This window comes from Alosa alosa, chromosome 8 (assembly GCF_017589495.1).
Source record: "Alosa alosa isolate M-15738 ecotype Scorff River chromosome 8, AALO_Geno_1.1, whole genome shotgun sequence".
Lineage (NCBI taxonomy): Eukaryota > Metazoa > Chordata > Actinopteri > Clupeiformes > Clupeidae > Alosa > Alosa alosa.
In genome coordinates, this window is record NC_063196.1 from 6,893,357 (window position 1) to 6,957,591 (window position 64,235).

A 64,235-nucleotide genomic window follows, 5' to 3' on the forward strand; every position below is an offset into this window, starting at 1 on the left:
ACCTCTGTATAATGTCCAAAAAAGGTTATAGTTCAACTACATATTGACGTCCAAGTGGGGTCATGGTTAGATGTCCGAATAGCGGACCTAGTTTGCACGTTGTGTAGTTGTGACGCAATATAGACATGATCTGCGCGTCCATCAGACCTCTAATGTTTAGTGGGATATTAGTGCACCTGCATATCAAGGCCTCTAGCTTATGTGGTCCATGTGTGTGACCGTTATTATTCTATGCTTTTGCCTACTTCTGGGCGAGATAACCTGACCCATGCCATCTGTGTCCACTTTGTATGTGCTCACACATAATGGGCTGTGCCACAGCAGTGTTGTTATTGAATATATCCGCCTGTTCATTTGCTGAATGTGATGCCGAAATGGCCCACCTGGGCTGTGATTGGTCGAAGCGTCAAAGCAGAAATCCTCGGCTGTGATATTGACTCCTTATTTTGCTTATGATTTGTCTTGTAAAACAGCAGACATCACACACACATGTCAACAAGGTTAAAAAACTTGATTTGCACCATAGGTGGTCTTGAAGTATGTTTGTTTTCATTACACTGGCATAAGTAAACAACCACAAAAAATAATGTTAATAATTTCCATCCTGTGTAGTGGACGTTTTCTCGTCAGGTTGTTTTATGTGACTGCACTTTGCCTGCAGAGCCAATTCTCAGTCCCTCTGTGCATTATCATTCAGGTGCTGTGTGTGCATCAGCTGTGGCATTGCTCAGATGGTTCACAAACCACGCGGCACCTTATCGACTGTCCTGCACCTGTGAATACATCTGTTTGGGCTGTTTATTTTAAACTCTTGTTGGCTCAAGGCTATGTTTTATTTCTTTATTTATTTACTTCTTTATGTCTTTATTTATTTATTATAGACGCTGTTCAGCCCGGCCCTGAATATATTTAATGAATAATTGAATGAATAAGATGGAAATGAAATTACTCAGACGGAGCCCAATGAGAATTATGTGAATGAATGATGATGTTCTTTTCCTCAGGTTAATCTTTTGATCGCCTTGCCAAGGACCAATTCTCATTTATCTTCATGTCTTCATCTGATTCTCTTAGTTGATTTCAAACAACATCTATATTACATAATTTTACAATATGCCTCTCGCTCTCTGACGGCCAGGGAAAGAAAAAACAGACACTAGTGCACTGTGCAGTACAAGACTCTGCTGTTAGTTGGAACTGATTTTATGTCAGAACCCACCCACCCGCCTGCAGTTCTATTTACGGAGAGACTGTATGTCGTGTGTCAAGCGGTACATATTTTGTGGTTAGCAAAACACATGGTCCATCAAACACCAAGTATAGAGCATGTTGCAGTGGATCAGAATCACAATCCTTATAGCATGTCACCATGCCAGACACTCTTTTGATCGCACTGTATACTGTATGCAGGCTTTCATTTTAGGTGGGGGAGAAATCCCATTGGATTCTCTTTAACTTTTTACAGTTGGGCTGTCAGTAGTTCAAAAATAAAGATTGGTCTTTGAACAGTGTAGCCTTGCTCCAACTGTGGGAGGAGAGGCATCTTCTCCCATCAATGAGAAGACGAGGCTGACATCTTTTGGCTGGTTGTATCTGCCACTTCTCCCCCCATTAGTGTTCGACTGCTGGTGACAAACCAGACAGGCGGCAGTTGTTAAATAATGGCGAAGGCAGAGTCAGGAGGCTGCATAGTTTACTGTCAATCCAATATAATCTGCACGTCAAATTACAGATATTTTAAGATCGTCATCACTTTATTTTCTTGCTTGTATTTGAATGAAGTCTATGTCTAACTGCAAGACTGTGGTTTAGCATGTGACAGGATTCTTTTGCAAATGAATCACTTGTAAGTGTTACATTATAATAGATTTACCATTAGCATAAGAGAATAGACTATTGATAGAACAGATTAGTTTATCAAAAATGTTCATCAATGTTACTCTATTTAGGTTACATTAATGTCAGTGCCGCCATTCTCAGCCTTAAACATTAATATACTGTATAATTAAATTAAACACATTTAATTTAATAAATAAACAAATGTCCTCCCATGATAAATCAGACCGTCAGTTAGGTTGGCATAGGCTATTTGCACCATGGTGCCTGAGAATGTTGATAAGAAAATATTGGTACTGTAATCAGGGGTGTAGTGACAAAACAAGAAGTGGCTAAACTATGAATTCTGTAATCATGGTAAGGTGGACTGCGCCATAGATATCAGATTTTTGAAAAAGACATTCAGAACATGTTTGATGATGGTGGAGGTTATTGTCCAATGTTTATAACAATACCAGTGGTATTAAATGGTTCCTAGAGTGTTGATGAGTGTACATATTGTGAATGTGGATAATACAGTGTGATTTTTGAATATTAAAAGTTGCATACACTCTTTTGTGCGGCGGATAAACTATCAAGAGGTGGATATGAAATATATCAGAGGTGGATAAACTGTGATTACTTGCGTTTAGCCTCCACTACAGCCCTGACTACAATATCTAAATGTGAAAATGTGCTCATGCTTTTTCCAAGCACTCCACCACATGTGCCAAAAGCAGTCTCTTTCCCACCTCAGGTGAATAATTAATTGGCTGCTGACTATCTATTAGGGAAATGTGGAAAAGGCATCCACTCAAGGCATTGCCCCCAGCTCTAGCCACAAGGCTCAACAGCCCTGATAGTCATCACTTTGACAGATGTGCTAACATTCGGGATCTGATGAACAAGTTAAAATTCTTCAAAATTGCATAATCATACGTACATTATCCACAAAGTATCCTATCCAAGTTTCCTATAGGCCTGTGTCATTTTGTTGCTTTTCAGCATTATAGACCAGGTGATGTCTATGCCTGGACATCCAACAGACCGTTGTGACCCAGGGAGAGGTGAAGATGTCACAGAGACACTATGACAGCATAAAAAATGTATCTGAGGTCTCGTCTTAGTTCCCCGTGATTTTCAGAAATATAGCCAGGCCTCTCTACCTTCTCAGACATTCAACCGACTGGTAGAGTATGCATACACAACTGAGGAACCCTCAGCCACAGACTTAGCCAACAGCACAGTCATTAGTCTGTTCTAGTTAACGGCATAGACCCATCTCAAATACTCTATTACATTCTATTCTGTTAATGGCAGAGTCTCAGTCGGAAAAGTAAAGGTCAGTATTAACAACTCTGGACTAGAGAATTATACCTAATGATTAGGGTAATGTACAGAACCTGGGGCAAGAGGAAGCAGGTAATGACTAGGATGATGGACACTCCTGAGGAATCACCATGGTCATTGGTCTCAGCGAGCTTCGAAAGCAATTAGCCACAAATGACAGGGTATCCATCATTCGGTCAGGTTTAGCTTTCTGTAGTCACAAGATGGCCATAAGTGTCCAGTGTACAACTCAAGCAAGAATGGTGTCTATGGCTGGGGAGCCAGAAGCAGATGTGAGGGGAGATGAGTGTGAGAGAGAGAGAGAGAGAGAGAGAGAGAGAGGGGGAATGGTTTCACTGCTCAAGGCAGGTAACGTCTGGCTGCACATTGAGCAAGAAACGTAACCCCCAACTGCGTCCAACGGCTGGAAGAAAAATGTGATGTATCAACGTACTCTTTCTAACATTTCATCTTTTTACAGTGTGAGAATTATTTAAAGCCTATCATGTGTCAGTCATATGCCTGCACATGCTAGAGCTGCTCAACTCAACATTATTATAAAAATCCCAGGAGGGATGGAAACATTTCATAATTTGATATTTACATAATACATTTTCATTAAATTGTTCAATAGAAATCCAATCTTAAAAAAGATTACTGTTACTGAAGAACATAATAAAAGCTCTCATAGATTTTTTATTATATATTTATCCTCTTGGGTTTTTAAATGCACTAAATAATGGTTTAGTCATAACTGAAAATAGTCGTAAAAATAGGTATGTAGTGAAATGGTATTTTTATTGTACATATTTAATACCATTCACATCTAGCCATCGTTGCCTTGGCCATGAGTTTGACATTTGGGGCTGACACCCTTAAGTAGCCAGAGTGATGGATAAATTGAGAATAAACTCTCGACTGCAGGCACCTTAAATGTCACCACTTTGACAGACAACAAAAGAAAAGATCAGCCTGAAAGAAACAGACATAAGTATATATTTATACTGTGTGTTTGTGTGTGTGTGTGTGTGTACAAGTGATATTGCAACACAAAGAGTGAGGCTGGAGAAAAGAGTGAGTTTGGAAGATATCTATATAAATATAGGGCATAGACTTAAAGACTTTGAGAGAGAAAGAGAGAGAGAGAAAGAAAGATAGTGGAAAGAAAGTTACAAATACGTATTCATTCATTTATTCATTCGTTCATGAGATGGCATTGTCAGCAGGAACATCTTGTTCATCGCTCCTCACGCGGCCTTGGGAAGCACACAGAGGCTGCATTAAGACTAGCTTCAGTACAAACAGATGGACACTGCAGGACACGCTTGGCCATTGAATCTACATGGAAAGCAAAGCTTTGAATAAAAACTGTGGCTCAAGGTCTTTCATCGTGACAATAATCGTTTTACAAAAATGATCCAAACATTGTGCATGACTTTGGTCTGAAGTTGTGCAAAGGGAAAGAAGGCAAACTAGGAAATACCTGACAGTAGTCAGAACATCTGCTCATTAAAGCACATAAGTATGATCAGCACATAAGTATGACTTATTCTAAGATAACTTTTAAATGGTAGATGTCAGCAAGATCTGATGGTAAGATATACCAAAGATTTGCTGTGTCATGCCAGACACAATGTGTAGCATCACATTCTATTTTTTTAATTCAGAACGGGGGGATTATAATGGATTTTGGTGCTGTCGTTCAGATAGAGGAGTTTTGGCCAAGAATAGCAGTGATAAAATAATCCGAAAAGAACAAGGGGAGACTAAAAGCATAGTGCATTGTAATCTACTTGTCATCACTCTACCTCTCCATCTCTTTCTGTCTCACCCTGTCACTCTGTTTTCTCTCCATCTCTGTCTCTCTATCTCATTCTCTCATTCTTCTTGCCTGATTCCCTCTCTCTCACCTCTCTCTCTCTTTTTCTGTCTGTCTATATATAAAAATATCTGTCTATCTCCCCTCCTTCTCTTTCCCTCTCTCTCTCTCCCTCTCTCTCTCCTCCCTCTCGCTCTCATTCTAAAGAGCCCATTGTTGCAAAGCTCTCTTGGGGCATGACCCTGGCCAGTCTAGAACACAGAAAAGACTAGACAGCCAGCAGCAAATGAATAAAAACTCATCAGTCCTCCTCGTATCTCACGATGCACAGAGCCCACTCAGGCAACAAAGGCCGGGATCATATAAAATGCATGGAGAGGATCCATTTTCAGCCAGAACACCACATGCAGTTTGTTTATGAGTCGGCGAATATCATGGCGCCGTTATGTGTTCACACGGTTCATCTTTCATCTGTCTGCAGGATTGCTGGAAAACACAACACAGTCACGGAGGGCACATGAAAGGCACATGCACATGTGATCAATCCCGTAGGATCACACCTCATCGGCACAAACAAAACAAAAACAAAAAAACGAGGAAGAGAAAGAGGAGATAGAGAAAAAGAGATAGGAAGAGAAAAAGGGAGAGAGGGATAGAAAGAGAGAGAGAATGAGAGAGAGAGAGAGAGAGAGAGAGAGAGAGAAACAAAAACTTAACAAGACTTCATCATGCATGCAGCTGTGGGATGATACGCAACACAAGAATCCTTGAATGGCATCCTGCAGATTTATAAATAGCGCTTATGAAAAATGCATACGCTTATTCAGAGCAGCATCAGCCTAATGTATTGTGGGTTGGAAGGCAGTGGTAGATTTTCTCCGGACAAAACCCAAGGTGTGACAGCATCTGTCAGTGCATCATCAAAGCAAATTTGCGGCAATCGGCACAAACTCAGACGAGCAATTTGTAGTTTTGCTTTGTTGTCTTGCATTTAAAAAATCCCAGAGCTACAATGATGCAACTCTGAAAGAACAATGAAACAGCTTTTTCCCACAAAGTGTTGACATGTTGTCAGGTATGGATTGATTCATTCATTCATGTTTCATTTCCAGAGATGTTTCAAGAAAGTGTAGCCCATCAACATGCACAGAATGGCTAGAACTATTTGAGAACACTGTATTTTCACAAACTACATTACTGTTGTAGGCTACGTATAAAAATGATTTATTCAGGTCAGTAAAAATAGTGAAAGACATCTCTATAAAACCTACAATTGTGCGAACCACATTATAATGAATATACAGTAATAAACCATTATACAGGAGTCCATACTGCACAGCATTAAACCGGACTGTCATAACGGTTGTAGAGCAACAAATATGAAAACTATGAACACATTCATAATCAATTTCACCTATATTCCTTTCTGGGGAACCTCGAAGGCCGTTATCCTGCTCATCCTCTGGTTGCCAATATGTCTATCGCCAATAGTAATGCCTTTAGTAGCACCCAAAAGAAAACAAGTGGAGGATTAAAAGAAGCTGACTTGTTCACTTTGTTGTTGTCTTTCTTTGGTCCTGACGGTGGTAACGGTGGTAGTTAGCTCATGGCCTACCTGTTGGGTTTGGGCTTGTAACCGAAGGGTTGCCGGTTCGATCCCCAACCAGTGGGAACGGCTGAAGTGCCCTTGAGCAAGGCATCTAACCCCTCACTGCTCCCAGAGCGCCACTATAGCAAGGCAGCTCACTGCTCTGGGTTAGTGTGTGCTTCACCTCACTGTGTGTCCACTGTGTGCTCTGTGTTCACGGATGGGATAAATGCAGAGACCAAATTCCTTGTATACGCCAGTATACTTGGCCGAGAAACCTGATTTACATTTACATTTCAGCATTTGTTTACTATGAGCAGAAGGTCCTGGGCCACTTCAGATGACTGAACCCAGGGAAGGGCTGGAGCACACAAATAACCTCATCAAGCTTTAATGGTGCAAGTGACTAATGTTTTGACAGCATTTCCCTAAAAGTCAAAATATAAAATAAACATAAAATAAATATAAAATATACACAATATATTTCTGAAATATATGTAAATATTCGAAGGTGGCCCAAGAATATATTTTTGACACTATTTTTCTGTATGCTTTGCACCATTAAAGCTTGATAAAGTTATTTGTGTGCTCTGGTCCTTCCCTGGGTTCACTATGGTTGTTATAGTTACCATTCAAAAGAGCATTGATATGGAACGGTGATTCAACTTTTTTTTTACCAGATCTACTTCAAATGTGTCCCGATATTCAGAATTAATAGCCACCCCACCCTCCAATCAGAAAAGAGTATTTCATGTCTCTGGGGGATAAATAGCTAACAGCTGGAGGAGGGAAGCCAGCGGCTGAAGCAGAGTTAGTGAAGCAGATATAACATATGCATAATTTAAACAGTTGGCCATTGAATAGACCTGCAACTCTAAAGACTGAAGCTGTATCTTGTGTCTGTCTAATAATTGCTTATGACCTACAGTTTAAGTGAAGGGGTTAGCCCTGAAGTTCCTGTCTGATAAAACTTCTGAAGCAGACAAGGCTAGCATTTTTCTCTGTGACATTTATAAAATGTAAGCAAAAAATACTTTACAAATTAGATTTAACTTCTGAGACATCCCTTCATAGAATTTATTTACAAATCCCCAACTAGTGTGGTGAAGTGCATATCTACTAGTGCACTCCAGCGAACAAGTAAACGCTCAACAAAGTGTGAGCGTTGCGAAGATTAGGAAAGCTCTAGATTCAACAGAATTACTTCTTCATGGGTAATTCCTACTGTAATGCACCATGCTTCTTAAATCTATCACTTTGGTTGAGGTGAATCCAAGGGCAGAGTGAGCGAGAGAAGGTGGGCAAAGAACGAGAGGAGAGGAGGTTAACGCCAGGTATAAGTGCACTAACTGAGAGACCACTCGAGTGCTCTGCCACTAACTCTGAAGTGATTGAGAGAGGAACTGAGATGGAGAGAAAAAGAGCGAGAGAGCAAGAGAGAGAGAGAGAGAGAGAGGCAGAGAACAAAATAATGCACTTTTGTTCGAGTAGAATGATGGAAGGAGAAATTGGCGAGCCACCGACGGAGAGAGCGAGAGCGAAAGCTGAGAACGGATCGGAATGATGAAGTGATGACAGAAGATAATAAGAGAGAGAAAGATTGTTATGAAGATAAAAGCCTAGGTGCTAGCCATCATGGAAGAGGGGTGGGGGTGGATAAGGAGACAGAGAAGTTGGAGAGAAAGACACGAGAGATGAAGAAGAGTGATAATGAAAGATGAGAGAGAGAGTGTCCATGTGTGTGTGTGTGTGTGCGCTCGCCTTGAGAGCCTCAGCCTGAGGTTATTCTCCTCCAGTGGCTGTGATGAGGTGCCGGGAAGCTTCGGGGTGACATCTGCATCATGGCTCCACTCCAACCTGTATCATGTCAGTAGTGCTGTCCTATTTGAAGGCTCAAGGTTAACCAATAACACAACACCTGCACCAGTCCACTTACAGCATATAGCACTGCCCAAGTGAAGAGGCTGTCATCTCTCACAAGGAGGTGTGTGTGTGTGTGTGTGTGGGTGGTGGGGTTTCCGTTGTTGTTGTTGCTTACCTTTCACTGACTCACAGCGTGAAAATGGAGTGAAGAATGAAAGAAAATATTTTGAATGTTTTTATACATTTGCACTGTAATTTGACTTTGGACCCAAAGTGTTTTTGTCTAAAATTATAAAGATATACAACCTATCTTACCATACACGTCTTTCTGACTTAGACATGACATCTTAATGCTAAGATGTTTCAATACATTTCTTGCCAAATGTATTGAAACATCTTAGTATTAACAGAACATTATTTAAAGTACTCATCCATTTCATTAAGGATTCTATCCATTTCAAAAGTTTTTCTCCAACAGAAGATGGTAATGCTAGCCCAAATATACTAATATAAATATAGTACTGTGCAGTGGCACATGAAAATGTAGGGGTGATCAAATTGAGCAGCAGTCGCCTGACCCGACAAGCTGTGTGAACAATCTCGGAGAAGCGCGAAGCCAAGCGTGAATGTGCAAAAAAGGCAAATTATTATGTGTGCATGAGAAAGTGCATGCAGTTCACTGTATAATGCAGTTTGGGGTCAGGATAAGCTCACTGACTGCTGTCCCTCTGCACTCTCGCTCTTTCTCTGTCTATTCTCTTTATTTCTTTCTCTCTCTCTCTCACTCTCTGCCTCTCTTTGCTGCACTGTTTCAAAAGCGGAGCTATCTGGAACTTCTAAAGACTCATTACAGGCTGGGGCTCGTTGAATGGCTTTGGAAGCCTAATGGGGTCTTTAGTCATTCCAAGACAAGTCAAAGGACAGGCCAGGGTGTTGCACTACATGAGGTGTGGGGAACGGGGGCTGTGATGACATTGTCAGCCTAATCAATATGATCTAATTTAGCAGGATTAGTGCGGCGAGTTGTCTAACTGGCTCAGATGTCAAAAGTGCATGTGTTGGGGTGAAAGTAACTTTATGACTTGCCGTGATCCATTGACAACCAGCCATCCTCTTCCTCTTGTTGTTTTTCTCCAGTAATAAATTTGCCCAATTATCAGCAAATGCTTTTACCATTGCAGTCACAATTTCTCTCAAAACAGCCCAATATTTAGTCACATCCGGTGTTGACATTTTCCATTTCAGTGTATTTTTTTCCTCTGTACCTCCATACCTGCCCTCTCCCACCCCCACCCTTCTCTCTGTCTCTCTCTCTCCCTCTCTCTGCCCACACCATTCTCATTCTCTCTCTCTCTGCCCCTGCATTCCTCCCTACATCTCTCCTCTGCTGGTCACTGGATGAGTTGAAACAGTGGGCAGAGAGATGTCAGTGCGGGTCAGATGGTCTGGGCAGTCATTAAGCAGAGAGTGCGATCAGTCCTCAGCCTGTCGCCTCGTTCTCAGGAGGCACGGGTCAGCTGGCTCAGTCAGGAGAAGGTGGTGGGGAAAGTGCTGACGTCCCGCACCCACTGGCTGTTTGTGTGGCCAGTGCGGTGTTGTGCTCGGTGTTGTGGTGTTGACATGTTGTGATGCGGTGGTGGTGACCGCCATTCGGAGATTGGCCCTGACACTCACTAAAGAGGATAAATAGTCTCCGCCGGCCCGCCTGTCCTCGTGAGTTAACGTGCTAGAGGAGGAGGGAGAAGGCAAGTGTGGCGTCCCGGACCCTCCGGTGGTGTCACCACTACCAACAACAACCCACACACCAGCACACCAGCACACACACACACAGTGCACATACCAGCACACACACACACACACAAACACACAGTGCATACACCAGCACACACACACACACACACACACACACACACACACACACACACACACAGTACACACACACCAGCACACACACACACACACACTTTGCACACACCAGCACACACACACACACTTTGCACACACCAGCACACATACACACACACACACACAAACAAACAAACACACACACACACAGTGCACACCCCAGCACACACACACACACACAAAAACACATACACACACACACACAAACAAACAAACACACACACACACACAGTGCACACCCCAGCACACACATACACACACAAACACATACACACACACACACACACAAACAAACAAACACACACACACACACAGTGCACACCCCAGCACACACACACACACACCAAACACATACACACACACACACAAACAAACAAACACACACACACACACAGTGCACACCCCAGCACACACATACACACACAAACACATACACACACACACACAAACAAACAAACACACACACACACACAGTGCACACCCCAGCACACACATACACACACAAACACATACAATCAAATGAAAAAAAAAATATAGCCTATACATTGTTAAATTGTGTTACCTACATCCGGGGAAAAAACGAGCACACTTTGAAATAGTCAAGTTTTCCTCAGGCAGTAATTGGGCCTCGTTGCTTCTACGCATGCTGCTTTGTCTAGGCCTAGGCTACTATCAGAGATGGTGTTGCGGAATTGGTGTATTCCGATGTTTCACTGAGCAACCCCTCTCACGCACGCACACACACACACACTAAAGGTAACAAAAAGTGTAAATGAAGTATCCTATCGTAGCCTACCAGCATTTTTTCCTCTCCAGTGTGCAATAAGAAAGTAGAATAGGCTACAGTGCAAGTTGACCGATGATTCATCTCCCATCTCGCGTCTCGTTGCAGAGCCTTGGAAGGCCACTAAGCAAATCTGCAACCTATGAGCCTCTGCCAGTATTTGAGGAGGCCTAAACATCTCGTAGATGAGACTGCCTGGGTTATTTTGTTTCGATATTATATATAAAACACATAGTCATTGTAGCCTACCATTCAGGGAATAGGCATTTAAAAGAGAGACAGATTATGGAGTGATATGACTCAGAAATGACATCGGGCAATGGCAAAGAAGGTACGAAAAATAGTCGGAAAACTTAGATGTGTAAGGCAAGCAAGCAAGTTTGGCGGTTGTTACAAAAAATGTGAAAATGCACATAGCACTGTTGTGCGGTGGACTTTCGTAATGAATAGAGTCGGCGTTTCTTTAATATCGAGGCGCCATAGATTGTCTGATCGGCCTGCTGGTATAAAATGAATTGCGCTGTCTGTCTGAAAAAGACGCGCTCTCTTCCCATGCAGTCAAAATGAATGGGAGTCTTCAGAGCAGGCTTGTCATAGTGTCACCCTGACATGACAGTGCGTAAAGTAGCCTAATGTGAATGAGTTGTTATTTTAGGATTTCTTTCTTTTTGCAAAAAATAAAGTACAATAGGCATTAATTAGTAGGCTAAATAGCAGCATGTTGAAATTATGTGCCAAATTGCGTTTTTTATTACAATGATAAAATTGTAGGCTACAGGCCGATGTGCGTTTTATTTGGAGACTGTTTTGCGAGACAGAGACCAAGTTTGCTGCTGATATTCTGGGGATAGGCTACAACATAGCCAATGTAGGACTTTAGCCTTTTAATATATTTGCTGCATTGGATTAGTCTTTCTAGAACAGGCAAGAGCTTTCTAGCCTCACGTCAGCAGCACCACATCACCCATATACATTAAAACAACCAGCGGTTGGCGGGCGGGTGCAATTTTGAAAATTGGTCAAAAAACGTTGGTGCGGATGGATGATAAGTTTTGCTATGCAGTTACGGTTGAAATAATAGCCCATCCGCGCATCTCTAGTGCACACCCATCCACACACACACCAAATCACTGTTACCCTGCACCTCACCCATACCACTGCCAAAAGCTCAGATCACAGCACAATTTAAATAGCCCCTTCGTCCTGTCTTTCCATCTTTCTTTTTTTCTTTCTTTCCTTCATTCTTTCTTGCTGTCTTTCTTTCTTTCTTTCTCTCACTCATTTTTTTCACTCTCATTTACAACCATTTCCACATTTCTCGTTCTGCCTTCTTCCTTTCCCTCCCCTCCTCTTTTTTCCTCCTTCATTCTTTCTCTCCCTGTCTCCTTTGTGCTGGGCTGTTTTATTTCCCTCCTCCTCTCTGTGATGTTCCATTGTTCTGGAACGTGACTGAGAATAGGAGAAGCGCTCCACACTGCCAGAGGTGACTGTTCTAATATGAATACTCAGAGATCCATTAAGGCTGTGGGGCATTGTTCCTTCAGCAGGGAGAAGACGATGTATGTGATGCAGGCCTAATTAATTGCATTCTGCCTCACCATGCATCACAGACCTCTCTCGGTGCCTGACATGTACGCTGCTTGGCTGTTGTGTGTGTGTGTGTGCGAAATGGGTGTGTGTCTGTGTCTGCAGACGTGTCTCTGGAAATGTTTCAACATACATTTAGGTCTGTGTATGTGTGTGTGTGTGTGATTTGGTGTGTGTATGGGTGTGTGTGTCTGAGTCTGCAAATGTTTCTCTGGAAATACTTCACTGTTTCAACATACATTTATGTGAGAGTTTTCTGTGTGTGCAAACCCGCACACGGAAAAGAAAATCGATCACCTCCTGGCACGGCTCCCTCCCGATGATGTTGAACATCAAGAAGCCTGACAGACAGCCGATCAGCCTTACCGCACCCTGAAGGCTTGCTGTGACAGTCGGCCATGCCACCACGCAATGCGGCACATGCCGCAAAAAGCCCTGCCTGCCAGCCTGCGCTGAATTATTACCGTACCGCACGTCATGCGCTCCTGATGGAGGATCACCCGTCAGTCTGCCCGCAAGCACCAGGTGGATTTGCAGACAGGCATTGCCCAGGGCAGAAGGGGAGTAGAGGCCCCCAGCCAACAGGGAAGTAGAGAGATTGGCCACGAGCAATCTGAATAGATAATGGAGGGAGGTAGGGTGTGTGTGTGTGTTTGTATGTATGTGTGAGAGAGAGAGAGGGAGGTGGGATAGAGTAGACTGTGGCAGACTGTACTGAGCAATGATAGCCTAGTATAGATGTGAGTTTTTAATTCATAAATGATGCTGGTGTTTGGGCAAGTGGATGATCTGGACGTTGATTTAACCAATAGAAGGCCTGCTTCAAAGGTTGTATCAGCGATAGCGGGGATACTTCACTTCTGTTGATGTTCAAACAAAACAGAGCACTAGCTCGCTACTCCCTCCCCCTCCCTACCTTGCAATTAAAACTCTCCTACAGTGGGTCCCAGTTAAGAATTGACACTTCATTCACCATCAAGGTGATTCACGCAGCTGGGTGAAATGTAAGTACAACTGCAGCCGCTTGGGGGCAGCATAGTCCATGGTCGAACCGGACGGAGCATTTGACAGCAAGGGCTGTGATTGGCCGAGTTTTCAGTGCGTTTCTCTGTGTTTTTAGCAGCCCCACTGTAGCCTATAAGCTTTGTACATAATGTTAAACATAGTTTTAGATTCAGTGGCAAGATGTCTTGATTGTACAGTGTCTGTCTCTCAGTAATGTTTTAAAATGAGAGCTTCGTTAGCTGGCAGTAGGCTACTTTGTCGGCAGTCATGAGAAGTTCGCTTGCTAACAGAACATAAATATGCTGCCCAGAAACCTTGTGAATAGTTCTGATTTGTTTTACTACACTAACGAGGTTAAATATAGCCTTTGCCTATAGCATCTCCTTAATGTTAACAAAATGACAGCATTCATATGACAAAGGAAAACAAATTCGTTCACTTAAGGCTGTGCCACAGCAATTAGTGTAGGCTACAGTCCTACCCAATAGGCCTACTCGAAGCAGATAGCGTTGTCTGACGGTCAAGTGGGTTAATGAGCGTATTTCCAGAACAGGTCTGCAACTTTCAGGCAGTTCTGAGTTCGAATCTAGGCAGGAGCAGAGCCATATAAAGGCCTAGGCCTTTTGTTATCTTTTTTTGCAAGGTGTTGCTCCTGGCAATACTTAATAAGACGTTTGGTGATTAGTTGATAGCTGTTTTTGGGACACGTTAAACGTTCTTTATAATGAGCGCATACGGGGGAGTAAAACGACTGTTACGCGCTGTTACAACTGTAGGCTACAATGATTGCAATACAAAAATATGCGCGTGTTAGTTTAGTTAGTTTTGTGATTTTTTGCACTTTTGCCTCATGTGTTTTCAGGTTTGAGGGCTTTTTTGGCAAGATTGACCTTGGTTAGACTCTGCATATGTTATTTCTCCGTATGGAAAATAAAGTAAATTTTCGACACACTGTTATTAGTTCAATAACAAGTGCTCCTTGTTACATGTGACTAGTGAAACTCAAATGATTTTAGAAATATTTAGCCAAAGCCAAAAGTGTAAGAGAGAAGAGAGATGCGGGGTGCTCAGGCGTCTTTTAATTTTTTTATTCTTTAGGAAGGTGCAGAACATTATTAAACTTTGACTAACGCTTCGATGTTCGTTAGTCAAAAACATCGACACATCGAAACGTTAGTCAAAGTTTAATAATGTTCTGCACCTTTTACTAAAGAATAAAGAAAATTAAGAAGACAACTGAGCTGCACCGGTGTCTCTCCTTCTCTCTAAAATATCTGTCCTGGCCTGGTTGCACCGGATTGTCGCCAAACGACAGAAGCGCGGAGAACCCTCCTTTGTCTACCAAAAGTACTTTGTGCCCAAGCTCCCCACTGCTTGTGAAAGAAGGGGTGGGGGAGGGGGGCTTAACGTGAAAAAAAAAGCTTAATGTCCCAAAACGGCAACAAGTCATAATGGTAGGCTACAGGAAGTGGGGGGAGGGTATGGGATGACCAGAGCCGTCTTCGCTGTGCTATTCAGAAAGCATCTTCTATTGTCTTTCCAGGCGCACACAGCTCGTTACCATATAGCCCATCGAGTGCCTTAACAGATAGGCTCTGCTCTTGGGTTTGGCCTCACAGCGAACTCAACCCTCTTGTTGCTTGCAGTTTGTTAAATAAAGCGATGCAAATGAACATGCAAATGCACATGTAAATGCACATCTCGTCGGTTATTGGTTGAAACCCTTTATTTTGCCTTTGAGTGGGTTGCCAACCCTGTGTTGGTAGCAATTGTTTTTGTGTACAAATCTCGGAGCCTAGGCTGCCTACAGAGACACATTTTTTTGACGGCCTACTTATGGGGCAGACAGCTAGAGGATCGTTAGGAAAGATTAGATGAATGTGATCATTTATGTTTGGGCCTTTTTTGGGCCTGAAATCGCTGATACAACCTTTAATAGGGGTAGACCAATAGGAGGCCTGCTTTAATAGGGGTAGACCAATAGGAGGCCTGCTTGAAAGGGGTTGACTTTCTGCAACTGGTGCAAATTCTAAAGTTGGCTATTAAAAATGCATCCATTCAAAGGGCTGTATTTTGCACACCAGCGCATGGCGTAAAACTCGTTTTCCACCCGCGCAAAGATTAATTCGGTATTTTGCACGTTTATTTTTTAAACAATGCGCCCAGGGGTGTGGCAATTAACCTAGGGAGGGGCCTGGCGCATTGTCTAAAAATCGCTATTGTACACCTGGTCAGAAGTCTATGGCGAGTTGTATATGTTATTATGACCGTCGCGCAGCGAAGCGGCGGTCATATAGGTTTAGTCAGATTTTTTTTTTCTTTTCTTTTTCGCATGTCCAAATTTCCGTCAAGGATTCCCGGGACACTGTAAGACCGGGGTAGATGAAACTTGGTGGGCATGTAACTCCATATGGATAGCATGGAACCATCGTTTTTCGTTTTGATCTGTAGCCCCCCCTCTGAACTGCAGACACAGTTTTCTGTGAATATCTCAAGAACCGCAAGGTTTAAGAGGACAATTTTTTTTGTATGTTGATCTCAAGGGGCCATGTCAACCCATTCCATAACCACTCATTTCATGTATAGCGCCACCTAGTTAAACACAAAAAAGTAAAAATGAGGTGTTGTAATCACAGGTATCTGTGACCTAACATAGTCAAAACTGCACGAAATTGGAAGTGTAGGATCATTATGACACCCTCTGAATGCACGCCAAGTTTCGTCGAATTCCGTTTATGGGGGGCCACACAATAAATTAATTTATGTTACTATACACCAACTGGCCTGTAGGTGGCCGGAGACAGTTTTCTGTGAATATCTCGAGAACCGTAGGGCCTAGGAGGTCCACCTTTTTTTTGTATGTTGGACTTAAGGGCCCATGTCAATCCATCCCATTACCACTTATTTCATGTATAGCGCCACCTAGTTAAAAAGTAAAAAGCAAAAAAGTAGGTGTTTTCACCACAATATCTCTAGCTGACATGGTCAAAACTGCACGAAATTGAAAGTGTCGGATCATTATGACACCCTCCAATTGCATGCCAAGTTTTGTGAACTTTCGTTCATGGGGGGCCTTACAATAAAATAATTTATGTGTACATTTAGTGACCGTACACCAACAAGGATTCCCGGGACACTGAAAGACCGGGGTACATGAAACTTGGTGGGCATGTAACCCCACATGAATAGCATGGAACCATCAGTTTTCGTTTTGATCTGTAGCCCCCCCGCTGTACTGGACCCCCCGAAAGGAGGGTAAGGCAGACACAGTTTTCTGTGAATATCTTGAGAACCGTAGGGCCTAGGATGACCAATTTTTTCCCGTATGTTTGCCTCCAGGGTCATGTTAACCCATTCCATGTGCACACATGTGCATAAACAGATACACACGCTACACACATACATTCACAGTAATCATAATGATGACACATACTCACACAGTAGACATATGTACGCATGCATGCACATGCACAAACACACATACGCAGGCAAACACACAAGCACGCACACACACACACACACCCACACACATAAACATAAACGCGTGTAATATCGCACACATGCACACAATTCAAGAATTTCTCAGAATTATGAACAGGCAAAATGGGGGTGGGGTTGTATAAAAAGAATTTTACTTGTGAAATCTATGAACTAATCATGTTTTGGTACTTGTTGTCTAGCAGATACCAGTGAGAATTGAGTGTGGATAATGCAATTTAGTGAGACAGTTAGAATCATATAGGCCTTTCAGCGTGATTTATTTTTGTGGAAAAAATGTGCTGGACTGGGCGGCGGTCATATTTTGTACTGCTCTGCGGTACATCTAGTTTTAAGAGTGCATTGTCAACAGTCATATTGGCAGGTGCACGCACCATCCTTCTATCATTCATGAACGCACACCAGCGCACGTCCATGCAAAACATTACAAATTGCACGATTACAATGGGAAACATAATTAGAATAAAGATATTACGAAATACTGTACATCTCATGATGAGTAGTTATTCACCATTATTTGCAAATTGGTAATGACGGTTAAAAGTGATTAGGGGAGAGGTGAGAGACACGTATGGAGCACAGCTGAAGACGCACTGTCACAAGATATAAGCAACTCCTCTGCAGGATAAATGTTGTTTTGTTCAGTCATTTGAGCAATATTTGGGTAAGTGTTGCTTTTTTCAGCCTATGTTTTTCGATGGTAACCCATTGTCAGTCATAGTGAAAGTAACTGCATACAGTATAACTGTCTTGTCGTTGACTGACACCTTGGTGAAGTTAGTTTCACTTTGCCAATGAGTTCAAATAATAGACGAGTGCAAATGCGTGAAGGCTATGCTAGGTTTTAGTAAAGCATGGTTTAGTGGAATGACTATTCCATACGGTCTCGCAAGCAGCCTCCTTCAAATGCGCCGTTGAATGCCATAATACCGATGCATTTATTTGACATATCGCAGATATCATTCTCATTCTCATCATTCTCACAGATGTCATTCTCATTGGTTTAAATGATGTTACGCCCCAAACACACCCATATGACTGATTAAAAAACCTAGGAACACCTTGTTGCGCCATGCGCTCCACGTTTGATAACGAAACCCCTCCCAATGTGGACTGGACATCCTACTAAATTTGAATAAGCTTTTGACGAGTGACGATGCGCTTTAAAATGTCATGATAGGGCCCAAAGTCAAAATTAGCAGAATTCAGTCATTGAAACTCACTCATTTTTGTACGTTCCACAAACAATCTAAAACACATTGCATGTTGCAGGACAGAAAACCAGTTTGAAATTAAGTCATTAGAAAATGATTTACCAGCTATCATTAGCCACCATTAAAGGAACCGTATGTAAGAAATGTATTTCAATTAATCATAAAATGGCCCTGATATGTCATTAGACATTAAGAAATCATGTTAATTTCAAATATTTATATCACTGACAACAGTAGTCCGGCCAGGATATTGTCATTTAAAAAGTGAAGTTGCAGCCCTCAACTTATGTTGATGTTGTCATGTTGTGTTTTGGCCTGATGCGCCACCTCCATCTATCTACTAATCACAAAGTCAGTAGTGTTTCGGCATCCGGGTTGCCAGCTCTGCCAGTCAGGGCGGAGGGGGAGGGGATACACCGCTCTACAGTAATTTGAAAGTGATTGCACTACCAGTTTTGGCCACAGTCTTACAAACGGTTCCTTTAAGTCTAATTGTCATCCAGAATTTGTCAACAAAACTAAGGCGGCATGTAATAGAAATACTGGGTTGATCATTGTACGTTGTTGTGGTGCTGGGGGTAAATGTTGTAGAGACTGTTACATAACCAGATCAGGGACTTCTCCTCTCAAGTTTGATTTTCTCCCCCCACTTGTACACGGAGAACGTCCTGAGATTCGCCCGGGTTGATTGAAGCGGCTCTGGCTTGATGAATTAGATATACGGTTCTTGCTGCTTGTTCTCCCTCCTCTCTCGCAGACAAGGCTCCCTGGCGCCGTGGCTAATATGATTGAGTCTGCGTTTCAGGCCGGACCCTCGTGGATTAGTGGAGCTGTCAGTCATGGGCGAACTGAGCTGCCTTCCCATGCTCCAGTGAATAGTGGAGAGAGCTCGAGGGCAGGTCGGACCTACAGTAATCTAATTTGGGCATATGTGCACGGATGACACAGTCAGTTTCCGGTGTTTTGTCCCCAAATCACACAGGAGGGTCAATGCGTGAAGTGCATTGGTTTTCAGAAATCATCACAAAAGACACAATTTTGCTGCTAATTCTGTATAAATCAATTTTTATTAATGAAATACTTGATTCAGCTAATGAGATAATTCAGATTTTACACATAAGTTGACAATTTACTGAACACATTTATTTATTTGTCATTGTCATTTTCAGTATTATTGTCCCTGGACAAATTGAATACTTTTTATGCTGTATCTGAAGACGATTATGACAGTTTCACTGTTATGATCCATTTTATATCATGTTTTTCATGGAAAATGCAGTTCACAGAAAGTGAGGCCATTAATATTTGACCAGCGATGTCCAGCTAGAACCATTTTCACCAGAACAGCCTACCCAGGGTTCATAGCGAGTGCATGTATTTTCTGTAGGGAGCGCTTCTGCATAAACATGAGCTGGAATGTCGCCTAGCCTTCCCCGCTACTGTGCCAAAGCTACAGTCGGGTACAGAGTTTGGGAATCTGCCGAAGACATGATTTTTTAAAAAGCTACTTTTAGTCAAGTTTACTATCAAATGTTGCTCATTCAATATTCAGGGGGAACATCAGAGCTTGGGAAGCCACACGAGTCTTGCCTGTAGGGGTCCAGCTCTCTGTGTGAAAGTAGAGGGAGGAGAACTGTTTTTGGAGGAGGTAAAAACAGCGTGAATTTTAGTGCTCAACCTCAATGTTTCCCCAAAGTGTTTTTGTCCAGGTGTGACTTTGGATTTGATCTGTTCTTTTTTAAGAACAGAAAACATCATAAGCACATGTACACACAGCCACACAGACCAGAAAGGATATCTAGAACTGGTAAAAACTTAACTACCACTTATATTGTCATATAAGCATTTGTGAAGTCAAGTCAAGTTAAATCATATTTCTTTATATGGCACATTTACTGTAAAAACAACAGGAGTTGTACCAAAGTGTCTTTCAGTTGTGGTAAATTAACTGAGAGATTGCTGAGAGGCTGAAAGACAAAAAGAGATTAAAAGACAAAAAAGATTCATGAAAGACAGTGAAGCTGTTTTTGACCTTGGTGATACAAATCTGTGTCTTTTGTGAAGCGATTCCTTCACAGTGAAAAGGGAACAATTTCCACATCTAACGTCCATTTAAGATTTTAACAAACACGACTTTGAACTCTTATTCAGTGGATAAAGATTTACAGCCAATTAAAAAAGAAATGAAGAGTAATGTGTTAAACTGTTACTTATTATTCATGAGCATTCCGTAGACCCTCAGAGGTGCTAACTATAGTTGTTCCAGGTACCAGGTATGGAAACAGTGAAAGGATGAAGCAGGAACTTACAGTTTTTTCCAACTGCTAACACACTAAAATGACATAAGCAGTTATTTAACTGACACACAGAGAACCAAACCTCGGTAACACTTTATAATAACTACACACAATTCATCATTTATTAAGCCTTTGTTACTTATTATAGTGGATGGAATCCACTATCTTGAAATCTCCTGGCTTCTTCTTATTACAGTGCATGAAAATGCATTGTTCTGTTATCCGAAGTATTCTTCTTATTATTATTCTTCCCACCAAATTTCTGCGTCTAATTCAGCTTCAACTGTTTAACATAGAAACTTTGTTCAAACTTTGTAACGTAGGTCTTGAGAAGGACACTTGAGGAATGTATTTTTCACTTTTGTAAACTTTATCCCATCAAAGGGCCAGTTAAACTGATTGCACCTGTATCAACTGCTTTCTGCTTAACTAGGCCAACTCTCTGTCTCTCCATTCTACAAGGATATAAGGCACATTCCATCCAACTTTCTATCCATTCATCCTCTTTAAACCATTCACTCATCCACCCATTAAACTATCCATCAACATCCATTAAAGAATCTGCCTATCAACATCCATTACACTATCTACATTCAACTTTTAAACTATATACTCTGTCTCAGGCTTTAAGCATACAATCTGGCTCTCTTAAGACTACTATTTCCTCTGCCCACAACTGTTTCAAAATAAATGTCCACTACAATAATTCACTATTAAATAGTTTAACTATTTAAACTACTCAACTATTTAACTGTTCAGCCATTTCAACTGTCAGTTGTTATCAACTATGACTCCTGCCAACTGTTTCCAAATAAAAGTTTGTTTGGCATTTTATGTTAATATACAGTATGTTTATATTTTCATGCACTGGTAATTTCCTCGAAATTACATTTTCTAGTTATAGTGGATGGAATCCATTATCTTGAAATCTCCTGGCTTCTTATTATTATTATTAGAGTGCATGAAAATGCACTCTACTGTTATCCGAATTATTAGAGTGCATGAAAATGCACTCTACTGTTATCCGATTTCTTCTTATTAGAGTGCATGAAAATGCACTCTACTGTTCTTCCAAGGCAACAACATCAACAACAACTTCTTATTATTATTCCGCTTACCACTTTTTCCGTGTTAGCATGCTAGTTAGCTATTAAAAATGATAAGCTTGGTTAGCTAAGTCATATGGTTAACATAGTTAGCATGTTAGCATTGCTAGCATAGTTAACATGTTTAGCAAAACTGCTAGAAAATGTTAGTTAAGTTAGCTAAGTAGCATGGTTAGCATAGTTAGCATTGCTAACATAGTTAGCATGTTTAGCAAAACCGCTAGAAAACGTTAGCTAAGTTAGCTAAGTAGCATGGTTAGCATTGTTAGCACTGCTATAAAACATTAGCTAAGTAGCATTGTTAACAGAATTAAAAATCTTAGCATAACTGCTAGCAAACATTAGAGCCATTCCAACTTTCAGTTATCGTCAAATATCTACCTATACACAGCCATTAAACAATTTGAATATCAACATTCATTAAACTGCTAGAAAACGTTAGCTAAGTAGCATGGTTAGCAGGTTAGCATTGCTAGCACTGCTATAAAACATTAGCTAAGTAGCATGGTTAGCATAGTTAAAAATCTTAGCATAACTACTAGCAAATATTAGAACCATTCCAACTTTCAGTTATCATCAAATATCTACCTATACACAGCCATTAAACTATTTGAATATCAACATTCATTAAACTTCCAGTCTGTCAACAACTTTTAAACTATTTACCTTCAACTTTTAAACGGTCTACTTTTAAACTATCATTAAACTATCTATTAAACTAGCTGTCTATCAACAACTTTTAAACTATCTACATTCAGCTTTTAAACAGTCTACTTTTAAACTATCAACTTTTATCAAGCTATGCAACCACCATGTCTATCCTAGCATCACTGTAGTAATCATCTCTGTATTATCTGTTTTAACTATACATGATATTTTATTTTTTATTTTTATCACAACTTTAGCATTTCCATGCACTGGTAATTCCTTGGAATTGCATTTCTAGTTATTATTATTCCGCTTACCACTTTTTCCGTACGCAATTTCTCTTGAACAGTTTAACTTAGAAACTTCGTTCAAACTTTGTAACATAGGTATTCAAACGGACCAAGCTGCTATGTCTTTTCAACTTTGAAACTTTTATACTTTTTAACTTTAATGACTTAACATTGCTGATTGTGACATCATAATACGGCCGTTAAGCAATTAGAATCCTATGGCAGGTGTTCAGGCCATAGACATAATATACATAGACGCCGCATTTGGCTGCTGGAAACAAGAAATGCGGCCGCCATCTTGGACCGGTCATACTCCTCGTTGCGTTGCAGCGGAAAACACAAGATGACAGCACTGTGCAGCATGTTCCTGCTCAAATCGGCGGATCATACTCGGGGGATTTACTTTTCACAAGTAAGATTTAACATTACCGTACTATTGGTTGTATTTTGTATTTTCGAACAATGTGGCTGTATCATAGCTACATGTATGACCTTTGCAACAAACAAAACCGCGTGAAAATTTGTTCGGTATTCAGTGAGGTATGATTAATTTAATGCGCTTACAGCTCATTGCACCAGCCAAAGAGATTACCTGAGTGGAGTGGATGACCGATCCAAGATGGCGGCCCCACGTCTCGTCAGCGCTAGTAAGGAGTAGCGGTCGATGCGGCATCTATGTATATTATGTCTATGGTTCAGGCCACCTGGATCAACTGCCAGTCTCAGGCTTTAAGCATACAAACTGGCCTTATTAAGACTACACATCCTGTTCAACTGCTTCCTCTGCCAAAAAATTGTTTCAAAATAAAAGTCCTCACTACAATATTTCACTGTTAAACAATTTAACCCTTTAAACTACGTTTTTTTTAACAAAACTGCTAAAAATAATTAGCTAAGTTAGATAAGTAACATGGTTAACATAGTTAGCATGTTAACATTGTTAGCATGCTAGTTAACATTTTTAGCAAAACTGCTAAAAATGATTAGCTATGTAACATGGTTAGCATAGTTAGCATGTTAGTTAGCATAGTTAGCATAACTGCTAAAATGATTAGCTAGGTTAGCTAAGTCACATGGTTAACATAGTTAGCATTGCTAGCATAGTTAGCATGTTTAGCAAAACTGCTAGAAAACGTTAGTTAAGTTAGCTAAGTAGCATGGTTTACATAGTTACTATTGCTAGCATAGTTAGCATGTTTATCAAAACTGCTAGAAAATGTTAGCTAAGTTAACTAAGTAGTATGGTTAGCATGTTAGCATTGCTAGCACTGCTATAAAACATTAGCTAAGTAGCATGGTTAGCATAGTTAAAAATCTTAGCATAACTGCTAGCAAACATCAGAGCCATTCCAACTTTTAGTTATCGTCAAATATATATCTATACACAGCCATTAAACTATTTGAATATCAACATTCATTAAACTGCTAGAAAACGTTAGCTAAGTTAGCTAAGTAGCATGGTTAGCATTGCTAACACTGCTATAAATCATTAGCTAAGTAGCATGGTTAGCATAGTTAAAAATCTTAGCATAACTGCTAGCAAACATTAGAGCCATTCCAACTTTCAGTTATCGTCAAATATCTACCTATACACAGCCATTAAACTATTTGAATATCAACATTCATTAAACTTCCAGTCTGTCAACAACTTTTAAACTATTTACCTTCAACTTTTAAACGGTCTACTTTTAAACTATCAGTTAAACTAGCTGTCTATCAACAACTTTTAAACTATCTACATTCAGCTTTTAAACAGTCTACTTTTAAACAATCAACTTTTATTAAGCTATGCAGCTAAGCTATGTCTATCCTAGCATCACCGTAGTAACCATCTCTGTATTATCTGTTTTAACTATACATGATATTTTACATCACAACCTAAGCATTTTCATGCACTGGTAATTCCTTGGAATTGCATTTCTAGTTCTTCTTATTTTTCTTCTAATGCTTTTTGTGCGTTTAATACAGCTTCAACTGTTTAACGTAGAAACTTCATTCAAACTGCGTTGCGTAGGTCTTACTTATGTGACTTTGGCTATGTATTTTTCAACTTTCTAACTTTTATACTTTTTAAACTATTAACCCTTAAAGGAGTACCGTCACACCGGTGTGACGGGAATGTTGGGAAATTAACATTCTAAAGAATATCTGGGTTCATTGAATTCAACATAGAAATTTAGAACCTTCAATTGTTGCGGAACTTAGAATGTTCAAAAACCTACACCTTTAAAGGTTAATTAAAAATTTCCCTATTGACTTAACATTAGATTATGACATCACAATAGAGCAATTAGAATCCTGTGTATTAAGACCACAGATCCTGTTCAACTGCTTCCTGTGCCCACAACTGTTTCAAAATAAAAGTCCCTTTAAACTATCCAACTTTTTAACTGTTCAACTACTGTCAACTGTTCAACTGCTGTAACTGTCAGTCAACTATGACTCCCATCAACTATATCCTCTGCCTTCAACTATTTCAAAGTCCTCAGTCCTAAAAGTCCTCACTAGCATCATTAGCATTGTTAACATAATTAGCATTGTAGCATAACTACTAAAAATGATTAGCTAAGTTAGCTGAGTCACATGGTTAGCATGTTAACATAGTTAGCATGCTATTTTTTTTAGCAAAGCTGCTACAAATGATTAGCTAAGTTAGCTAAGTAACATGGTTAGCATAGTTAGCATGTTAGCATTTTTTACAAAACTGATACTGAAAACTGAAAAACTAAGTTAGCTAAGTAACTTTGTTAGCATAATTAACGTTGTTAACATAGTTAGCATAACTGCTAACAAACATTAGAGCCATTCCAACTGTCAGTTATCCTCAACTATCTACCTATATAGAGCCTTTAAACTATTTGTCTATCAATATGCATTAAACTATCGGTCTATCAACAACTTTTAAACTATCTACATTTCATTTTTAGACTTTCAACATTCATGAAACTATGTGTATCAACATCCATTAAACTATCTGTCTATTAACAACTTTTAAACTATCTACATTCAACTTTTAAACTGTCTACTTCTAAACTATCAACTTTTATTAAGCTATGCTGTCTGTCCTAGCTTCATTTTCATGCACTCGTAATTCCCTGGAATTACATTCTCTAGTTATTATTATAACCTTTTTTTCTTTTTACCTTTTCAAGGATTAATGTGACTCTAACCGCTTAACGTACAGACATGTTGAAATAACCGTTGTGAAGGTCTGGAGTGGGGCAAGAGAGTTATTTTTAAAAAAGTTTTTTTAAAAAACAGATTTTTTAAAAAGTTTATACTTTTTGAGTAATAGGGGATAAAAAATGTTAAAAACCTAATTTTCCCCCCTTAGACTTCAAAGGCTGTGATGTCATAATGGCCTAAAGGCAGCTGCGCTTGTTAAGCTCCCAGAGTAGTTCCCGGGCTAATTAGAACACTGACACAGGTGTCACCTGTGAAATCAACTGTCTCAGCTCCTAATGCATACAATCTGGTGCTCCCTAAAACTACACATCCTGTTTAAGTGTTTCCCGTGTGTCAAAATAAAAGTCACAGCCATATCTCATGCTTTGCGCATTATATCTCCAGAACGGTTTGACGCATGTGCTTCAAATTTGGTACAAGTGTTTGTATGGACTCAAAGATGAAGTGAGTTGATGTTGGAGGTCAAAGGTCAAGTCAATGAACACTCTAAGTGTGATATCTCAAGAATGCCTTGACATACATGCCTGAAATTTGGTATGAGTATTTGTATGGATTCAAAGACGAAGTGAATTGATGTTGGAGGTCAAAGTGAAATACACCTTGAGTGTTATATCTCAAGAACGCCTTGACACACAAGGTCTTTTGGTACGAGGGTTTGTATGAACTCAAAGATTAACAGATTTAATGATTTTTTTTTTCAAGGACTTTCCCCACCAACATTAAGCCAGCAGATTTCCATCCACTATTGTAATTCCTCTGGCATTACATTCTAGTTATTATAGTGGAAGGAATCCACTATCTTGAAATCTCCTGGCTTCTTCTTATTATTATAGTGGATGGAATCCACTATCTTGAAATCTCCTGGCTTCTTCTTCTCATTATTATAACCTTTTCTTTTTACCTTTTCAAGAATTAATGCGACTCTAACCGCTTAACGTACAGACATGTTGAAATAACCGTTCTGAAGGTCTGGAGTGGGGCAAGAGAGTTATTATTTCAGATTTTTTATAAAGTTTATACTTTTTGGGAAATAGGGGATTAAAAATGTTAAAAAGCTCAATTTTCCCCCTTAGACTTCAAAGGCTGTGATGTCGTAATGGCCTAAAGGCAGCTGCGCTTGTTAAGCTCCCAGAGTAGTTTCCGGGCTAATTAGAACACTGACACAGGTGTCACCTGTGAAATCAACTGTCTCAGCTTCTAATGCATACAATCTGGTGCTCCCTAAAACTACACATCCTGTTTAAGTGTTTCCCGTGTGTCAAAATAAAAGTCACAGCCATATCTCATGCTTTATGATTATATCTCCAGAACGGTTTGACGCATGTGCTTCAAATTTGGTACAAGTGTTTGTATGACTCAAAGATGAAGTGAGTTGATGTTGGAGGTCAAAGGTCAATGGTCAAGTCAATGAACACTCTGAGTGCGATATCTCAAGAATGCCTTGACATACATGCCTGAAATTTGGTATGAGTATTTGTATGGATTCAAAGATGAAGTGAATTGATGTTGGAGGTCAAAGGTCAAATGTCAAGGTGAAAAACACCTTGAGTGTTATATCTCAAGAACACCTTGACACACAAGGTCTTTTGGTACGAGGGTTTGTATGAACTCAAAGATTAAGTGATTTAATGTTTTTTTTTCAGGAATTTCCCCACCAACTTTAGCAGCTTTCCATCCACTATTGTAATTCCTTTGGCATTACATTCTAGTTATAGTGGATGGAATCCACTATCTTGAAATCTCCTGGCTTCTTATTAGAGTGCATGAAAATGCACTCTACTGTTATCCGATTTCTTCTTATTATTCTTCTTCTAACGCTTTTTGTGCGTTTAATGCGGCTTCAACCGTTTAACGTAGAAACTTCATTCAAACTGCGGCGCTATAGGGTCTTACTTATGTGACTTCAGCTATGTATTTTTCAACTTTGTAACTTTTATACTTTTTAAACTATTAATTAAAAACTACTAAAATTTCCCCATTGACTTAACATTAGATTATGACATCACAATAGCAACTAGAAAAGCATTTCCTGAAGGAAATACAGTGCATGAAAATGCAAAAATATGATGTAAAATATCTTACAGAGTAAAAACAAACTATATTGGTTGCTAGGTAGATGAGGTTTAATATAGTTGGAATGACTGAACAGTTAAATAAGTGGATAGTTTAAATGGTTAAATTATTTAGGTAGATAGTTGACGATAACTGACACTTGGAATGGCTCTAATGTTTGCTAGCAGTTATGCTAACTATGTTAACAAAGATAATAATGTTAACCAAGTATGCTAACTAGCATGCTAACAATGTTAAAATGCTAAGTATGCTAACCATGTGACTTAGCTAACTTAGCTAATCATTATAAGTAGTTTTGTTAAAAATGCTAACTAGCATGCTAACATGCTAGCATGCTAACTTTACTAACCATGTGACTTAGCTAACTTAGCTAATCATTATAAGTAGTTTTGTTAAAAATGCTAACTAGCATGCTAACATGCTAGCATGCTAACTATGCTAACCATGTGACTTAGCTAACTTAGTTAATCATTTTTAGCAGTTTTGCTAAAATGCTAACTAGCGTCTGCTAACATGCTAGCATGCTAACTATCTTAACCATGTTATTTAGCTAACTTAGCTAACTAGCTACAGTGGGTAGGAGTCATAGTTGATGACAAGTAACAGTTACAATGGCTGAACAGTTAAAAAGTTCAGTAGTTTAAAGCGTTAAATTGTTTAACAGTGAAATATTGTAGTGAGGACTTTTATTTTGAAACAGTTTTGGCAGAGGAAGCAGTTGAACAGGATGTGTAGTCTTAATAGGGCCAGTTTGTATGCTTAAAGCCTGAGACTGGCAGTTGGTCCAGGTGGCCCGAACACCTGCCATAGGATTCTAATTGCTTAACGGCTCTATTGTGATGTCATCAGCCCATGTTAAGTCTATGGGGAAATTTTGACTAGTTTTTAATTAATAGTTTAAAAAGTATAAAAGTTACAAAGTTGAAAAATACAAAGCCCACATGTCCTAAGTAAGACCCACGTAACATAGTTTGAATGAAGTTTTACGCTTACGGTTTAAGCTGCATTAACTGCGTTAGAAGAAGAAGAAGAAGAAGAAGAAGAAGAAGAAAAAGCCTTGGAATAACAGTACAGTGCATTTTCATGCACTGTAATTAGAATCCTATGCCAGGTGTTACTAGGAAGTAACTGTGGCCGAATCTGACACTTAATTAGAAACACCTGTGCTCACACAGGAACAGGGCTGTTCACTTCCTACTTCGGCTGCCGTGATAAAGGCCTATATGGCTGTATTAAGACTGCAGATCCTGTTCAACTGCTTCCTGTGCCCACAACTGTTTCAAATTAAAAGTCCCTTTAAACTATCCAACTTTTAAACTGTTCAACTGTTATCAACTGTTCAACTGTTGTAACTGTCAGTCAACTATGACTCCCATCAACTGTATCCTCTGCCTTCAACTGTTTCATAATAATTCTATTAAGACTACACATTCTGTTCAACTGTTTCCTCTCTCCACAACTGTTTCAAAATAAAAGTCCTCGCTACAATAATTCCCTATTAAATAATTTAACCATTTAAACTATCCACCTATTAAACTGTTCAGTCATTCCAACTATATTAAACCTCATCTACCTAGCAAATAATTTAACCATTTAAACTATCCACCTATTTAACTGCCCAGTCATTCCAACTATATTAAACCTCATCTACCTAGAAAATAACTTAACCTTTTAAACTATCCACCTATTTAACTTTTCAGTCATTCCAACTATATTAAACCTCATCTAGGCTACCTAGTTCAGTCAATCCAACTATATTAAACCTCATCTGCCTAGCAAATAATTTAACCTTTTAACCCTCTAGGCGCCACAGTCGACTATAGTCGACAAGATGCGGTACTGAATAAAACGGCCGATTTAGTCAAATAGGGTGTCATATTTCGTTCGACTTCCACTCCACTAGATGGCAGACATGTCATACGTCATCCCCGAGTCAAAAAAAGGGCACGCTTTAAACAAAACTTTCTAGCTACAGCGCATTGAATCAGTGCGTGAAATACCGGAGCTAGTGTGCGTGTGAGCCACTTTGTCAGAGCGATATTGTCAACGTCAGCGAGTATTTGCATTAGATTATCGTCTAATGGCATGAAAAAATTTTACCTGAAATGAAGTGTTGGGTCTTCTATTCGCGGACCCTGATTCTGAAGGGGAATATCTGCCTTCAGAAAATGACGGTGATTCGTTTAGTGAGGCTTCAGATCGCCCCTGCCTTGCAATGATGCAGCTGGACAAAGTGAGAGTTTACTCCATAGTTTAGCTTACACCAAGCACAAACGTTGAATCGTTTGCCCAATGTCACTGGTGGGAATACTGTTTCACGGGTTCGGAGTGTTCATCGGGAAGTTAGCAGGGTGATAGTAGTGTGGCGAACGAGGCTGGAGGTAGCATAATGGAGGTAGCATAATGTCCATAGCGCTAGCTTCTGTCTTATGAACGTGTGCCTCTCCACAATCGCGGCGACAGTAACGTGGTGGAGCCTTTGTCTAATGCCACTGGGTATGTTAGACGAGGTCGAAGTGCTCATAGGACAGTTAGGGGGGAACGTAGTGGCAGTGTGGGGAGTCGCAATGAGAATGACAGTAGGCCTAGTCCGAGCTGCGCCAAATTCTCTCCACTTTCGGTGGCCTTGAGGCAGATCTGGCCATGCTGCTCGCATGGTGGAGGTGGTGACACGCTCTCTCCCTCTCCCTCTCCCACACACACACACACACATTAGGTCATGCATAGTCTATCACAAGATGATGGGAATGCCGGCCCTGTATGGATAGGGATATTCATTATCATTATCTCTACAGCAAAAGGCCTGCTACATAAAAAAAAAAAAATGTCAGCCATTTAGTTATGATTTACACTGTTGATTTGCTATCTACTTCCCTGATCATTTAGGACATACAGTACACTATGTGTTCCTTTTTGTGTGTTCATGTCCTTGTGATGTGTGTGTCTTTGTCAGCTAAGAAAAAAAAAACATCAACAAAAACAACAAAAAAAAAAAAAATACTAACTTTGTCTCTTGTCTTGTCTCGTCATCTCACTCCTGATCTGTGCCTTGCGCGTGGCAAATGAGCTTTTGAACTAAACAGGTCTTGTCTACTTGTGTTTGTGTGTCATCTGAATAATATATATGTGCCCCATACATGGAATCAGAGTGCCTACTGTATGTAGTAAATGGAAAATCTCTACAGCAAAAGGCCAGTCTACCGCTACATGCATTTGGTTTGTTTCTGCCATTTATTAGTAATGATTTACACAGTTTGTTCACTACTTACTATTTACCTGAGCATTCAGTATTGTGCAATATAGCATACAGAAGGTGAGGGACATTTTGGGGGAAAGAAGTGGTGCATTTTATCATTCAAACATCGCGACTTTTCATGAAAATTCAATAATCCAAGATGGCCGCCACCATATGACGTCATAATATGCAAATTAGATATAAACATTTAATCTCTACATAAACTTTGGGTCATCCTTAATATTTCTCTAATTTACAGAAAGTCTCTATCTCTTATCACTTTTAAGATATAGCCTTTTGAAATGAAGATGTCAAAATTGATCGTTTCGGGAAAAAAACCTCTGGCGCCTAAAGGGTTAAACCATCCACTTATTTAACTGTTCAGTCATTCCAACTATATTAAACCTCATCTACCTAGTTCAGTAATTCCAACTATATTAAACCTCATCATGTTGGTTACCAATTAGCACATCATCTGTTTTAACAATATATTTCACACCATGTGTTTTGCATTTTCGTGCAGTAGTAATTCCCTGGAATTGCATTTTCTAGTTACAGTGCATGAAAATGCACTGTACTGTTATTCCAAGGCTTTTTACAGTGCATGAAAATGCACTGTACTGTTATTCCAAGGCTTTTTACAGTGCATGAAAATGCACTGTACTGTTATTCCAAGGCTTTTTCTTCTTCTTCTTCTTCTTCTTCTTCTTCTTCTTCTTCTAACGCAGTTAATGCAGCTTAAACCGTTTAACGTAGAAACTTCATTCAAACTATGTTACGTAGGTCTTACTTAGGACATGTGGGCTTTGTATTTTTCAACTTTGTAACTTTTATACTTTTTAAACTATTAATTAAAAACTAGTCAAAATTTCCCCATAGACTTAACATGGGCTGATGACATCACAATAGAGCCGTTAAGCAATTAGAATCCTATGGCAGGTGTTCGGGCCACCTGGACCAACTGCCAGTCTCAGGCTTTAAGCATACAAACTGGCCCTATTAAGACTACACATCCTGTTCAACTGCTTCCTCTGCCAAAAACTGTTTCAAAATAAAAGTCCTCACTACAATATTTCACTGTTAAACAATTTAACCCTTTAAACTACTGAACTTTTTAACTGTTCAGCCATTGTAACTGTTACTTGTCATCAACTATGACTCCTACCCACTGTAGCTAGTTAGCTAAGTCACATGGTTAGCATAGTTAGCATGCTAGCATGTTAGCATGCTAATTAGCATTTTTAGCAAAACTGCTTAAAATGATTAGCTAAGTTAGCTAAGTCACATGGTTAGCATAGTTAGCATGTTAGCATGCTAGTTAGCATTTTTAACAAAACTGCTAAAAATGATTAGCTAAGTTAGCTAAGTAACATGGTTAGCATAGTTAGCATGCTAGTTAGAATTTTTAGGAAAACTGCTAAAAATGATTAGCTAAGTTAGCTAAGTCACATGGTTAGCATAGTTAGCATGTTAACATGCTAGTTAGCATAACTGCTAAAAATAATTAGCTAAGTTAGCTAAGTCACATGGTTAACATACTTAGCATTTTAACATTGTTAGCATGCTAGTTAGCATAGTAACTTGGTTAACATTATTATCTTTGTTAATATAGTTAGCATAACTGCTAGCAAACATTAGAGCCATTCCAAGTGTCAGTTATCGTCAACTATCTACCTAAATAATTTAACCATTTAAACTATCCACTTATTTAACCGTTCAATCATTCCAACTATATTAAACCTTATCTACCAAGTAAATTATTTACCTATATAAACTATCCACCTATTTAACTGTTCAGTCATTCCAACTATATTAAACCTCATCTACCTAGCAACCAATATAGTTTGTTTTTACTCTGTATGATATTTTACATCATATTTTTGCATTTTCATGCACTGTATTTCCTTCAGGAAATGCTTTTCTAGTTCTTCTTCTTCTTCTTCTTCTTCTTCTTCTTCTTCTTCTAACACCAGTTAATGCAGCTTTAAACCGTTTAACGTAGAAACTTCATTCAAACTATATTCACGTAGGTCTTACTTAGGACATGTGGGCTTTGTATTTTTCAACTTTGTAACTTTTATACTTTTAAACTATTAATTAAAAACTAGTCAAAATTTCCCCATAGACTTAACATGGGCTGATGACATCACAATAGAGCCGTTAAGCAATTAGAATCCTATGGCAGGTGTTGGGCCACCTGGACCAACTGCCAGTCTCAGGCTTTAAGCATACAAACTGGCCCTATTAAGACTACACATCCTGTTCAACTGCTTCCTCTGCCAAAAACTGTTTCAAAATAAAAGTCCTCACTATAATATTTTACTGTTAAACAATTTAACCCTTTAAACTACTGAACTTTTTAACTGTTTAGCCATTGTAACTGTTACTTGTCATCAACTATGACTCCTACCCACTGTAGCTAGTTAGCCAAGTTAGCTAAGTCACATGGTTAGCATAGTTAGCATGCTAGCATGTTATTTCTTCAGAGGCACATTTCTCTAATTACAGACAAGGTAAGTGTGCCGGTTTTTGGTATTTGAGTCATTTATGTCGTCAAACATTATGTAATGTAAGCGTGTATGAAATGATGGGTCACAAATAACTAAACTAACGTTATAACGTTAGGTAATGTTAACGTTAGTGAAATAGTTGACGTTAGCACCTTTCTACGTTGATATGTATTAGGTAAGGAACCCCACTGTTATATCAACGTTAATATGTCGTCAACTTTACAGTGACCGATTAGCTGTAGGTTTCGATAGGAAACAAAAACGTAATGCACTAACGTTACATTTGTTCATTAGGCCTACCTACCAGGAGCGTTTTAACTAGAACGTTAACGTAAACCAGAGAAGTAGGCCTACAGATACTAGGCTCTGGTCTATTCAACATCAGGTCACTTTCCCTAGAATAGATTATGAATGCAGTGGTGCTTGATTATAGCCTAGGGCGGCTGTGTGAAGGGACCTGATGAAACCCATCATGGGTTTCATTCATGGCATGAATAACGTTAGCTAACGTTACTTGTTGATGGTCATAACGTTATAGCTTCTACCGTTCACATTTTAGTTAAAGTTAACAAATATATGCTCCTGTTTTTATTTTAACAAATGTTTAACGTTGTACACCGCTTGTTTGTGTATCAAATAGGCCAGGCTCGTTTCATTCTACACTCCTGATTCTTACGTAGCCTACAATAAGTAAACACTATCACGGTATACTATAGTTCGTCTATTGATGGGTTTCATCAGGTCCCTTTCAACAGACAATCAAGCACCTAGATTATGAATGCATTGGTGCTTTATTAATACTCCTGTGGAAAGGGACCGTATGAAAGCCATAAATAGGCTACTGCTAGGAAATGGACAATACGACTAAAGTCTTGTTAAAACACACAACAGAAGTTGAGCTATAATGTTTGTGTTGTCAACATAGGCTACAATGTTTACTTGGCCTACTCATTTCTGCATTGTTCTGGTCTATAAATTGAAGTGTAGCCTGGCACGTGAATCAAATTTTCCAGTTGTAGTACATTGTAATCTGTAGGAAAAAATGTGGCTGACAGACCTAGCAAGCTGTTTAAGTTATAGCAGTTGGTTATCAAGATATCAGAATGATCCATCCTTACTCATATGATTATCAACAGCAACAACAGACCCTTTGCCTGCAAAGTTTTCTAAGCTGTTTACGTTTTATATTTAAAAAAAAATATGATTAGCTATCACCTATACTAAAACTGAAAATAATAAAACACAGAATTCTGCTTTGTTTGCAATTTAATATTATAGGCTAGTATTTAACTACCAGTAGCTTGATGGTGCAACAATTGTATTGTAGGCCTACCTTTTTTTTTTTAATTGTCCTAGAATTGTTGAGAGAATTGTTTAAAAAGCTTAAACTGTTTACCATGTTAGTCGTTAGGTTATAATGTGTCAGCCTAATGTAATGTAACAACTTCACTTAAATACCTTAGTTGTATTGAACAATTGTACAATTGCAGACATTCCTTGTTTTGGTATAACTGTTAAACTTGTTTGCTTTTGCCTTTTAGGTTCCAGACCAGACCAGACCAGTGGTGATGACCGTGTATGACATTCCGTGTGTGCCTGTCTGTGTGCACACCTGTCAACCATACATCTCTGACAATGTTTCTAGCAACATACCTACTAACATACATTCTTACAAACATGTGACCATATCTCAACATATCTGCACATACCATTTAACCATACTGAGACTTATCTGAAATCTACACTGAGACATTCTGAGAAATATATTGTTGTGTGAGGACTATACTCACTAACTATATAGAACATGTATACCTGTGAATCATATTTGTCAACCATTCATACCTTTAATCATACCTGTGCTATAACATCTGTGAAATATAGCTGTGCTGTTAGACCTCTCTTTTTAGACCTGAGCTGTGCTATGTGAAAAAAAAGATTCTAACCTAAGTTCTGTCTAAAACTGATCATCTGAAGGGCTGACTCTTTCATTCTTCAGTGTATATATCACAATCAAATTTGACCTAATACCATTAACTGAGGCCTAGCTGTTCCTGCCAGTTCAGAGTTACCACTGATAAATAGATCTGTCTTAGGATAATATGATTGGCATTATCAAGTTCTGTATATATAATATACACAACTGTGATTTTTACTTCAAGCTTACATTGGTAAGTGTTCATTAGTGTATTCTGAGTATTATTCTGCTGTATTAAAACAAAGAATGTTGATCAATATTGAATTGACAATTTATTTTTACTGACTGTCATATACTCTAAGCTGACATCTAACCAAGTAAGTGGTTTACAAGAATACTGTAAGACTATGTAATATCTGAATAATCATACTGTAAGTAATATAACGTTATACACAGCAGATTTTTTGCATTTACATGCAATGGTAATTCCCTGGAATTGCATTTTCTAGTTATAACCTTTTTTCTTTTTACCTTTTCAAGAATAAATGTGACTCTAACCGCTTAACGTACAGACATGTTGAAATAACCGTTTTGTAGGTCTGGAGTTGGACAAGAGAGTTACTTTTTCAGATTTTCTTAAAAGTTTATAGTTGTCACCACCTGTGATTTCAACTGTCTCCGCTTCTAATGCATACAATCTGGTGCTCTCTAAAACTACAGATCCTGTTTAAGTGTTTCCTGTCTGTCAAAATAAAAGTCACAGCCATATCTCATTCTTAGCGCATTATATCTCCAGAACGGCTTGACGCATATGCTTCAAATTTGGTACAAGTGTTTGTATGGACTCAAAGATTAAGTGAGTTGATGTTGGAGGTCAAAGGTCAAGTCCATGAATACTCTGAGCGTGATATCTCAAAAATGCCTTGACATACATGCCTGAAATTTGGTATGAGTGTTTGTATGGAGTCAAAGATGAAGTGAAATGATGTTGGAGGTCAAATGCCAATGTGAAAAACACCTTCAGTGTTGTATTTCAAGAACGCTTTGACACACAAGGTTTTTTGGTACGAGGGTTTGTATGAACTCAAAGATTAAAGGAATTATCCGGAGTAAAATGCCCTTTAGATCGATTTACGGATGATTGGGGGTACATACGTTGAGTTGACATCAAAATTATGTCATTCGGATGTGTTTTGAGAAAGTTCGATTGTACCGTTTTCAGTCACAACTCTATTTTTATACCTCTTCTACAGTTCCAAACAACATAACACTTAACGTGGTAGTGAGTAGAGGGTCCCTAAAGCCAAACCGAAGTATCCCGAGGTCTTTGTGGTCGAATAGAGAGTCCAGAATGAATTTCATCAAGCCAGTACCTTTCTGGAAATGTTGCCATCTTTGCCGCCACCTTCAGGGGAAAGTCCGTAGGAGTCTTATTGCTGAGTGTGTTGTAACACGCTCTGGAAATTCACAATTTCGTCGCCGTTTTAAAAAAAAAAAAAAAATTGTCCAGTAGTTCTTTCGAAATTGAAATGAAGTTGTATGGACTGGACTATGTTTTTTTTTTTTATTTAAACGGTGACGAAATTGTGAAATTTCCAGAGCGTGTTACACAGCAATAAGACTCCTACGGACTTTCCCCTGAAGGTGGCGGCAAAGGAACTGTAGAATCGATCTAAAGTGCATTTTACTCCGGATAATTCCTTTAAGTGATTCAGTGTTTTTTTTTCTTCAGGAATCTCCCTACCAACATTAAGCCAGCAGCTTTCCATCCACTATTGTAATTCCTCTGGCATTACATTTTCTAGTTAGTTAATGGTTTGTTCATCATTAGTAATTTCTAATTTATCACCAGTAAAGCATTTTGTTTACATAGTTATAAATAGTTTGTTCATAGTAAATAAGCCTATATCTAAAATATGTTTATACATTATTGTTAATACTTAATAAATGATGCAATAATATGTTTTTGATTAAGTAATATTTCCATTATTTAACAGTTGTTACATACACATACACTAATGATTAGTTAGGGTGAGGATACATATTTTATAAACCACTTCCTAATACTATAATTAATAATTAACTCAGGAGTTACAAGTGGTTAGTTAATGATATTTTGTGAGCTTATCTAAAGTGAGGACGTTTTATGCCTTTCAACACATTTACAAATGAGTTATAAAGTTTACACTTGCATTTATTCATTTAGCCGACGCTTTCACCCAAAGCGACTTACACATGTCAATTAAATTAAAGGGCAAGGCCACATTGGTGGATGCTGGGGTTTGAACCCCCAACTTTATGGATTACTGCATGTTAACCCGGCTCCCTATCCACTACACTACCTCACTACTGTTGCCCAGTGGTATTACAACAGTCAATTAAAAAATATAATATAGATATGCGTGTTTACTATGAACAAACCATTTTTAACTGTGTGTAAACATGATTTGCAGATGCGAATTAATGTAGGAATAATGCTTTACAAACAAAGAATACAGCATTTAATAATAGTTTACAGATGTTTAATAACAGAGTGTAGTAGAAGAAAACAGAAACTCTTGCATAGTTGTAGGGGTTTCTATCTGGGCCAAGGTAGTGGATAAGGAGCTCAATTTAATTGATATGTGTACGTCGCTTGTCTGCTAAATGAATTAATGTGAATGTAATCTTTACAACTCATTTGAAAATGTGTTGCAAGGCATAGAAAGTCCTCACTTTAGATAAGCTCACAAAATATCATTAACTAACCACTTGTAACTCCTGAGTTAATCATGAATTATAGTATTAGGAAGTGGTTTATAAAATATGTATCCTCACCCTAACTAATCATTAGTGCATGTGTATGTAACTGTTAAATAATGGAAATATTACTTCATCAACAAAATATTATTGCAAAATGTATTAAGTATTAACAATAATTCATAAACATATTTTAGATATAGGCTTATTTTCTATGAACAAACCATTTATAACTGTGTGTACAAATACTTTATTTATGAGAATTAACATAGGGACAATGCTTTACAAATGATGAACAAAGCATTTTGTAATAGTTTGCAACTGGTTTATAATAAGAAAATGTTTTCATTATAAGTGGTTGTTTCATTACTTATTAAGTATAAATCATGTACTTACAAACATATTTTTTGGATAGGCTTATTTACTATGAACAAACCATTTATAATTGTGTGAACAAATGCTTTACTGATGATGAATTATGTATGAACAAGAAATTACTAATGATGAACAAACCATTAACTAATAAGTAACAAAGGCTTAGTAAATGATGAATTGTGTGTAGTTATTATAAAGTGTTACCAAAACCTCTTCTCAAGTCTCCAAAACTAAACACATTTTCTGCTTTACTCACATTTTGCAATTCAAAATGGCACTTTTCAAATGCAGTGAACACAGTTCTCTTTGTTTTACAACAACAATGGAAGACGTTGCAGTGAAAGGAAGTTAGGGTGAGAATGAGAGGGGGACGAAGAGTGAGAGCTGGTAGAGGAGCTCATGGCCAAAGAAGACAACAACATTTTTCTGCAATTTTCTTTTTCAGTTTACTGTTTTTGTGAGCATGTTTTTGTTCACTCCAATGTAAATATATCTGTTGTGCATATGTTGCACTGACTTGTTTGGTGAAAAAAAAAATGTTTCAACAGCATGTGTGTGTATACTGTATGCAAAAAAAGAAGAATATTCTACAATTTGTTTTAGTATTATGGCATAGCATACTAAAGATGAGAGTGCTTTTCATTATGCCCAACAGTGTGTTAGCCTGGAGGACCAGACCCAATCTGAAAGATTAAGGGTCTGGCCACAAATAACGTAATGGCCCAACTCGAGGGGCGGCACCAAGCACCCATTTGAAAATCTCACTGGACGCAATAGGATAACACTATACGATCAATTTTAACTGACTGATTCTGGACTTTGACGCAATTGGATAACACTACGTCTGTCATATGTTTAGCTCGCCTCTGGCCCACCTATATCAGATACACAGATATGATTGGTTCCCTGCGATGCAAGGGGCAAAAGTTACGTGCATCATTACTCGTTGCCAGAGTCTCTCGCTGAGCAAATGCTTCCGCGAGAACTCTGGATTCCCAGGGTAACAGTGATATTTTGATAAAACCACAATAGTTTGCAAAATTGTGTTTTAGCAATTGGAAAAAACTGTAAATGCAGTCAACAATCATAACTTACACACTCATCTCGGCTCTCCAAATAAAAAAAATTGACGCTAAAAAAGTTTCTAAACTTAGTTAGTCATTAGCAGTGCCAAGGCATTTGGGTCAAATGGCCTTTTGAATGGGAATTGTAGGGGCACTACTATTTTGATACATGATCTCGTCAAAATCGCTATTTTTAAAACATTAAGAAGGCTCGACACAACATGAAACTTTGATCAAAGTATCATCAGTGTCTCTACACATGAACTTGAGCATTGAGAACATTGTTTGTGTACACAGAGTTCACTAAAAGAAAGGTTTTGAACAACTCACTTGGGTTTTCTGCTCGCCGCCATCTTGCCAGTCAAGGTGTGTGTTGCCATTTGACCTGAAAATGAAAACACGGACAAGCTTAAAAGTGGCGCTTCCGACGTAATTATGCTTTTAAACCAAAGTTTGACTCAGGTACATTCACAAAAAGACCTTAGTTTGCATTTTGGCGAGAGTTACCCTTTAAGGCGAAAATCTTGCATAGTGTACCTTTAAAGATGGATTGTGGAGGAAAAGTACATTTTACTGATCACTAGAGGTGGATTTTGTCGTTCGTTCTCATGACGCAGTTCGCGTCGTTCAGTTCGCTGAGATGATTCATTCTGAATTGTTTGTTCGTTCGTTCAGTTGCATTTCCGGTAGCCTACAACGTAGTTCAGTGGTGAATCATGGAATGCAGGTTCTCAGCTCCTCGTTTGTGCAAACGGTCAACACAACACTGTAATTGTAGCGGCAAATATATAGCTGCAACTTCATGATTATGTGTACTGTACTTTTAGACAAAACAGCAGTAGCTAATGTGTTCATTCACCTTGACATTAAATTGACATATTGAAGGTAAATAGAGTAGACTACGGCTAGATCAGCTAATTTCTTTTTTAAAAATGTGTTCATTCATAAAGGAACAAAGACCCAGTAGGCTATGCCGACAAACATGTTAAAGGCTTGGCAGAAAGATTATATTGATGAAAAGGTTTCAAGTCCCCATTTTGCCTAGGCTACAGAGCCATAATCACTCTGCTTCTAGCCAAGAACGAGTGACTGACTTAACGAGAACGACAGACCAAAGTGAAACAGGTGGGGGGTCTTGGCGTGAGAACGAACGAACGAACGAGACAGATTGAAGAGACATTTATTAACCTGGCATGACACAGAAAATACAAAGACAGCATGCATTTACCATTAGACAGATATTTAAATGTAAATGCCAATATTGAAATGCAAAATGGAATTGTTAATGTAAACCATTATTGTTATTTTTTATCGTATGCTCTTCCACTAGTCTCACTAGCCCATTTTTTTTTTTTTTCATGGAAACGGTTGCTATGCTTTCATGCCCCTCATTGGCTAATTCGATGAGAACGTGTTAGAAACAATACAGACAACAGCATACGATTGGTTTGGCTCTTGCCTTAGGAAGCTGGGCCATAGGCATTCACAGCAGCACTAGGTCAGTGTGATTCAGCGACGAACGAAAGAACAAACAAGAACTGGAAAGGTGAACCAGTTCAGGTCGTTCATTTTAGACCTGACCTGTGTGAACGAACTAGTTTGTTTGCGACCGACCCACCTCTACTGATCACATTTTATTTATTCTCTGTGAACAAGTTGCAACTAGCCTGGCTCCACCCTCCTACGTACTTCCGCTCAATTTTAATTTGCCTTCAGTACATCGTCTGGGATTTCGGTATATTCGCGGGTTTTCTCAGGCCAAATTTTACCTGTCCAATCAGCGAACAAAGGAGGTGGCTGAGAACGATGACGTTGAGGTTGTGCGCTAGTTTGAGCAACAGAGTACTCGCCTTCAAGGAAGTTAAAGCTTGGCAATGGAAAGTGGCCAGACTCTCTGTACATTATGAAATCTACGAGAGTATGGTAGGGCCAGGCTAGGTTGCAACCTCAACTAAAAGAAAATATATGTTCTAATGGGAATCTGCTGCTAATCTTTTAAACAATTGTGTCAAGCTATTTTGGTACATATGCTTTAAACATTCTAAGAAATAGCCTACATAAAAACACTCTTATTGTGATGAGTGGGCTATTTATTATGTCCCTCTCACACAGCTTACTCTCCTTCAACTGAGACAGGGTAAAAAAACATCAGCATGGCACACAGCTCCTCTCTGTTGACAGAGAGGTGAGAAATGTTGCATGGCAGCAGCATGCATCTTGTTTTAATGGAAAGATGGGGACAAAAAGAAAAGCTGATTGATAGGTGAAGGAGTGATTTGATGGAGAAGCCGCAAACAAACACATTTATCTCCTGTAATCCTTCATTATCAGGCCATTTATACAGGCAGGCAGTCCGTCTTTTCTGCTTGTTCAATTTCTATTTGAGTTCAATAATTTCAAGAGCTTTTTAAAAAAACGCTCAGTGGAGTGGAGAACAGTTTTCTTCAGAACACAAAAGAATTTGGAAGAACAAGCAAAGCCCTGAAGGGACTTATTTTACTGATAATGACCGGCGTTCCATACATTACCCCGCATATTATATGGACACTTGCCAAAACGAGGCTTTTGCTGAGAAACAAATAGTTCGCAACACACGCTGGACTTAAATCAAACATTCTTTAGAACACAGCTGATCAACTGTCTGCTTTTGAATTAAGTGCTGGTGCTGGTGTGCCAGTGCTGGACTCTGTCAGAGTTTTCACCCCTTTGATAGCACCACCCCTATGCCCTCTGGCATGTTCTCTTGGACAGACAGATTGTCTGATATTGGCTCCAGGCCACTGGGGGGCAGCACTTTGCTGCGGGCCCCTATTTGCTGCCCTACAGCCCTGCTCCACAGCCTGCCCCCTTGGTGCAGAGTTTAGCAAGCAGCCCATTGTGTGTTTGGGGAAGGAAGGCAGCATCTATAATCAATGAGCTGCTGCCGCACTGCATGTGGGGCAGAGCATCTAGCCAGGCTGTCAACAGATCGCAGAGTCTCCATTCTCTTATTTCCTTCTCACGGCTTCAATTTGCAATTCCCAGTGTCCACCCCACATTGAATGGGAGACTGGCCTGTGGTATAATCAGGATTCCAGTGAGGGTGTTGAATACCAATCTACTTACCAATACCCCCAACCCCACTCAATCCAAATTTGTCTGGGGAGAGAGAAGTGGGTTGGTATTGACCTGCTGGTTGCGGCCAAGGATCCCCCTATACACTGCAGTGGATTCTCATTTATCTGATGATAAGAGGGCATTTGTGTTGACTATTACTTACTGTACAATAATGCTCATATGTTGTGAGGCCTTTCTACTATCTCTGTGTTAAAGGGACACTTCACCGATTAGCAGCTTTATCAGTAGAAACCCAGTAGTATTTTTGAATGACCGTACTGCCCTCCCTCATGTCCCCCTAAGATGAGAGATGTCTGTATTTTTTGTCTGGAAAAAAAATCTTCCGATGGCGCAAAAATCATAATTTCGCCAAATCGGCTGAGAAAATGGCAGTATGTAGAGCACCATAGCTTTGCGCCACACATGGACAGGGGGGTCCTGGATACATATTTCAGGAAGATCCAGAGGCAAGAGACTGGGGAAAGGCAATCGTCTTGTTTTGCCTCCCTACTGTATGTTCGGAATATCAGCCGATTTAGGGTTTCTGACGGTCAGTAGCCTAACGTTACTATGGCTATCGAGAAACTGTTGATGCTCAGTATGAGCTATAGCCTAGGCCTAATAAGTTATACATTGTTGGGTAACACTTTACTTTAGGTTTCTACATAAGAGTGACATGACCAGGGCCGTTTCAAGGAATTTGGGGGCCCCAAGCAAAATGGACATGGAGCCCCCCCCGCACGCAAAGCCTACAGGAACCACCGCATAGCCATACAGTTTAAGTTCACCCACAGTTTATATAAATACAAAATTTTGACAGTGCAATACTGCAGTTGCATATATATACTGTGCATTAGTTTTGAACATTTGAACATTTGCAAAAACACCACCGTACCATAAAATCCAATATAAATGTAAAAAAGTGCACAATAACTAAATCCAACATACTTAAACACACACACACACACTCACATTAACATTTTTCAGTTCTCACAAAGTGAGAAAATAAAACACTGCCATCTTATGCAGAAAAAGGATGCATTGTTCAAACTATAAAGAGTGCATGTTGTATAGCAATTTAAAAATCCAACATAAATAGAAGTACACACACACACACACATAAGATTAACCTTTCAGGCCATCTTCATCAGTGGAGGTATCCTTAGGAAGAGCCTGAGGGCTGAGAAATTTAAGCAAAGCACCTTGAGGGAGAAAGAAAAGATATGTTAGCATTTCCATATTTTGATATTTAGAAGGGATGCAGCTGCTTTCACAACTACCAATGCTTACTGTAAAAACATCCCAAGCTAATGTTGTACATTGACCTAGGCCTACTTGTAGCTTAACATAGCATTTAAGCATTCTGCTGTTTGAGAATTAGACAGACGCACCTGATGCTTTAAAGACAGTAAACAGCTGGCGTGCATGAATACTACTAGACATGAATGTTCCAGTCTGCTTAATGCACAGAATTTATCGTGTGGTTTTCCTAACCCCCATTTGGTAAATAGATTATCACGGTCGAATAGTTAGTATAGCAGAGAAGCTATGCCACTTTCATCAAAACCTATTACAAAGCTATAGCAATGTTATGTCATTAAATACGATAAACAGTGATTCTGGAACAGATCTGCGTCTTCCTTATCCCGTTAATAAACATATTACAGTATGCAACCATATTCTGTCCGTTCGAAAAAAAAAGTTGCACTAACTGTTCTAGTTTGTTACAAGCAGCATGGGCCGTCAGGCAGGTAGTTAAAGGAGAATTCCGGTGTGATATTGACCTAAAGTGTATTGAAACATGATACCGAGTGTGAACGGATGTCTCATAGCCCATCTCGCCTTGTCCCCTGCACTTCAAAATCTGGCGCTAGTTAGCCGATGCTACCAACAGCTTTTTCAATAGTGGTGCTTCGGCATCGGGCTAGCCATGCAAATAAATCACTGTTTTACACCCATTTACGAGGCTCAATGTATCTCCACACTTCATTGGTAGACTTCCGAGGGCCCTGACATTTAAAACGAGACATTGAGAACTTTGAAAAAGCACTGGTAGTTTACTTACAAGACCAGACAGTATCTTCACGAAGTTTAGCGTTTGCAGCCATCTTGAATTTAGTCACGATAAGTCGAGCAATGAGTAAGAATGAACAGGTATGATAAGGGATCAGATTCCAAAAATAATTCAGTGGAAATGCATGGATTCCAGTTTCTTCCAGTAGCAGCAACTGGAATCCATGGATTTCCACTGAATTATTTTTGGAATCTGATCCCTTATCATACCATAATTCCTCCCTCATGGTTCAGATGAATGAAACAGGCATAGGGGACAAAATAAACATACAAAGGATACAGTTTAAGATAACATGCATAGTTTAACCTATGTAAATGTCCAACAACTTCGTTATTTTACAACATTCTAAATCAGGGGCATTAGGCTAGCCTAGGCTTTGGCCTGCCACCGAGGGCGGCACAAGTGTTTGCAAAAAAAAAGTCAGAGTATTTTTTTTTTAGCTTTCATTTGCGCTAATCAGTTTTCTATCGCTCATCAAGTCAATCATACAGTACATCACTGTAGGCTACAGGTAGGCTCAGGTAGGTCTCACACACACACAAGAAGTATAGGGGAAGGAGGAGGGGTGGCTGGGGGATCACTGTCTCCTTGGAGTGGGGAATATCGCACAAACGCAATTAGTAGCACATTAGTTAAATGTCAGATATGCTAGCCTATGCTGTCAATTCGCGGGACATCTGACATGGAAATATGTAAAATGCGTGATTTTTGTGCAAACAAGTAGCCTAATGATCGTTTAAATTTTAGAATCCTTATTAATGCTAAAATGTTACATTAATGTGTCCCTCTCCCTCAAAATGTTACATTAATGAGTCCCCAAAATACATTTTTGGCTTTTTCTCTGTCAAGAAGGCACTGACTTCAATGATGACTCCACATTTTTACTACATAAATGACCCAATTTAAATACACATTCATCTTCCCACCGGTGAAATGCTCCTTTAAGTGCCTAAAAGATCCCTGTCTGACAGATCACATTATTGGAGTTAGATGTCCTTCCTATTTGCCTTTGAGTCCCAGCCTTTTTCTGTAGGGACATGCCTCTTGCCTCACGTTTGGAGTGAACACTTTCAAAACAATTAATTGTGCTCAACCAATTCACAGACCACATCTGTGCCAGACCAAGGTCGTTGTTATTGTTTTAAGTTTTTATTTAATTTTTATTTAATTAGTTGAACACAATAATATATTATGTTTCTCTATAGTTATATTATATTCATTATACAGTTAAGAACACAATTATTCATACCCCTGGCAAATATTGATTTACATGTAATGTTGATTTTCTCTGTTTGTTCTGACTGAAAAGGACACTGCTACATGGCTAAAGGTTGTAATACAATGGGATAGAAACATGGGTAACACTTTACTAGACGGGTGAGTTCATAACACATTCATAGCAGCTGTCATAAACAGCACATAAAACATTCATGACTGTTTCATGAGACATGACTCATCATTCATACCAAACCTTTCATGAATGTGGAAGACAGAATGACGACAACTTGTCAAAATGAAAGTCCATCAATCGCAAAGCAGCATTGCCGTTTTTGTTCCAACCCTCTTACCTGACCATGTCACATCTGAGTCAATGGGCTAGTCCAGTGTCAAAAAGACAGAACATGGTCAAGCAAATAATTTTTGTTTCTTAAAAATGTATTTGTTTTATGATGTAACCTTTGCAGATAATTTCTCATCTTTTGCTACTGGGAATGCCCAACCAGTCCAGGTTACACAAATACAAGTCAGCTGAATGTAGGCTAGTTTACCTCCCAGTGTTAAACTCAGTGATTACAAATACTTCACAACTTGTATAGTAAAGTGACATTCGATGTAGACTTCATAAGATATTCATGAAATATTTACAAAAATGGCAATGCTGCTTTGCAATTGATGGACTTTTATTTTGACAAATTGACGTCGTTCTGTCTTCCACATTCATGAAAGGTTCAAAGCCCACCGACTCACAAAGCTGGCAAAGAGCTTGACTTGATCTTCACTCGGAACTGCAGCACAGACACCCTCATGGTGACGCCTCTCCATCTTTCTGACCACTTCTTCATCCAGTTCAACGTCAGCCTGTCAGAACAGCCTCCGGCTCCTCAGCCGATGGTCACATTCGCGCCGCAACATCCGAACCTGTCTCCAACGCACTTCTCCTCTGTGGTTGCCTCCGGTCACCTCCACTCAACACCTTCTCCTCTCTGGAGGTTAATGAAGCCACCGACTCGCTCTGCTCCACACTGACCTCGTGTCTAGGCGAGCTGTGCCCTCTTACCACAAGGCCAGCTCGATCCAAACATTCTCATCCATGGCTAAATGATACCCTCCGATCGCAGAGCGCACCAAACTCAGAGCCGCTGAGAGGAAATGGCACAAATCCAAACTAGCTGACAACCTCAAAAAACTACCAGACACTCCTGACCTCCTTCTCAGCCAGCATCACTGCTGCTAAGACTGCTTTCTACCATGACAAAATCAACAGCTACAGACACTTTCAAAAACTTTTCTCAACCTTCAAATCGCTACTCAACCCTCAGCTGCCTCCTCCTCCATCCAGCCTTACTGCAGATACCCTCGCCTCATTTTTTTACAAACAAAGTGGCGGCAATCAGCAGTCAATTTCTACATGCCCACTCAACGCATCTGACTCAGATACCGCACTCCTACAACCTCTAGGGACTGCTGGAACATCTTTTTTTTCAGCATTCACGCCTCTCTCGAGAGTGAAGTGTCCAGACTCCTGACATGCAGCCGTCCTACCACATGCTCGCTGGACCCTATACCCACGAGCCTACTTCAGTCCATCAGCCCGACCATCGCTCCAGCTATCACACATGTGATCAATGCCTCGCTAACCTCTGGCACATTTCCAACAGCGTTCAAAATGGCCCGGTAACACCGTTATTTAAGAAAGCTTCTCTCAACCCTGCTCAAGTCGAGAACTACCGCCCTGTCCCACTACTTGCCCTGTCTGTAACAGAAGCCTTAAAGAAGCCAGGCGACCGCCGGTCATCAGTACTCATTCTGCTTGACTTATCGGCTGCCTTTGACACGGTTAATCACCGTATCCTTCTCTCTATACTACCGCTGACATGGGAATCTCCGGTTCTGCTCTCTCCTGGTTTGAATCCTACCTCACAGGGACTTTCGTTTAACGTATCATGGCTTGGTCAGCTATCCGCACCTCACCATCTCACCACAGGGGTCCCCAGGGCTCAGTGCTGGGCCCCTCCTCTTTGCTATCTACACCACCTCCTTGGGACAGATTATCCGTTCGCACGGCTTCTCATACCACTGCTATGCAGGCGACACACAGCTCTATCTGTCCTTTCCACCTGACGACCCCTGGTTTCAGCACGGATCTCGGATTGCCTTTCAGACATAGCTACATGGATGAAGGCACACCACCTCCAGCTGAACCTCTCAAAGACTGAACTGCTGGTCATCCCAGCTAAACCTACCATACACCCACGACATCAACATCAAATTTGACTCCCTGTCTGTTTTACCCGACCAGGACTGCAAGAAATCTAGGAGTTGTTCTTGACAACCAACTAAACTTCTCAGATCATGTTGCCTCAGTCGCCCGGTCATGCCGTTTAGCACTCTACAACATAACGGAAAATCAGGACTTACTTGACTCAAGATGCTACCCAACTTCTGGTTCAGGCAATAGTCATCTCACGACTCGACTACTGCAATGCCCTCCTGACAGGTCTCCCAGCCTGCGCAGTGAAACCACTTCAGATGATCCAGAACGCGGCGGCGCGCCTGGTCTACAACCAACCCAAAAGGGCACATGTTACCCCGCTGCTCATCCAGCTACACTGGCTACCTATGACGCTTGCCTACAAAGTAGTCTCCGGTTCTGCTCCCACCTACTTGAATGCCCTCTTACAGACTTACACTACCTCCAGACCGCTGCGGCTCCTCTGACGAACGACGTCTAGCTCTACCCACCGGTGCACGCTCAAGGCAATCCAAACTTTTCTCATCTGTTGTTCCTCGTTGGTGGAACACACTTCCAGTTCCTACAAGGGCAGGGACATCCTTTTCCACTTTCAAAAAACTCCTGAAGACCCAGCTCTTTAGAGAACATCTACTCTCATAGCAACACTTACAACAAGTCTTACTGATCCTAGCACTCACCAGCCGTTTTAAACTGACAAGTAACTGTTAAAAACAGCACTCACCGACGCACTTATTCTTACTGTACTCTAATGTTCTTTTAAACTGTCCTAAAATTGTGAGAATTGTTCTAAAACTTACTGTTTACCATGTTGTTAGTCGCTTTGGTTAAAAAGCGTCAGCCAAATGTAATGTAATGTAATGTAATGTAATGGTATGAATGTTGAGTCATGTCTCATGAAACAGTCATGAATGCTTTATGTGCAGTTTATGACGGCTGCTATGAATGTGTTATGAACTCACCCGTCAAGTAAAGTGTTACCGAAACGTGGAATAAAAAAGAAGCATTTTCATCTTTTTTAATGTCCAAAATTATTCGGTAACACTTTACTTGCCAGTATCGACATTCAACTTGTTATGACAAAAACGAATGTCACGTAATAACAGAAGCGTTATGTCATAAACGTTTATGACACATTTATGACAGTGTCATGTCACTCTTATGTCGACACTGTCAAGTAAAGTGTAACCAATTATTCATACCCTTTTTAAATAATCAGTGGAAACATCTTTATGTGCATTCATAGCTCTCAAAATGGTTCTTATAATACCTACCAAGCCAAGATGAAAATGCTTCTTTTTCTGATTCCATATTTCCACCACATTGTCTTGCAACCTTTTTGCATGTGCGATTGTCATTTTCAGTCAGAACACATGCTGTATTGATAAAGAGAACATCAACATTAAATCAATATTTGCCAGAGGTATGAATAATTTTGTTGTTCACTGTATATACACATTATATGAATTCCCAGTTCTTTATTGCAATCTGACCTTGTGCTTCTTTTTCTGGCAGCCATTGTGGCAGATGCAGTTTTGGTCTGTTGGTGTGTTTCTGCTGAACAAAGTCATCAATGGTCTCAGCTTCTACCTCACCTGCTGAAGCCCTACAACCTACGGCCTCATCTGAGATGCCATCATACCGATGGCCATGGATTATTTAATCTCTTCCCTAGTGAGGCAGGGCACACACTTCCCCAGTAGTTGTTCACCATTCGGGTATCAACACTGATAATGGTGTGTGTGGCGTATCAGGAATGACTGGCATGGTTGAACCGCAGATGTGATAGCTACTCACTGTAGAAATTATGGAAGATTTCTCCTTCTGTCTATGATTCATCTTCACCTGTGCTGTGCACAGAAAAAAAGGCCACACAAAGGTTCATTATTTGATTTCTTAAAGTTGGAAATAAGCTAAGTGTCACCCTTGTGAACCTTGTTGTTCCTCGGTGCATATTAAAATGTAATCCTCTGATACTTATGCTCATCTCCATTTGACCTGCTCATGAAAGTGCAGATTAGAGGGCTTTGTGTGGAAACAGCTTTTGTGATCACTCGAGCCTCTTTGATATGCACGTGGAGCTCTCACTGTCGACACCCACTGTTTGCCATGGAGGCCCAATGAGTCCTGAGGAAGGCTGCAGCTAAACATAACATTTACCTCTTTTAATTATAGATTTTACTTTTTTTCTGTTCTGTTATATTATTGCATAGTAATTCATGTGATTGCATTGACATCACATAGTCTTAGTGTTATAGTTTTGTGACCTTGAGGGATTGGCCTCTAACTAGGTGTGCACTCTGTTGATCACAAGGTGGACATTACTTGATCAGATAACCACTCTCACACGTCTATCATGTCCATGCTGACCACCAGCATCCCTATCTTGCATAACCAACATTTTACCCTCAGAGAAAAAATTATGAAAGATATCAACAAAAGCTATAACATCACACATCAGTCCAACGTGAAGCAACAAAACAAACCAAAAACAATTACTTTTGGTTGTTTTTTTATTTTGAAGTCTGAGCTACTATTCTGGGGATGAAAGGTAACTTTGTTGTGGCTTTGACCAGAGATACCAATTACAGAGCTGTGTTTTATCCTTTAATGTGCTGTTTCCACTGTTTCCTCCTGGTAACCTTGTGAGGGTTGAACTGAATGGGGTTGTTACGGACAGATACCATAAACCACAGAGTGGCTGCTGGCTGTCTCGCTAGCACATTTTGTTATATATCTTTTTATTTCTTTATTTTTAAGGGATGGGTTTGCAGTGATGGGTGTCCAGACCTGTGCTATAAAAAGGACCCCCCCACCTCCCCAAAAAAGATGAGGCACAGCAGAGATGACTCAATCTCTCCAGCTCAGTCCTCCATCAGAGCTGTTAAGTGGGAAGGTGATTGGGAGGCAGACAGTGCCAGGTGAACTCCCTTCCATCCGTCACTACATTTGTTCCCCTCAGCACTGGACTTCTGTGAAGGTTCTGCAACTGCTTTTTAGAAGTTTGACAGTTGGAACTAGAACATGGAACTGGCATAGCCTACTGTAAATCTCAAATGCTACTTGCTCATATGCAAAAGATCAAAATCCTAAACTTTCCTGTAACAGAAACGAGGCATGAATATTTACAACATGTACTTAACATAACCTAGCGCATGTTCTATGAATGTGCACAGCCAAAACTCAAACAGTTCTGTAGGTTTTGTGAAGAAAGACGCAATGACAGAGATATATGTCAGTTCACCTACAAAAAAAGAACATTCCCTTATGGATGGCACTCTGAACAGGAGTCATTTAAACAATTTCTACTGCATACTGCAGTAAGCCCATGAGCAACGTGATGCAATGCAATACATGCCTGATCAAGATGCCGAGGCTATTGAGATGGAGGAGCACTGTACAGCTCCCTTGACCTTCAGATAATCAGCATCTATAAGACTGACCTGTCCAATATGCTGTATATAGATTGAGGGCTGCGGTCGTGGTGTAGGTTTAAGAGCTTGCGGTTGGTTTCTCCTTCATTACCTCACCTGGTCTCTCTCTGCTGTGCGGTAGAACTGTTGGGGATTTTATATGTGGAGGAGGAGACCATATGGAGTGTAGTAGTGAAATAGTCCCATTCCTGTAAGAATTCTGAAAGGATCTATAATCTGGACAGAAATCTATTTGGAACTGTGTGGCTGGAACATCAGGTAGAGACTTTTAGGTCAATACAGATTCATACATATATATGAATGGAGTGGGTCCAGTGTGTTGAAATGAACCATCTCAACACTGAGAATAACTGGAATATAACATTTTATAAAGGTAAGGTCCAAGTGTCCACTGGGACCTGAGTTTTAATCCGACCTGCGGTCATTTCCTGATTCCACCCTACTTTCCTGTCACTCTGAACTGTCCTAACTGAATTTAGGCAAAACGCCCTAAAATATACTTTAAACATGTATAAAGGACACCTTACTGGGCAAGACACAAACTTTCATATGCTGTCTAACTGGCTAACATAACACAAGTTGTACATATACACAAGTTGTACATTTACAACATACAGTATACATGTGTGTGAAAGAGAGAGAGAGAGAGAGAGACATTTCAACTCATCTTGGGGGGTGTCTGCCTCACAATGTCGTTGCCATAGTTCCCCGGGACCAAAGGTAAGACCAACACAGTTTAATACTCTCACCACCTAAATAGTTTATTTAACAGAGAAATTCCTGGAAAATGACTGAAGCCACAATAAAGCATAATGACCCTAACCACTAAGAAAATTGGTTTTCAGCAAATGCCATTGAGCTGCATTAAATTTTCAGTCATTTTCTTTCTTACTATTGGATATATTTTTAATGTACACAGGACACAACAGACTATTTCAATTCTAGATAGGCTGATAATGAGCAGACAGTTAACGTCTTTACAAATTACAGGCTCATGGATCACAAAATCCCAGTGATCCCTTTGTCCACAACAAAACATGAGCACAGCAGATTTTGTATTTGTTTTCAGTATGCTTTGACAACAATGTCCTTGTTGAACACCTCTCTCCCAGCAGTGCATTGATTGCTAAAGCTTGTATCTTAGGAAGTAGACATATCTGTCTTGAAAGACATGTCTCAGAAAGAAGAAACCGCTGTCTGTTTTGAAGAAAGTAGAAACCGCTGTCTGTTTTGAAAGATTTGTCCTCCCACAGTGGGCTATCCTTTTATCCTTATATATATATATATATATATACACAATCTATTATATATATATATATATATATATACACACACACAATCTATTTTGCAATTTAAGTGTAAAATGTGTGTGTGGTGTGTGTGGGCCCCACACTGATATTTTCTTGTTGTTGTTAGATTAATGTTCCTTTTCCTTGACCTCTGTGTGATTATCTCGGAGATCATTGGTAGCTGACACTTGCTCTGCCAACGTCTGCATCAATTTATCTGTGTCGCTCTGAAGGACAGACTCGAACTTCCTGGCCTGGGGTGTGTGTGTGTGTGTGTGTGTGGGGGTTGTTTGAATTGGAATGAATCCGCAGAGGTGGTGGTACCTTTGCTATATGTGAAAAGTTAGGCTTGATTGTTCCTACATGCCCCCCGCCCTGCCTGGCAGAGTCACTCTACTGTCACTTGAGTTATGATTATGATTGCCTTTTCATCCTCAGGCTGCAGAGGGAGAGGGAGGGAGAGAGAGAGAAAGCGATGGAGGGAGTACAGAGAGAGAGAGGGAAAGAGAGAGAGAGGGAAATATGGTACTGTTTGGTCCCTAGTTGCAGTCTTGATAATATTACAAATGCACATGGGAAGATAATGCCAACACTTTATGCCATCAACTTTGTCTCTAAATCAGCTGGGGTATGTTGAGGGCAAATCGAAGAGTTTAATAGAATTCACAACTCAAAATATGAGTACAGTGTCATTTTGAGGATATTTACTGTGACACTAAATAATTAGCTGGCAATAAACAAATAAAGATCTTTGGAAGCATGCCCTCTAAATCAAAGAGGTTTATATGAAGGCCTTATGAAATGTAACAGGTATGGTAACGGCACAATGTGAATCGCTGACACGGGCGTTTTGTGGTAATTGAAAATAACTTTATATTCCCATAAAAAGTTTGATGATTGCTTTTTAAGACTCCTTCTTGCCTGACTCCGATCCCTCAAGCGTCAAATTAGGCTGTTAGACTTGTTAAGCAGAATTGGAAATCTTATTTGTCTTCTGTTTGAGGGTGAAGAGCTGTTTGTCATGACATCCCTGGAAGATACATCAAAAAAGTTTTGTTGTGAATGAGAGAGCAAACACCACTTCAGTTCTGAGTGTTGGCCTGCTTTATCTATATTATAAGCAATAACATTGTAAAAGCTTGTTGTATGCAAAGAGTCTTTGAGAGACATAAATAATTATTGTAGAAGTTTGTTTATAATGAGAGCTGTTTGGTGTAGTCATCGAGCATGACTCAGACTTGATTGCCTTGAATAGGAAAATGATTCCAGTCACAGAAAAATGAATCTGCACTGTCCGTCATGGCATTATTTCAAATTTTGGTTTACATAAAGTATTGGGAACACCCTCTTTAGATGTCATATTGACAATGTAATTTACTCTTAAGGGTGTTTAAGGTATGCCTGGATGTTGCACATAATTCTTCATGACTGTGCATATGATCACCTACACACAAACAAACACACACACACACTCATACATATGACTAGACACACACACAGAGACAAACACACAGATGTGTGATACTGTGGCGGTCCCTTTCTTTCTTTAATTACAGGACACACACACACACACAGAGACACACACAATACTTTTGAGATTCCTTTCTTTATTTATTTATTGGACAACTGGTGGGTCACGGAACCGTTCTGGGGCACGTTTCCCAAAACCGTAATTGTTAACTAAGTTAGCAACTTTATTGGATGCAATGCAATTTCCCATTGCCAACCAACTAAATGGTTTTGGGAAACGCACCCCTGGGTGGGTTGCGGAGCTTGTGGTTAAAAAAATAATAATAAAAAAATTGACTTTTAAAATGCTACCCTATCGGATATGTTGGACCTTTATTATGATAGACTTTATTTGTATGCCAGTCGTTGCCATGTACATACACAATGGTAGATGCACAGGTAATATTAGACTTAATTTTAGTGGTAAATATGGCGAAACACAAGTAGCCTATATGACCCCCAATATTTGAAATATGGTTCACTTATATTGAGGACAAAAAGGGACAGAAGCCTCAGTGTGTGGTGTGCAGTGAACTGCTGGCACATGAGAGCATCATGAAACCATCAAAACTAAAACGCCACATGGAAACAAAACGCCCTACCCTCAACAGTTGAAAACTCTGCGACTGTGTCTAACATCAGCGTGTTACATTACAGGCATTTTGTGTGTCTTACCTCATAGCTCACCGTAGTTGCCTTGAAAGCTAAAAAATATGGGCTGCGCCTTAATGACCATGGGAAATTTAGGGTCCCAAGGCCAGATCAGTAAAGAAACACTGCTGTAGAAGTCCTTTTCTGTTTTTAATTACTGGATGTAGTGTACCTGAGCTGTACAGGTCCCTCTGGATTACCCTAAGTTCCACTGCCTTCGTTAAAGGTAGGTCAGAAATAGCCTCCACCATCTCCTGGGGCTCACTAACCATGTGCTGAAGCCTCACTTCGCCAACTCGAGTGCAGACGTGAAGAGAATACAGCGACACAATCATATGCAAATGTACTGAGCAAACCTGGGACTACTTCATAACCTTGCCGCTGCAAAAAAAGTGCAAAAACTCTGGGATTGTATGTCCCAATTAACAGTGTTTGACTTATAATGCACCATGGATAGCTGATTGTCAGTAAAAAGCACAGCCATATTATCATCATTAGAGTAATTACAGTTGTGTGGAGCTATAGTCCCGAGGCACAAAGCTTTCCCCTCCCCCACCACAGTCCTGATGGCGCTGAGACTCAGTACCAATGATGACTCACTGTTCCCCTGCTTTTTTCTTTATCAAAGGAGTGTTTGTGTACCAATCATTTTTTCCATCGCCTCTCGCTGATGAAATGACACTGCCACTGTGTGTAAGAAATGCACAGTTGGAGAAACGCGCAGCAAGCAGCATGTGCTTATGTGTCTGTATGTCTGCATTGGTGTTTGGAAGTGTGTAGAGTGTGTGTCAGTGTATGTTTGTGTAACCTACATGGATAGCCAACTTGCCCATTGTGATGTACCAATAGTTCTCTGGTGACCCCTACACGGGGCACAAGACAGGTTCAAACAATCAAACAATAATAATAAACAACTGCTAACTGTTACTTCAAATTAGAGACGGACGTCGGAACGGATAACTAACGATACGGAAAGATAGAAGAAGAATATTAATCAAAACAAGAATAATATTTACCAAACAGAAATCAAACACATTCTTTTGACCGAAAAGCTTCAATCCTGGTGAGTCGCTAACCCCAAATAATTATTTATTATGTAGGTTGCCAAGTCACTTAACAAAGACAACATTATTATCCTGATAACTGTTACAGATAAACCACTTCTTGAACAAAGACCTCGTTGGACCATCGTAACAGATGGAAATGTATTAATCACTGGAATCCTGGTGAGCTAGTATTTTTTTAATGTTTATCTTGTAATCGATTTTTTCTATGTTGTGCTAACCTAAGCTAAGTCACCTACACTGGAGACTAATTACCCTAAATACGCCCTAATGTATTTTTCGTGAGTGAGGGGTCGTGTGTGTGTGTGTGTGTGTGTGTGTGTGTGTGTGTGTGTGTGTGCTCAGAGTGCCAATGCATGTGTTTTCTGCATGCCTGCATGAAATGCGGTTTAGCAAGCTTCATTATATCTTTAATACTTTCCAACATTAATGCATGAATAACCATCACAGGTTTTCATTAAATTGTGTGTTTGGCTGCCTGACAAGTCTACAATGATATCTCTTCCCCTCATCTCTTAACCTGAATTTGTTATGATTAATGTGAATTGCTGGAGATAATTGCATTTTCATAGAGTGCGATGAGTTGTGAAGGTCTTTGACAAATTGTGGCCATTCATTTCAGCCACAGTGTATATTGCAGGACCCAGGCAAGAGCCAATATTGCAGTGGTAGTGGCAAGGACACAAGTTTAAAATTAGTTTCTAATAGAATTACTTTCAGTGCCAGTGCAGACTCAACCAAACTGCGTCTATGGATTCAGGCTTTCTTTGAGAACTTTTTGGCAACACTTTATAAAGTGTCAGTGTTTCAAAGAGATACACTGTAAATCCTCCTGACTGAATGATTATCATCATGTTGTTGTTGTTGTTACTAATCTATGTAGCTATAACCACAAATCAAGATAGTGTATTGCGTACTGTATGTCATACCTTCATATAGTGAAATTTAGAGTAGATTACAAAATTCTTCTTTTTGTCTTTAAAGCTTTAAATGGACAAGTTCCCCAATACCTAAGTGAGCTTGTACACTTTCACTGCTATGATATGCTATTAATGGCTTTTAAATGAATTGTGGAATGTAATTATATAGGCTATATTGTACATATTATTTTAGTTTTATTTTCCTGTTGTGCTTTTTTTGTGTTTTTATTCATTTTGTCTTCTATTATCTATGGATTTTTTTTTTGAGCACTTAAATTGTGCTATATAAATGAACTTGACTATGACTATACCAAGAACTACAATGTTGAAAGCATCTGTGAAAAGAAGACCTCTCCTTATCATGTCTCTGTACTCCTTGACCTCTAAACATGGTACATTGCCCTCCAAGGCCATACATAAAGGATACTTAGGGCCCTATCTTGGCGATCTGAAATGCATGGTTAGTGTCGAAAAGCTTATTTTGGGGTATGTCCAGTCCACATTCAGGGTTATTTTGTTATCGAACGTCAGGCGCATTGTTCAAAAGGGTTGTTCTTCTGTTTCTTAATCAGTCATGGGTGTGTTTTGGGGTGTAGCATCCTTTAAACCAATGAGAGTGACATCTGTCATTCCCTTTAACAGTAAGCAGCGCAACTTTTAACAGCACATCTGTATTTTGCCAGTCAGCGGTGCTTTTAAAGGAATCTGCTTGCAAGCGAGACTGTGCGTCTTCAGCTGTGCTTTACATGCGCCTTTTACTATGGACAATTTTTTTTCTTGTCAGTGGCACCCATAACATGTAAGGGTCGTCCAAGTGCCCACGGGGACCCATTTACAAGTCTAAAGTCAAGGTTCAAGTCTGACCTGCAGTCGTTTCCCGTTCCCACATCTCTCTCTCCCTCCTGCTTCTCGTCACTCTTCACTGTCCATCCAAATAAAGGCAAAAAGACCAAAAAATATACTTAAAAAACTAGATGTACCGCAGAGCGCTACAAAATATGACCGCCGCCCAGTCTGGCACATTTTTATAAGTCACACTTGGCAAATTGTGTTCATTTCCTCCTTTGTTCCTGCTTAGCTTCAGTAATTCAGCAAAGTCAGGGTATCTGCTGGTCTGCCTGCTGGCTAAAAACAAAAGGTGAAAGGCATATATGATTCTAACTGTCTCACTGAATTGCATTATGCACACTCAATTCTCACTGGTATCTGCTAGACAACAAGTACCAAAACATGATTAGTTCATAGATTTCACATGTAAAATACATTTTATATAACCCCACCCCCATCTTGACTGTTCATAATTTTGAGAAATTGTTGAATTGTGTGCATTTGTGCGTGTACCGTGTTTATGTGTGTGTGTGTGTGTTAGAGTGTGGCTACCCGACCCGAGCCCGACGTGTCCGGTCGGGTTCGGACAAATATTTAGAAATTGTAATCGGGTTCATCTGATTCTGTAGACAATTTGTTGTGTGTTCCGTTTAATGGGCTAAAAAGACAGGCTATCCACAAACGTGAACGTTTAATCACTAGCATGGGAATAACTGAGGCATCATCTGCGTCGGGCTCGGGTCGGGTTCGGACATAAAAATGAAAATGCCTCTTGGGTTCGGGTCGGGTTCGGACGCAACTCTGTCGGACGCGGGCCGGGTTCGGACAGAAATTTGCGGCCCGATCCGCACTCTAGTGTGAGTGTGTGTGTGTGTGTGTATGCGTGCGTGCATGTGCTTGTGGATGTGCCTGTGTGTGTGCATGTGCATGCATGCGTACATCTACTGTATGTGTATGTGGCATACGTATGATTACTGTGAATGTATGTGTGTGAATATCTGTTTATGCACATGTGTGCATATGGAATTGGTTAACATGACCCCTGGAGGCAAACATACGCAAAAAATTGGTCATCCTAGGCCCTACGGTTCTCAAGATATTCACAGAAAACTCTGTTGGTGTACGGTCACTAAATGTACACATAAATTATTTTATTGTATGGCCCCCCATGAACGAAAGTTCACGAAACTTGCCATGCATTCGGAGGGTGTCATAATGATCCTACACTTTCAATTTCGTGCAGTTTTGACCATGTCAGCCAGAGATATTGTGATTAAAACACCTAATCTTTTGCTTTTTCATTTTTAACTAGGTGGCGCTATACATGAAATAAGTGGAAATGGGATGGATTGACATGGGCCCTTAAGTCCAACATACAAAAAAAATCTGACTAAACCTATATGACCGCCGCTTCGCTGCGCGGTGTTCATAATAACCTGGGTGACTGACTTGCTCCTTCACATTTGGTGGTCGTGGTTACATAATCCCTCTAGGTGTGCACATGAGTCGCACGTTAAAAAAGATTTGAGTGTTCACGTGCACTGGAGAAGGTGGTCAGGCCGATGAATAGAGAACCTGCTGGGGGAAGTGATCACTGGGGGAGTTGAACTGCTGTCCTGTCGGGTTGACCTGAGCCTGAAGACGGAATAGCTTGGAGAAGCTCCTTGTTGCTGACCTGAGCTTTATGGGGAGCTTTTGCCAAGCCTTAAAGGGAAACTTGGCAGGATTAGCTATATTTCCCCCTCTGCTGAAGAAATTGTGCATTATGCTATTTCAAACTGTGGAAAAAGGTAACGATAAAGCACATGGATTTGTTTACAAGCTAGCAAAACGGTTAGCATAAGTTCGGCAGACAATGTGGATGTTAAAAGGTAAGAAACACGATTTAAAAGTTTCTTGTTTCTCACTTCTCTTTCCGGGACGTATAGTCTCAATGTTGCAAGGTTGGTTTTCCGCCTGGGGATGTTAGGGGCAGCGGGGAAAGTCACCATTTTCACCGGAACAGGTAATTTAACCATCCAAATTATTTCTAAACAGGTTTATTACGTTGAAATAGTTGCCAAGGTCCCCTTTAAGAGAGCAGCAGTGACTGATGTCATTCTAGAGAAATTCAGTGGTGGACCAGCCCGTGGCCTTGGGAAAGGGCCTGTGGTCAGAGGCCCAGGTATCTGCTGGGATTGCAGAAGGCTGAGTGGACACCTGGCAGGCAGTCTAGGGGGCTGGGTGAAGAAGTGTCAGAGGTGGCCTGTGTGCTGTGAACAGTGCATTGTTGGGCCTAGAAAGGCTGATTTTAGAATGAAGACTGGCAGTCACCCACGGGATTCACATGTTTCATTGCTCTGATTGGTTAAATCTATCCAATTGCGCGCAGAGGCATTTTTCATCCCCGAATCGGTTGAAACAAACTTCATAATCAAATATAAATGACTTATTACCAGGTTCAGATTCTGATAGGAATTCAAGTCTGGCTATACCAGGCTAGTTCCAGGACACTGTTTTAATAGAATGAGCTTTGGCCCATGTGTTTTTGTCAAGCTGTTAGCTGTGTCTGCAGGTGGGTTAATTGGTTAGTTGAACCACACCCACATGGTGCTCTCTAAAAGGGCCAGTGTTTTGGAGTGGGGTTAGACTTATTGACATGCGCAAGTTGTTGTGTTGTGTCCATTTGAAAACTGCTTAATACATTAAAAAAGAGATTTCTGCCAAAACATATCCTGACAGTTTTTATCTTAAAGGGACACCAGGCAACGTTTTCGTGTTAATTACTCATCTTCGTAAGTCGGTATATGGTTAAATGACTCATTACAGGGCGAATGAAGACTCTCTCGCCCGCCCCTACTGCCTGTAGGAAGATCAGTTTACATCCTGCATCCACAGCACAGAGGCAGGCTAATGAAACGCTAGCGATTGTTGCAAACGTGTGTATAATGGCAGAGCCGGCGAAGAAGCAGCGAAAACCCTTGATGGAAGATGCAAAGAAAAGGAAAAGAGCTTCAGACCAAGCGAGGGGGAGTTTTGTAGAGAAAAAGCATCAGGCTTTCCTGGTGTCCCTTTAAAAAAAGCAAAACTATTATTTTGTGCTTACGCCTGAATAGTGATGCCTTACATGTTTTGATCCAAGGTTTGAAGTTTTCTTTTTTATGTTGGTTTAGTCAAAATTCCTCACGACAATTTGTGTGCCCCTAACTTGAACCAATTTCTGTGGGAGATTAATTTTAAATAATATGCCTTTAACACGGTTAAACAAAGTAATGCATTAATGCTCAATATTTAAAATGCTCCTTTATTGTGTATTCATAATCTGCTAAACAATTTCAGCACGTCGCTCCTGCTGTTTTCAAACGTCCCTTTATCAGAGGCAAGGCGCCGTGGTGGTACACATCAAAACACCTGCTAGTGCATCTGTCAGCTGAAAACTGTGTCGCGACGGTACCGCTGAGGAGATTACGGCTGGGAAAAACGCTGCAAGTGACACTCTCCGGCAGCTGCCAGTGCCGTGCTCTCAGATGGTTCAGCAGCATTTGATGATGCTCCTCTGTGTTAGCGCGCCACCTATCCTTAGCGAGCCCCACAAGGCGCGAGCGAAGACTCGTATAGCAAAATGTCATCCTTTAGCGATCGCTGGCTCCCTTGAAGAATTTTGGAATCGAGTGAGAGCAGAGAAATGAGGAGGTAAAATGCTTCCACCGTAGACTCTGCTGATAATGAGATTCTAGGCCGGCGTGGGAGCGCCAGCCAGGCAGCCGAGCAAAGGGAACAGAAAAAGCAGCGTCGAGCACAGAATAAAAAAAATCTGAATGGGGCCCCTGTAGGGAGAGAGATGACATAGATAGAAAGGGATGCGGTTGAGGTAGTCGCAAAGATCAGGAAAAGTTTGAGTTACAACAACTCCGAGATAAAAACACCACAGAGCTGTTTTGGTAAGACATAGAGGGTGTCACAGTGGGAACGATGCATGACTGTGTGAACTTCACCTCCCGCAAGCCCAAACTACTCCAAACAGACACATCTCCCTGTCGCCGCTCGACTTGCCGAGCCAGTTTTCTTGGGCTTTGACTTAAGTTTTTTGTGCAATGCATTCACATGACGTCTTCACATGTGCGAATTAAAGCAGCGGGAAGTGATTTCTCTGTTGCACCATCTTAGGCTGAGAGAGAGTGCACGGGTAAGAGAGAGAGAGAGAGAGAGCAACTATGTCAGAACGTCTAAAACTTTACAAGTTCCAGGCCTCAGCGCAGGCCGCTACCGAGGTGAAATCTCACGGATCCTGCAGTGTTTATCTGCTCATGAGGATCCTGCCATGAGGGGTATCAACGTGGCCTTGAGTCGCCACTCGGAGAGGGATTGCATATATGCTAAAAATATATCTCTGGCTCGACGAGAGCCAGTTCCGCTCTTTTCGCCTGTTATTCTCAGGCTCCCTCTGGAGTTGGAGGTTTGATTTGATTTGTCGGTAAGGAGCTACTTGACGCAGATGCAAACTGACGTAATGGGCTGCAACGCAATTAATACAGACAAATTGAAACTAAATGTCAAAACTTTTCCACAGGAATTTGGACTGACATAAATGGCCTGATACACCCCTGAGGGCAAAACTGTAACCGCCTGCAAAATTAGGTAGCCATTGAAATCCTCGAAATGTGAATAAAGAGGGGCCTAGATTACATGGTAATACTGAGATCAGTTCAAGGAGCCATTTAATAGAGAAGAGCAGTGTGCTTACAAAATATGTTTTATCAGTGCGGGATGTAAAGTGGTTTCAGATGAAATCTACTCCTCAGTAGCATGACTCCCAATCCAAAAATGCTGAAAAAACTCCACAATTTATTATCATGTGTAACTTATTTGAATGATTATCTAGACAAATAAAAGCTTGCCTGTGGGGGGCTGTGGCTCAACCAAGGGTGACGGCACCAGCTGGCATGCTGGCAAGGATTCACTTCAGCACCGTGGCAAGGATTCACTTCAGCACCGTGCAAGGATTCACTTCAGCACCGTGGCAAGGATTCACTTCAGCACCGTGGCAAGGATTCACTTCAGCACCGTGGCAAGGATTCACTTCAGCACCGTGGCAAGGATTCACTTCAGCACCGTGGCAAGGATTCACTTCAGCACCGTGGCAAGGATTCACTTCAGCACCGTGGCAAGGATTCACTTCAGCACCGTGGCAAGGATTCACTTCAGCACCGTGGCAAGGATTCACTTCAGCACCGTGGCAAGGATTCACTTCAGCACCGTGGCAAGGATTCACTTCAGCACCGTGGCAAGGATTCACTTCAGCACCGTGGCAAGGATTCACTTCAGCACCGTGGCAAGGATTCACTTCAGCACCGTGGCAAGGATTCACTTCAGCACCGTGGCAAGGATTCACTTCAGCACCGTGGCAAGGATTCACTTCAGCACCGTGGCAAGGATTCACTTCAGCACCGTGGCAAGGATTCACTTCAGCACCGTGGCAAGGATTCACTTCAGCACCGTGGCAAGGATTCACTTCAGCACCGTGGCAAGGATTCACTTCAGCACCGTGGCAAGGATTCACTTCAGCACCGTGGCAAGGATTCACTTCAGCACCGTGGCAAGGATTCACTTCAGCACCGTGGCAAGGATTCACTTCAGCACCGTGGCAAGGATTCACTTCAGCACCGTGGCAAGGATTCACTTCAGCACCGTGGCAAGGATTCACTTCAGCACCGTGGCAAGGATTCACTTCAGCACCGTGGCAAGGATTCACTTCAGCACCGTGGCAAGGATTCACTTCAGCACCGTGGCAAGGATTCACTTCAGCACCGTGGCAAGGATTCACTTCAGCACCGTGGCAAGGATTCACTTCAGCACCGTGGCAAGGATTCACTTCAGCACCGTGGCAAGGATTCACTTCAGCACCGTGGCAAGGATTCACTTCAGCACCGTGGCAAGGATTCACTTCAGCACCGTGGCAAGGATTCACTTCAGCACCGTGGCAAGGATTCACTTCACTTCATGCGCTTCCAGTTCTGCTGCTCCTCCATCCAGACATCTACACGATTAAATATGTGCTATATATCTGCACTCCT

General features: G+C 40.3%; 1 long non-coding RNA gene across 1 annotated transcript; it reads right to left on the minus strand.

Moving 5' to 3' along the window:
• Positions 1-19,601: 19,601 nt before the first annotated feature.
• LOC125299624 lies at positions 19,602-44,084 on the minus strand. The gene is made up of 3 exons (XR_007194418.1): positions 44,072-44,084; positions 40,176-40,230; positions 19,602-20,040 (listed from the first exon to the last, which is right to left on the minus strand). It is a non-coding gene; the product is annotated as an uncharacterized LOC125299624 (long non-coding RNA).
• Between the last annotated feature and the right edge of the window lie 20,151 nt (positions 44,085-64,235).